The following is a 72,089-nucleotide window of genomic DNA, read 5'->3' as shown; positions in this document are numbered from 1 at the left end:
ACCCGCCAAACAATATTGTGTGTTTAATATCCGAATAGTAAACCTATAAAGAAATGCATGGGAACAGAAAACACAAAATTCAAAATAAAGGCTGCCTCTAATGGCTCTGTAGAGAAATGTGATCTGAAAGAGGCACATGGAGCTCTTCTGTCTTTTTCAAGTTTTATTTTCAAGCTGGATGGTGCATTCGTAAGAATTCATCATCTTATCCTCTAGGCATTTTGGATGTTTGAAATGTTTCATTAAAAGACTAGGCAAGGGATGCAGTCCTTTTGCAGAAGGAAGAAACTGAGAGAAGTATGCACACTTAAATCCAAAAAACGGTGAGACCACCATCTTGTCTCATGGTGAGTGTTTTGTTTACGTGGTCAGCTCAAGACGAAAGTTCCTACATCACGATAACAACTGGAATATAGATTTAGATCGAGTGAGTGTTTTGTCGTCATACTAACTGGCAGGTTTTCAGATCTCCTCCAGATTGACACTTGCTCCTGGAAGAAGGACAAATGGCCCACGAAGTCCCCATCTGCTTGTCTGAGAAACATCTGTGGGGATGTGGACTCTCCCAATTTAGGTGGCAGTAATGCACCTCCTAGTGAGATGATCCCTCCTTAGAAATAACATCTACTGGCAAAAGAAAGCTTTGAAAAGACATTTGTTTCAGGCTGTTTAAAAATGGAACCTGAAAACACACATTGAAATTTTTTATTCAATGTTTGTAACTTTTATCTGACATTATACAGATTTATTTTGACAACCTATTTAGTTGTTGACAAGGCTGTTTTGCTTTCTTGTAAGTGTATTTTAAAGGTTTATGTTGAACATATTTTGTATAAATCTCATAATGATGCAAACACCAACATCAGGAAAACTGAATGCGTCTTCAAAATATATTTACCTTCCTATGGCTGCTTTAGAATGCGAGCACTAATAAAATGTTTAAAAAGGCTTTTATTGGAAATCAGCTGAGACTTTGGAATAAAAATTGCTTGAACAACTATGTCTAATATGTACTATTCAGTGACCAAACCTTGAGAAGCAGATACCTCCCCATATTCGTCAGGTACCAAGAAAGGAGAATTGTATCTCCCAAATAAGTCCCCTCTATCCAACCCTCTCCGTTCCCACTGCCAAAACCCATAAAATCCTGCCATCTTCTTTCTCTTTGACTACCGTGTCACCACTGACTGTCTAGTACATCATGGGTTCTTTAAAATAGTAGTCTGCATGAATGGATGAATTTTTATGTCTCAACGTCATTAAGGCCAAAAGTGTTGAGGTACGGGATCAGGTGGGTAGAGGCATGTGGGAAGAACAGGAGAGGAGCAGGACGTATGTGAAGTGGTGATGGAAATGTTCTCATGTTACATTGTTTTTGGAAAGCCTTTGATATTTTCATAGTGTAGAATTATGGGTAAGTTTTTCCAAAATATACATTCCATAAAGACAAATTTTCCATAACTATTTTCAAATGTTAGAAGTGGTGGGGATGTCTCCAATCTTAAGTGGAACTTTGTTGGAAAGCTGTAAAAAATGTAGATATAAATGTCTTTCAATTCACGATTCACCAAATCAAGTTATCAAAGTTCTTAAAAGAAACTTTCTGACATTTTATTCTTATTTATTTTATTCATTTATTTTTAGCTTTCCATTTATGTAATAGCATGTCAGTCACACAGCAGATATTTAATAAATGTTGCTGATTCAAATGTCATTTGCTAACATTTATGCAGACACTGACTCAGATATTTTTGTTCAAAAACTTATTTTCTTATCCTTAGCCAGGATAACTGCTTAAAAATTTTGTTGGAAAAGTTAACTTTTTATATTTATGGGTGGTATATCGTTCCTTTAATGACATAGTATTTGATTCAGCAATCATGCTTGGATTCTAAGTATTACTGGAATCCAGTGATTTAAGAAGTTGGTCATTGGTACAAGAAATGATTATCAGTAGTAAATTTGCATTATAAAACCCTTCTCTAGTGACATTGGATGGTGGTTTTATATCTATTGGTTCGTGTCTAATCAAGACTAGAGACCATCTAATCATAAAATTTAGAGTAAGACTAATACCTAAGTTTTTTTTCTTAAAATTATTTAACCAAGCTAAACCTATTGGATTTTTGTTAAACACGGTATTTTGGTGCACAGCCAAATTATTGACTACATATTATCAGTTTTCTAAATAGTTCCAGTATGGATTTTTAGACTTGTAGATGTAGCCTACACTTAGCAAATACTTACTGTCATCCTTCATTTGCCTTTCCAGTATCTTGAAAGTACTGATGCTCATGAGTTTTTCAATAGTGGAGGGAGAGAAGAGTAAAATCACAACCTACAAAATTAAATTACTACTGGATCCACTGTCAGACACTCACTGACTCCTAAGTCTGCCATTTAGTAGCTGTGAAAACCTGAATAAAGCACTTACCTTCCCAGAGCTTCGGTTTCTACTCATGTGTGAGAATAACAGTATCAGGTCTACTTATCTTGGACGAATAGACAAGATAATGTAGGTGAAATCTGGGTAAAACAAAGCATTGTTTGACTTTAATTAACATTTGATATCATATGTAAAGATCCAAAAAAGGTAGGGGTGGGGGAGGATTAAACCAACAAAGGAGAAATGTACTTTATGCTGGACATCATTAGTCGTTCCAAAATGGGTCTCCCCAGCTCCTAGCCCAATACTAGGCACATGATCAATGAATATCTAAACATTAGCTAATTAACTAAACAGAAGAAATAAAAGTAACTATATACTAGTAACAAGGAAAAACCCAAAACTGGAACAGCATTGGAAGAGAAGGCACTTGTAGAGAATGCTTAGATTCCAGGAAATCATTCCCTATTCTGTTTCACTGGTTCTATAGGATAGCAACACATGGAAAATAAGAGAGCTTCCATTGTGAAATATGGTCTGTGTTACTACTATGGATGAGGAGTTCAGGGCCAAATCATCCCAGGTTCTTTAACAAGGGTGGAGTGACCTGCAAGAAAGTGGTAAGCACTCCCAGGCTTACTGCCTCAGTCACTTGCGTACGTGTGCCTTCTCTACAGGGGTGGGTGTTGAACGTGTCTACCAAGAGACTCAGTGTGTAGCCACAGATAATGGACCAGGGATGACCACCAGACCCCAAGCTACCCAATCAAATGGTCTCTCCCAGGAATTTGTAGTTTTTTACCAAGTCACAGAAATGAAGTGTCAGTGGAACCAAGACTGTATTATCTATCCCATGCAGTAAAGGGAAGGTCTACAAATTCTGCTTCACAGATGCTATTTGATTTTTGCTAAAGAGTATTTTGGTACACAGCCAAATTATTCCTGGTTGTTCAAATCTTCTTAGGATTCTGCGAGGTATGTCAGTATCCTCCTAATAAATTTCCCCTTATTCCTGAGCCAAGGGTTTTAAAATAAAGATTTTTTCTTTTTATTTAAAATCAATTAATTAACATACAGAGTATTATTAGTTTCAGAGGTAGAGTTTAGTGATTCATCAGTTGCATAGAACACCTGCTGCTCATTTCATCACGTGCCCTCCTTAATGCCCATCACCCAGTCACCCCGTCCCCTTAACCCCTCCCCTCCAGCAACCGTCAGTTTATTTCCCAAAGTTCAGAGTCTCTTATGGTTTGTCTCCTCTCTGATTCTGTCTTATTTTATTTTTCCCTCCCTTCCCTATATTCATCTGTTTTGTTTCTTAAATTCCACATATGAGGAAATCATATGATATTTGTTTTTCTCTGACTTTGCTTAGCATGATAAAAAAAAAAGATTTTTTTGAAAAGATCTTATTTAATATTTTATAAAGAGAGAGAGAGAGCATGAGCAGGGGGAGGAGCAGAAGGAGAGGGAGAAAATCTCCAGCAGACTCTGTGCTGAGCCCCAAGGCAGGGCTGGATCCCTTGACCCTGAGATCATGATCTGAGTCAAAACCAAGAGCCTGATGCTTAACCAACTAAGCCATCAAGGTGCCCCTGAAAAAAAAAAAAAAAAAAGATATTTAAAATAATGAAAGTATCATTAAAATAATGCTATTTAAAATAATAAAGATTTTAAGATAATGATATGTATGATACTTTCTGACTGAGCTGTGTCATACAATCTGCTACTTACTGGAGCCCAGTTTAGTTGTTGAGTTACAAATGCTGCCAAACTGGTGATCCTGGGAAGAGCCCACAGCTCCATGGAGAAGAGGTCCCAGAAATGAAAAAGGAAGACTATTGATTACATTAAAGAGAAAGAGAAATTAAAACCTACAGTGGATGAGGAGAGAAATAATGGGCTTAAATGTCATTACATATAATAAAAAAGGAAATCTTTTATTTTGGGGGAAAATTTCTCATCTGTAATGAGAAAAGTAGGCTTACACTTAGAGAGAGGTAAAATGTAAACGAGAATTTAACAATGAATTTCCTTAGCCTGGGGACATCTAGTCCATATGTATATTCCTTCGACATCTAATGTGTGGGCAAGCAAGTAGACCATTGAAACTTCAAATTTCCTCCCAATTTATATTTATGAAGTTATATAAATTTTTTCTTTCAGGAGACTTTTAAGTATGGAGGATAGCCTAACCCAAAAGTTTTCTAATTAGTAGTTCAGAATGACAAACCTTATTGTAATTATTAAAGTCTTATGACCATGAAACCACACACTGAAGAACATGGAAAGGCCCACATGACAGGCGGGGCCGTGTTTATTCATCGCCAAGTGATTTGTGTGGATTAATTCCATAATAAAAGTCAGGAAATTAAAAGTTTTCACTGAATTTAAGCACAGTCCTCCAGGGAAGTGCATTGCTAGAGGAAGAAATAACATTTTTAAAACAGTTTCTAAAAATAAGGTTAGTAGCTAATATCATTAATATTCTAAAGCATTCCTCTGAGACTGAGCATAGACAAATCATTGATTTTTACATTTATCTTTCTTGGGACTTCTGTAGTCACTTCAAGGTGTCTTCATGTAATCCACTCATACCAGAGAATGTTCTCAAGGATATTCTAAATAATTAACCTTCTCACACTGGAGTTCAAGTGTCTCTCTGTGATAAAGCACTTGAACACCTCAAAAGCATAATTATAAGCATACCCTTGAGAGTTGGGATATATCAAGTTCCCGAAACGAGGGTGGATATTAAAACTGATATAGCAGCAATTAGTTATTATGAATTTTCTCCCATTACCCAGCCTGGTGGATTGCGTCAGTGAAATAGAATTCTGCTTAAAGGAGTCCACATAATTTCTGATCACCAGTCTCAATCCTCAGCCTTGAATTTATTATAATATCTCAAAGGCAAAGCCATCAAAACTGATTTGACTTTCTTTTCTCCCACTGTTGAATTAGTTATGTATGAACATAAGCACACAACTAAAGGGGACTTCTTTTTTATAGATAAATAAGTCATTATTTTTGAAGAGGAAATAATGCATCAATTAAAAATAGTAAAAACAAATCCTTGCAGAGTGGAACCCCTTAACTAGGCAACTTAAAAATGTATGTAGGTTTCAGAAGTCTTAAAATTGTGGGTTTAAATGTATGAAATAAGCAATTTTGAGTATTTGGCATTGTAGCAGATACTGCACAGGTCTACAAACCTTTCATAAAAAGCCACTCTGCTGTTGATCTAACGTATATGTTCACTACCAGTGTCTTAGAACATATATGTTCACTACCAGTGTCTTAGCTACCTAATGGTAGCTTATAAAACGCAAAATAAAGGTTTTTATATTCTTTTTATGAGTATATAAATGCATCTGGCAATCAGTGCTTTTCTAAAATCTCATTCTGCTAGTCATTAAAAAGATCATTTTCAGTAGAAGTCAAGACTATCCTATACGAGTGATAATTTTAATATCCTCTATCTCTAGCACTACTGTATGATAGATACACTGTGAAAGATAATTTTTTAAATAATGTATTTTGTTCAAAGCTTTTAAGAAGAGGGATTCTTTGTAAATAATACATTTTACTAAGGTTTTCTAAAACTTATATTTAAAGTTTTTGATTCTAGCAGATTGATTGTAATACTCCCATATAATTATAAATAATCTGTGTGTGTGCCTGTCTTGATAAAGATCATTTAATATTATAGAATGTAACTATTTCCTCAAAACTGTTTCGGTGTCTTTTCATATACTGCTAAATTATATGAAAAGCCTTTGCCATGCGTACAAAATCCTACACAGGCTGGGCCTCCATTATCACTTTGACCTCATCTCCCACCTTTTGGCACCAATTTTCCCTGCTCAGCTCTTTTCTCCTAATTCTGGCTCCTGTATTTGCTCCAGAGTCTGTGCTCATTCTTCCTCACTTCTTGGCGTGCTTTTGACTAAGATACGGCTAACTCTTCTACTTCCTTCAATTCCCTGTCCCAATGGCATCATTTCTCTAAAACCTACCATCACACACACACACACACACACACACACACTCCTCTAGTCTATTTTACTTAACCTACCTTTGTATGTTGTTTGTTTATAGTGCCCCTGACACATTGGTTTGCCTGTTTTATGTCTTCCATCTATAGGAAGTATATTTTACTAGGGAGAAATTTTATTTTTTCAGTTGTTATATACCGAATGCCTAATGTGGTGTCTGGCACTCAGTGGTTGTTAAATTGGTTTTTTTTTTTTGATAAATAAATGGGTGAATAAATGAATGAAATAAATTTTTAAAGAATCTTTATTTATTTATTTTGGTGTGGAGAGGCCAGCAAGCAAGCATGGGTGGGAGGGGCTGAGGGAGGAGAGAGCATTTCAGGAAGACTCCGCACTGTGCATGGAGCCTGATGCAGGGCTTGATCTCAGGACCCTGAGATCAGGACTTGAGCCAAACCAAGAGTTGCAGCTTACCACGGAGTCACCCAGTCTCTCCAAATGAAATCAATATTTAGAATCAAACACAAATATATTTTTTTCATCCTTGGTGTTATGTCATGAAAATCTGTTTTACTTTTTTCTGAAAAGTCTTCAATTCATTTACAATTATCTTTTATTGGCATAGTTTTTTTAATTAATTAGGTAATAAATACCAGTCTGTAAAACACAGTAACCATGCCCATGCATGATAACTAATTTAAATATGAACCCGTAGACCAAAATAAGAAACAAGAACTTTGGAAACCATTTTGTAGGCTCTAGTTACTCTCCGTGGTGACTCCTTCGAATCCGTAACAGAGAGGAAGAAGGAAGGAAGGAAGGAAGGAAAAGGAACTTTTAAACTGGACATGTAGTTTTGAGGCTAACATTTTTCCGATCCTGTCTAGAGTCTCTAGTTTGTATCACTCAATCTTAGCCTCAGATCTTAGATTCTTTGTGTAGAAACATTCAAAAAGCAATTCAGTGAATATGTGGTCTTTCAGTATGTGATCATTATAAATGAAGGCAATAATGACTAGTTATGGGAAATTCAGCCACTCTGCAGTGACTGAACACAATAATCAATTTCTTTCCAGGAATGTGATCTTGTATAAGAAACCTTACTCTTCAGTATGCACAAAATACAGTTTGTATTCCTAATAGTTTTCTTAGTCATTTGATTTTTACTTATTTACTTATTTCAGTACTTCCAGTAATAGCATATGTCACTCTCATGTATGATAAAGTGGAATCTAATTAAAACACATGCTCTAATTATATCCCTTGCAAACTTGTCCTTAAGGTCTATTACATAACAAAACTTTAGCACCTAATGGTATATTATATAACAAAACTTCAGCGCCTGAAGTTTATCTTCCAGTGGACATCTGAGAATCTGTATTGGTGGATAAAACAGGGAGGGGTGGATGCAGGAAGATATCACCAAAACTGGTGATAAAAAGATAGACCTAGTGTGTGGTATCTGGAGAGCCGATGAGGCAAGAGTGGGCATTACGAGAACAACATTATCTGTTATTGACCCAAGTCACCAAATATCCCAATATGATTTATTATTTCTAGAAAATAAGGCACATGACTTAATAGAGTAATAAATAAACCAGTATTAGTTGTAATAAAGGCAATGAAAAGGGGGTGTGGCTGAGAAAATAAGCAGAGTGAGAATGGGAATGAGGATGTATTTCAGGGTGTGTGGTCAGGGATGGGCTCTCTGAAAGGTAATGTGTAGACTGAGACCAGAAGGATTCAGTGGAGTCGGTCATAAGAAATAACAGGGGCAAGAGTTGTCTGGGCAGAGAAAACGTGGGCAGAGTTCCCTCGCCTGTGAAGACCTTAGCGTATCTGAAGAAGTAACAGCAGCTCAGAATATGGGGAGCACCGTGAGCGAGAAGGAAAGAGGGCAAGGCAGGCAGAGATTGTCATCCAGTCCTCCCTAGACTATGACAAGGCATTTGGGCATGATTCTGAGTCCAAAAGAGAGCACGATGAGTTGTTAAAAGCAGACGGCCATGAGCAAATTTATGTTTTAATACTGCCACTCAGGGGGCACCTGGGTGGCTCAGTGGGTTAAGCCTCTGCCTTCGGCTCAGTTCATGGTCCTGGGATTGAGCCCTGCATCGGGCTCTCTGCTCAGCAGGGAGCCTGCTTCCTCCTCTCTCTCTGCCTGCCTCTCTGCCTACCTGTCAAATAAATAAATGAAATCTTAAAAAAAAAAAAAAATACCATCACTTGGGCTGCTGTATGGAGTGCTGATTCGAGAGGACCAACGGTTCACGAGAGGCTCCCCCAGAGGAGGGGATGTTAATCTCCATGAAGGGATGTCCCTTTGCAAGGTTTAAGAAAGATGGCCACATGGAGACATATTTGGGAGGAAGAATTGATAGGCTGAGTTGATAGATTGGTTATGAGGTGTGCAAGAGATCAGAGTTGCTAAGCATAAAGGAAATGCTGAAAGTATGTTACTTACATATATGAATATATGATGGTGTTTCTCAGGAACGTTCACTAAGCCTTTTCTAGACATTATACTATATTGTTTAGATGTATTTTCTCATTTAATTATTAAAAGCCTCTAAGTTCTTAGATCTGAAAATAATCTCAGAGGAATTGGTACAGAGCTCTATCAGTAAGTAAGTTAGTACGTCATAGAGTTCTGACTTACACCCATCTCAATCCAGGGCTCATGCTTGTAACTGCTACATTATACGATTGAATTTTTTTAGTATTTAAATTACCTTTTGAGACTTTAAATTAAACATGGAGGATTAAGCAAAAAAAATTTTTTTTTGGCTGTTTCCAAACCACATTAATGTGACATCAAAATAATTTAAAAAAAAGATAAACACTCTAAGGCCCAGGTAAGGGGAGAATTGTGATGGTAGCAATATAGAGATGTCAACAAAATTTTAGGAAACTGAAAGCAGATGGAGCAGTTGCTAGTGTCTTGGCAGGCAGGAGGAAACAACATTCGGGCTGGAGGAGAAATAGAAAGCAAAAGGATTTGTATTTCTAGAGAACTAGAAAGGCTCAGGATATCTTTATAGTGGAGTGCACGGGTCAGTTCAAAGTTTGTATAAGAAGTAGCTAGGCTCTCAGATTTTCTACCTGGTCCAAGTATTTTAGGTATTTAATCTCCTTGACTTTGCCAGGAGTTTTCTAATGGGGGGATACTAAGCCCAAAGTGTTGCATAATCAAGGTCATGAGAATCTCTGAAAGTGGAGGGGAGGGACTGTATAGAAAATAATGGTGAACGCTGGTGCAGCCATAGCTCCTGCACTTACTCCACCACCAGAATGCCATCAGCCACTCTTCACATCCATGAAGAAGTCAAAGTATTGGTCCAAATAGGATTTTGTGGCACGGTCCCCCAAGGAGACAAGTGCGGTTTGAGGTGATCGTCCAGTGAGGAATACCCACGGGCAGCCCCTTCCCTTCACCTCTAACCTTATATATAAAAACTCCAAAGGTTTGGGAATCAGACTAGATTGAAAATCAGAATATCACTGGGCTTCACAGAAACCACCAGAAGCTAGAAGACAAATAAGAAAACATTTTTGAATATCTGGACAAAAATTATTTTCAATCTTGAATTCTATTCTCTCCTGAATTCTCAAGTAAGTATAAGAGATAATTAAGATGGATTATATGCTGCATTCGATAAAGCCAAGATGACATGTATTTCTGTGGTAAGTCTGGGGCCAAATTATTGCTAGGTACAGTTAAAAAATAATTAGAAAGCAATGGCTAAATTAATAGAAAAAAGTTCAACAAGAAAGGAATTGATTTACTGGAATCAATAATTGTGATATAATCAATAATGCTATTTAGCCAAACTAATAGATTTTATTATATAAATATATAATCTGACTGGGCAAGAAAGTGTCTTCTCATGCATTTGGCACTTGCTTTTGTGAGATGCAAGTCGTTGAGAAGTGCAGATAGTTTGGGAGTGGGTCTGATGATATTTTGAAGTCCCAAATTGTTACAAAGGTGTATGTGAGCAGTTAAAGAAATTTGTTTGTATTACTGTAAGTTTGCTCTGCAAAGAATTGTTCTACCTGGACATATAAGAAGTTTGAGTTAACACTGTTAAAACAGAAATAAGCTCCAAGCTGGCCATCACTCTGATACCAAGCTCAGAATCTCAGACTTAACTAAGAGAAATTTATTTTATTATCATTTATTTTAAGGATTTATTTATTTATTTGAGAAAGAGAAAGAAAACATGCAAGCAGGGGGAGGGGCAGAGGGAGAGAGAGAGAGAATCTCAAGGGGACTCCACTCTGAGTGCGGAGCCTGACCATGGGCTCCATCTCACAACCCTGAGATCATGAGCTGACCCGAAATCAAGAGTCAGTTGCTTAACCGACTAAGCCACCAGGTATTCCAAGGAAAATATTTTAAAACATGAGAATATAGTTTATTTTAAAAACAATAAACTTATGCCATAAATTATTTTTAGGCCTAGATTCAGGTGGAGTTGAACATAAACAAAAAACCGATGAAAGCAGAAAATTCCGATAATGCTAGAGTTGAATATTTGGTCACCTTAACCATCTGGTCACCTGTGACACCTCTTTCCCACTCTGCAAATGCCTAGATTAGCCTTTGAGGTGTATGGAAGAGATTGCAGATATGAAAATTTTATTATTTATTAGTTTGGGAATCCATAGAAGACAGGTAATCAAAACCTGTGACATATATTCATTGCAGTAGGTAAATAGTATATTTATGGTCAACAAGAAGGAAAGGAATTCAAGTAAACAGAACTATTATTAATATAGTTAGGGTAAAAGACTTGAATGACAAATTTCTTTCTCTATTTCAAAGAAAAGTTTTAGAGAAACTGTTAAATATGAGTTTAATTTACATTGAAAACATTATCTCTTTTTGACTCTTTTATATGTACAAATAATTAATTATTTATGCTCCAAATAGTTTGGGGGTGAGTGTGCAATTGAAAGATAAATGTTTGTATATTTTGTTATACAGAAATATGAAGGGTGAAAATAAGGTGAATGATAATAGCTGCTTTTTGCTGCCACTATTGAATAGACCTGTTTAATTTAGTGTGACGAGTATTTGTTGAGCTCCTTCTATAATGCAGAATACTGTACTGGATGTTATTGGAGATGCAGAGAAGAATATGTAATGTTGAGGGATAGAACACAGGAGAAAACTGATAAAACACAACTGATTGTAACTGAAGGCACAATATTAGAGGGAAGCAATGTGCTACATTCTATAGGGCACATAGATTTCTAAGCTGTACTACTAGGACTTCTGATTCAGTAAATCTTGAGGTGGGGTGCAAGAATTTGCATTTCTAGCGAGTTCTTAGATGATGCTGATGTTGCTGAACTGTGAACTACAGGTGAAACATCAAATTTCGTTTTCAGGTTCATAAATATCTTTACTGAGGGGTTATTTGAGTAGTGTCCAGCAGGATTTAATGGTTAGAATTTCTTGGCTTCCAGTCAGCCACATGATTCTGCTTATTTTCTTAAATAATTTGCTATTAAAACCAAGATGATTTACAGAAATGAAGAATATTTTGAAAAGATAACTTTCAAAAGACAGGAACCAGAATAGTTCCACCTATCTAAAAGTCAGGTATCAATGAGCCATGATTTCATGAAGTTTTCCTAGTGATGTCCAATATCCAGCAAATTTTAATCCTGGTGTAATTCCAAAAGTAGAGCATCTCTCCAACCTAGGTTGAAGCATACAGGGTCTCCCTAGCCAGGGTAAGACAAGGCAGAGATTAACAGCCTTTCAAGATTTGTCCTGGGGGCTAGAAATGCAAAGTGCACTTCGGATGCCATGAATAGAAGAAGGGGGAATGTATGCCAGATGAACAAAAATAGTGTCTGTCATTAAAATAGGTCATATTTTAATAGGCAAACCAAAAAAGGCTATGCTACTTCTAGACAAAGAGAACTATAGGCATGCAGGAGAGTAAGGACAGAATGTTTGGGATGTATGGAAGAGTCCTGTATTTTGAATTACAAAGAACAATTTTATATGAGTGGGAATAAGGAAAGCAAATGTAGGTTGGAGGTAACTTGTGAAGGGTGCTGAATTCAGGGAAAAAATAAAAGACACTGTTGATTAGTGTTGGAGAAGGTCATGAAACAATTTCTCCCACTATGTCTCTCTCAGTGAGATGTGCACCCACCCCACTTAACAGCCTTTTCTTCCTCTATTGATTTTAGGTTCAGAGATTCTTTATTTAAATTTCACTCTTACCAGATTCTCCATTCTCTTGCTCTGTACTTGTTGGAGGAGGTCATCATTAGGACCAGACAGCTGGTTGACCTGGGAGCTAACACCACGCAATCAGAGGCTCCTCACCCCCCACCCCTCCTTGAAATGCACTTGCTGCCCACCATTCCCACAGTGGGATCTGTTTCAAGGATGCCCACCATTCCCACAGTGGGAGCTGTTTCAAGGATGGAGCCTTGAGAATGTCTAAATGGTACTCATGACTAAACCCAGTTAAAGTCTCTGTATAAACTTAATTATAAATCTTGCTGGGGGCATGGAACCTACTCATCTTGCTGCCACCAAAGACAGTCCTTGTGTGTCAGTTTCCTTACTAATTAAACCTACCACCTGCCCATCTGCAGTGGCCTCCCTCTTTCTTGGTCTCTTCCTGTCCTATAAGTTTGGAGGCCAGTTTGAGATTTCACCTGGGGAACTTCTAAGGTCAGGACCCAACAATTAATGGGGCATTCCTTAAGAGATCAGTGAGATGTTCAGAAAGCAGGAGTGTGATTCTTTCAGGGACAAAATGCAAAGCAGGAACCAACTTGGAGACTATTTCCAGATTCAGAAATCAGGTGAAAGGTCTTAACTTAGGGCATTAACAAATGAAAGGAAAAAAAAAAAAAGAAGATATACACTTTTAGGATAGGATCACAGGGTGGATTGGCTGTGGGGTTGAATGAAGAGGAGGCATTAAACTGAAGCCTATCTTGGAGAACATCACATAGCGAGTGAGTGGTTCAGTGGCTTCTGAAGTACCTTTTAACCCAATCATTTTAGGAGGTTATGATTGCCATGTCTGCCAAAAGACATCTGGAGCTCTGGAGTTCTTACTGGGAACTAGTCCATTCTCAGTTTTCTAGTGTTTTTGTGGTAATGGAAATATTTGTTGTCTCAGCATTTAATTATGGTTTTAAATGTGCTAGTATTTTATTAATGATTTTTTCTTATTTATTTTTTTCATTAAGCTTCCTTGATCAATGAATAAAAATGTACATTTTATTTTAGGCTAAAACATTATAAGCAAAGACAATCTTTGCATGCAGTTGTATGCATTGGTACCAAGTACCAATGTACATGATAGCATTTCTGTTAAAATTTCATTGAGGTATTATGAAAACACGAGGCTGATTGATTCATTTTGCATGATTAGGGAACAGAATTTGTCTTAAGTGATCCTTTTATGACACACTTTGAATTTTTAAAAAGTATTTCCTAACATATGTAATTGTGATAAGCACCCTTTTCTTATAGATGTATATGCCTTAACAAAAGCAAAAATGAACTTTTGGGACTTCATCAAGATCAAAAGCTTCTGCACAGCAAAGGAAACAGTCAACAAAACAAAGAGGCATGATACGCTCTAGTTCCATCCATGTTGTCGCAAATGGCAAGATTTCATTTCTTTTGATGGCTGCATAGTATTCCATTGTGTATATATACCACATCTTCTTTATCCATGCTTAGCGAAATAAGTCAAGCAGAGAAAGACAACTATCATATGATCTCCCTGACATGAGGAAGTGGTGATGCAACATGGGGGCTTAAGTAGGAGAAGAATCAATGAAACAAGATGGGATTGGGAGGGAGACAAACCATAAGTGACTCTTAATCTCACAAAACAAACTGAGGGTTGCTGGGGGGAGGGGGTTTGGGAGAAGGGGGGTGGGGTTATGGACATTGGGGAGGGTATGTGCTTTGGTGAGTGCTGTGAAGTGTGTAAACCTGGCAATTCAGAGACTTGTACCCCTGGGGATAAAAATATATGTTTATAAAAAATAAAAAATTAAAAAAAAAACAAAAACAAAGAGGCAACCCACAGAATGGGAGAAGATATTTGCAAATGACAGTACAGACAAGGTTGATATCCAAGATCTATAAAGAACTCCTCAAACTCAACACACACAAAACAGACAATCATATAAAAAAATGGGAAGAAGATATGAACAGACACTTCTCCAATGAAGACATACAAATGGCTATCAGACACATGAAAAAATGTTCATCATCACTAGCCATCAGGGAGATTCAAATTAAAACCACATTGAGATACCACCTTACACAGTTAGAATGGCCAAAATTAACAAGACAGGAAACAACATGTGTTGGAGAGGATGTGGAGAAAGGGGAACCCTCTTACACTGTTGGTGGGAATGCAAGTTGGTGCAGCCTCTTTGGAGAACAGTGTGGAGATTCCTCAAGAAATTAAAAATACAACTTCCCTATGACCCTGCAATTGCACTCCTAGGTATTTACCCCAAAGATATAGATGTAGTGAAAAGAAGGGCCATCTGTACCCTGATGTTTGTAGCAGCAATGGCCACGGTCGCCAAACTGTGGAAAGAACCAAGATGCCCTTCAACGGACGAATGGATAAGGAAGATGTGGTCCATATACACTATGGAGTATGATGCCTCCATCAGAAAGGATGAATACCCAACTTTTGTAGCAACATGGACGGGACTGGAAGAGATTATGTTGAGTGAAATAAGTCAAGCAGAGAGAGTCAATTATCATATGGTTTTATTTATCTGTGGAGCATAACAAATAGCATGGAGGACAAGGGGAGATGGAGAGGAGAAAGGAGTTGAGGGAAATTGGAAGGGAAGGTGAACCATGAGAGACTATGGACTCTGAAAAACAATCTGAGGGCTTTGAAGGGGCGGGGGGTGGGAGGTTGGGGTACCAGGTGGTGGGTATTAGGGAGGGCACGGATTGCATGGAGCACTGGGTGTGGTGCAAAAACAATGAATACTGTTGCGCTGAAAAGAAATAAAATATTAAAAAAAGAAGTATATGCCTTAGAAAGCTGAATTAATATATTTTGTTTAATCTAGTGAAAGAAAGGCATGTGCTCTTGAGGTTATACTTGGACCCAGACTATATATAACATTGTTAAGTTATTTATTTCAGAGAACAGATTTTAATGTTTGAATGAAGGCAGATTAAGCAGATATTCCCAAATGTCTCAGGTATATTTGAGGATCTAAAACCAAAGCACAGGGCTGCTGTTTATCATGTCTGTTTTTAGGTACAGGAATGTTAGGGCTGGTACTGTTAACTATTTCATCAAGTCACTTACCCTTTCTGTGCTGCTTTTGTTATCTGGGATGCAGTAATAAATGTGCCTATAATACATGCAGAAGTCAAAACAAAGAAACAAGAAACTTCTGCATCATGAGATAACATTCATTATAATTGTAATTAGATTTACAGTTTTTGCAGTAAAATCCTCAGTCACAAGAGTATTCTACCGTGAAACTCAAATTCTTTGCTTAAAAAATATTAGCAGAATATTGCTATTGGCATTTGTTTTTTCAGGAAAAGCAAATACAAATGAAGGAAAAGTCTCCTGAAAGTCAGTCAGCGGCTCGTGACATGGGTTTATAAAGCAGTCGGTTCCTATTTCTTAGTTACAAATCAAGGGCAAGCTTTCGAAAGCAGTGCAAAAAACGCAAGGAGCTGATACATCAGAGTTTAATCAAGTCTTTGAGGCGGCATTTCTTTGAAGCTTTATGGAAGTTGTTTCATCTTAGTATGATTTGTTTTTCCTAATTCTAAACCGAGATAGATTTAGTTTGTGCTGGTGTCCTACCTGTTCTCAGTCTGGTTGCACTAAGCAGGGTGTCGTGAAAGTGGGGGTTTAGGGAAAACCTCTGGAAAGGACTCTGCATCCTCGCTGCCTAGGAGTTGCTGTCTCTGCACCAGATGTTTCATTTCTTTGAGCTTCAGTTTTCTGACTTCCATGATTTGAGATTATCTACCTTAAGGCTTTGTTGTATAAAGGAAATATAATGATTTACTACAGAGATTGTAAAATAGGAAGCAGTACCTAAGAATTGGCACGTGGAAATTTAGACAATGGGGAAGGCACATCAACAACTAACCATTGGTTTGCTAATTCCCTGGAGTTTTACCCTAATGTAATTAATAATAATAACCCAGGCGGTGGGAGTGCTCTGAATTCATTATCTAACCTAATTCTTAAAGCAATTCTATGACACTGATATGGTATCTTACTTCACTCATAAATAAACTGATTTGAGACATTAAATACTGTCCAAACTCACTGCATTAAATGGTGGGATTGGGCTTCAAATTCATGGACTCTTAGAGATCTAGGGTATTAGATCTCTAATATAATAAAGATCTTAGGATCTTAGTATTGTGCTATGCAAAATCTAAGAAATCTAAGAAAATCTAAGGAAAAGTACCAGGGAAAATGGGTTATTAATGAGGTTCATCAGCGATCGATGGAATGAGTTAGTAAACGGAACAGCTGTTTGTGTGAACGTGAGGCTGCAGTATTGGACTTTCTGATCCTTCCTTCAAGAGCTTCCTGAAGTGGGAGGTGGTTATGAGAATACATTTGTGAACACGTCATTCTTAGCAGAACACTTCGTTTTCATTTCCATGTATGAAAACTCAAAACTATCAAGTAATCCTCCTACATCTGCCAGAAGCTAATAAGTAATAAACAAGTTCATTTTTACTTCCCTAAAAATGTGTTTTTTGCCCCCAAAGAATGGAATGCACGTTCCTTGAGAAGTAGTTTTTATTGATTTTTACCGGTCTTCATGTTATCATCTGAATCCTATCATTTGGCTGTACCTTCAAGATCACAAGAAAACTTTGAAACAGTGAAAGGAACTTCTGTATTAGGAAGAAAAAAATGAGCTGCCTTTATCACCTTCAGCAGGGAACCAAGTTAAACGGAGACTGATGATCATTTGTATTCTAGAAAAAGTCTAAATGCCTACCTAAGTGTACTTGTTACTAAGAAACATGGCAGATTAAAACAATGAAATCCACACAGTTACATGGCACAAATAAGCAATTACAGAAAATCATTGCAGACTCCCTTTGTTCCTTTAAACTTCATTCTAATTGTGCTCTAACTCTAACCACCAATTTAACTTTTGTCACAAGAACATTGTTTGATCTGTTTTCTTTTCCTTTTTATTATAAGGAATATACATTGCTATATACAACCTGCGGGGAGTGGAAGTAACGAGAAGTGTTTGGACAAGGTGGTAAATCTGGGCAAAAAACTGTAACTGGTGATTAAGGGGTTGTCCCGAATCCATCAGTCCCATAAGTGGTTTGGGAGCACCATGTGCCAGTTACAGCTATAGGGGCTGGAGATCCAAGAATGAAAGTGTGGTGTCTGTCTTTGTGGATTTCGTAATCCAGCAATTACAGGCATCTGAGTGTGAAGTGAGATGGTAAGTGATAAAGGGGGAGTGGACATTGAGAAGGCCAAGAACAATTGCCATATACTATTTAGTGCTGGGTACTGTGCTAGGTCCTAATACATGTTATTTAATGCATTCAGTTAGACTTAAGAGAAAATCGAGGAATTGGGGATGTTTTAGTGTGTTCTCACACAGCTAGTAGTTCTGGCTATGACTAGACCTGGAATCTCTCATCTTCTAAAGCATTTGCTTTTTATACCATAGCAGTGTTTATGAAACACTTCTAACTATAAAAAATCAGCTGGAGAATTTCTTAAAATATAGATTTATAGCCCTAGTACCAGAGGGACTGAATCAGACACTTTAGGGCAAGGGCTAGAGAATCTGCATTTTTAACAAGTACGTGTCAAGTTTTTGTTTTTCTTTTAAAAATTATTTACTTTTAATCAAGCAAGTTTTGGAAGCTCTAATTATCAGCCTGCTACATTCTGTGTTGATTGTGAAGGACAAAGAGATCATACCTGTATGAAGAAAAGAGGAATGTACCTGAACGCTTTGGAAGAGAAATTTTTTTTTTTTTTTTTAATGTTTGACCTTGATAGGAATTTGCTAAGTGGCAAAGGCAGAACTTCTGGTAATGACTTAATTCAGAGTATTTTACCCCTTTCTGTTGGTAAAGGTAAAATAGATTTCCTGTCTCCCTGGGTTACCTGATCTCTAGCTCACCATGATCTGTCATAGACAGACAGACGGTAGATCGATGGATAGACATATTAGGCAGGTAGACAGATGCGTACATACATACACATTAATACATTCCACATGATTTCTCATGATTAGCAATGTGTATATAGGTGGAGATATATAGATGTATATTTCTCGAATGTATTTGTAATTTGTTACCTGTTTAAATTAAAAAAATAGTAAATGACTATAGAAAGTTTGAACATTGGGAGCTTATCTATATTCTACTTCTATTCATATATATTCATATTTCTTTCAGATGTATATAACTATATTCTTACCACCTTAACATAAAAATGAAATCTGAAGTATTTTCTCTTATCTATCCTTATATGTATATATTTTCATTTACCTTTTTTTTGTTTTCTGCTGTTAAAAATTATTATTTTTTTCTTTGTCAACTAATAAACAACAGAGTGAAAACAATCAAACAGTACCAGTAGGCTTAAAATGAGACACGGTGTTACTCTTCAACCATTCTCCATATCACAAGACCAGCTTCTCAGAGACAACTACTTTCCCTCGTATAGCGTCTGCGTTTGGTATTTGCTGCTCTGTTTCCAATAATAGACTTACACTGCTGTGGTGGAAGCCGTGACGTGCTGTGCAGGTCCCCCTTCTTAAATAAACGGTTTGTTATTCAGATGTTGCACATGCCCCTGGCAGACAGCCCCCCGTCAACCACCTCTTCCAGAAATTGCCCCTGTTAAGAGAGCTAGCTCCCCTAAGGTCAGAATCCCTTCCTTGGCTGGTCTGCATCCGCTGATTAATGTACAGGTAGGACCAGGAGGATAGGTGGTTATGAAGGTCTTATTCTCTCCACTCCCTGACCTCTGCCTTGGGGCTGTTCTAAAGGACCATGCTACCTCCAGACTGTCTGCTCTGAGAGGTCATCGCATTTACAGAGCAGGGTCAGCTGCGATGTTAGATTGAAAATGCTTCGCTGCTTAGTTTTTCCTTTTGCCTAACCCCGCTCTCCTTTCCTTTCTGTAGGTGTTAAGCCCAAGAGTGATCCTTAATGAGCCACGAGCTGATTTCCATCTCAAAGTTAGCTTCCCAGGGAATTCACCCTCTACCATGGCTACTTTTTTTTTTTTTTTTTTTTAAATTTCTATGGTTTAGATATTATGTACTGGCTTGTGGCTACGATTCAGAGATACTTCTTACATCATAGAAACTGTCTACCCTATGTTCTTAATTCCTTTTATTCTCACAAAACTGCTATGTTAGAATTCTTTTTTCAAAAGAACATTTTATTTGTTTATTTGACAGAGAGAGAGCGCATAAGCAAGGTGAGTGGCAGGTAGAGGGAGAGGGAGAAGCAGGCTCCCCCCTGAGCAGAAAGCCTATCTCAGGACTGGATCTTGGGACCCTGGAATCATGACCTGAGCCATAGACAGAAGCTTAACTAACTGAGCCACCCAGGGACCCCACATTAGAATTCTCAATTAAAGATTAGAGTATGTATTTTTGAAACTAGGAAAATATTACTTACAGTTTAGCCAAGGAGTATATTATAATTGATTTTTTTAATCATATAACTTTAGGTTTGAGAGTTAATAATTGCCTAACCTTTCCATTTATTTTTCTAATTCTTCTCAAGTAAACCCAGAGATCTGTAATCATTCAATACTATTTCCTAAAAGGCCAAACACATCACAGGATTCATCTTTTCGCTTTCAGGACACTTACATCCAACAACACCCTACTGTTTCCTCCAACTTTTTGCTGTCCAAGACTGTTGCATGTTTATTATTCTGGGGTTTCTCTTCATTATCGTCTACACTTATAGGATCCCACATCTCCCTTTTTGTTTACATATGCATTTTGTTGGAGCATATCCTTCAGTAGATTTCCTAGGAATAAGTGAAAGGGAGCTGTTTTTTTTTTTTTTTCCTGTCTATCCCTTTATTATCTTTTCTTTATCCTTTGAGCTCTGCATTTCTGTGATTATAAGTATTGGTCTAGATTTTTCAGATTTGTATTTATTATGCTAGACAATTGATTTAGGAGATTTTTTCTTTTTTTCTGTTGTTTTCATACTTAATTTCTTGTTTTCTACTTTATGTTTTAGTAGATAACAAGTAAATTATTAGTAATTTGCTGTATAATGTTATTTAGATATTGGGCTTTCTGTAGGGATTTTTTAACTTCCTAATGTTCTTTTCTCAATATCTGTATCATTTAAAAAAAATTTTTTTTGGAGCTTTTCCTCACTGTTCCAAACTTGTCATTAATTTTCCAATTGACATGTTTTCATTTCCAAGTTATTTATTATTCTTGATATTTCCTTATATGACAAATTATTCTTATTTTAGGAACAAAATTTTCCTCAATATTAATTATAGTTCCTTACTAAATTTTATTCTGCTTCCTGCATTATCCTTATTTCCTCTTATTTCTCTTTGCTTTTCCTCTATTTGCTTTTGTGGCTTTCTTCCTCTACTTGGTGATTTCTTTGTTGTTCATTTAAATTTAAAAGTGAGATTTTTTAAAAACTGCATAAAAGTTTCATGTGCCTGGTGGAGCTTATCTGCTCATGGGGTTCACTGTATGATTATGTGATTAAGTCAACCTTTTGGGTGGGAATACTAAATTTTTGGCATATTTTGGTTTATGCTTTTTCCAGATAAGAATCTTGTGATCTCTAGCCTGAGGGGGAAAAGGGGGAAGCCATGTATACTTGGCTGATACCATTCTGAGACCATGATCTGGGGATCCATTATTTCTTATTTGCTAATATTTTATTTAGTATTTTTTTTCTCAACTTTATTCATGAGAGAGATTGTCCTCTAATTTTTCTTTCTTCTAATGCTCTTTTCAAGTTTGGATGTTAACGTTGTTCTGGATTCACAGAACAACTTGTAATTTTTTTCTTGTTTTGTCTTTGGAATATTTTATATTAAACTATTTTATACCCCTTCAGTCACTTAAAAAATTCACCACTGAAACAATCTTGGTTAAAGTGTTTTTGTGGAAGAACTACTTACAGAGTAAGATATGATAGATATAAGACTTCAGATTTCTATTTTTCTTTTTGTTTCAGTTTTGGTAGGTTTTGTTTTTCTAAAATATGGTCAGTTCATCTAAATTTTGTAAATTTTGGTATAAGTCCTTCAAATGTCAAATTATAATTTTTTATTTTTACTGTTTCTTGGCTTGTCTCCTTTCCCACTCCTGATATTCCTGCTTTATTTCCTCTTTAGTTTAACTAGATGACTTGCCAGATTTATTAGTCTCTTCAGAGAACCAAATTTTACCTTTTTGTTTCCCTATTGTGTGTGTTTTTTATTTTATTAAATTCTGTTTTTATCTTCATTATTTCTGTCCTTCAACATTTCTTACGTGTATTTTTGTGAAATGAGTTTATATTCTATATATTTTAATACCAGATAATGCACTTAATTTTGGAAATTAAATAATATTGTAAATTCTCCTAATCATCAAGTTTATTAAAGAAGACATCCAATGGAAGGACGTTAAGCAAATAATTTGAACTGAAAGATGAAAAAGAGATACGAAAGTTACTTCTACGTCTGGCTGTTTCCAAAATTCTCAAGATTCTGTCACTCTTAGTCTAAGAGCTAAACAAGCTAAACAAACTATAAAATAATTAAAGAAATTCTTCTGAGAGTTGAAAACACAAAGAAACTTCGCCGGTCGGAATTCCAGAGAATGGTAAGGACCACATGAGCGAGAAGACCGTCGGCGCAGTTCTCATTTCAGGTGGAATGATGGACTGAAAAGAACCTGTCCTAGATAGGGTTAAAGAGAAATCTGCCAAATCTTAAAACAAGTTTTAAAGACCACATGAAGACTACATGACAGATTAGAATTATGGGGAGTCCAGCCACAGACTAAATCTGTACCCACCTCCCAACTTTTTCCTATAAACTGTCCCAAAGACTTGGGAGTAATACACCAAAGGCTGGGAGCCAAGGAAGAGTGCTGAGATCTATGTTCTCTGCCAGGCAGAGATTCTCTGAGATTCAAAGCAGCTCCCCTTTGAAGGTGAGGGCCCAGCAGGAATGCAGAGAGAAATTCACCCAAGGAAGCCTGGGCTCTTAGCCTGATGACATGTCAAGAGAGCAGAGAGAAATCCATGTGAGGTGCTCAGGTTTTCAGCTATGAAAGACTAAAAGTGAGGAAGGAGAAATGAGGGAAACTGCACTTGAAGCCATCGGGGTCTTCACTGAAGGTAAAGCATCCCCATTTCCGAGGCTAGAGACAGGATGGCAGAGCAGAGAAAAATCTCTCCAGATGCAGAAAACCAGGGGTGCGGACGTAGAGAAAAGAGAAAAGCACTGATGTAAAGGATGGAAGACAGGCTGTGAAGGGGACAAATACCACAATATGGAAGCTGGTGGCTTAGATGTGGAGCTGCAAGTGACCTCCTCAGTCTCAACAGTGTTCAGATACCCCAAGCCTTGCTGAAGGGAAAGTTGTGGGCTGGCTTTCAAAGCGTTGAAGATGGTGTTAAACTGATTCACGATGAAAGAATTTGTTCTGTAATGTTCCTTGCTTTTCAAGCACTTCACAAGTTTTGGTGCCAACATACAGAATGTGTTTTTAATCCTTAAAATTTGTGGAGACTTCCTTTATGGCCTAGCATAAGGTCAAGTTTTATAAACGCTCTACAAGTATCTGAAAAGAATATATATATTCTGCAGTATTATTTTAGGGTTCTATGGTCAATTTTATTAATTGCGTTCTTAAAACCTGTATTTCTCTTGATATTTTGTTTGCTGGTTGTAGCAGTTACCAAGAGAAATGACTGAAACTCCTACCACAACTGTTTTTTCTATTTCTCCTTGTATTTTTGTCAATATTGGCTTCATGTATTTTGAGATCACATTACAAGGTACTTACAGGTTTGGAATGGTTTTACTTCTTATGGATTAACAACTTTATCATTATGAAATGTCCTTTTTAAAAAAATCTCTAGTAGTGCCTATCTATTTTGTTTCCCATTAATATGAGAACGCCAGGTATCATTTGTTTATGCTTGTATGGCATTTCCCCTATTTTCAACCTCTTTGTGTTCTTATATTTAAGTTCTTTTGTAAGAAGAGCATATATATGAGTTTACATTACTTATTTCAGTGTTTATTTTCTGTTTCTCTCATGTGTTCTTTTTTTTTTTTTTTTAACTTTCTTTTGGATTAACCGGCATTTTCTAGGATCCCTTTGCCCTCTGTTAGCTTGTAGGTTAGAGTTCTTTTACTCTTCTTTCTCCATCTGCCACAACCTGGAAGTGGATGTGGGACTTGAGTCATGTGATTGTCTTTAAAGTGCTGGTTAGGCCCCTGGCCTTGGAGTGTCCTTACTGATAGCATCTTAGATACTAAGGTGAAAGGTCAAATTTAATATCATTTGCAATAGTTTTGTGTCAGATTCCTTAGAAAATGGGGAAGGAAGTGGACTAGGGAATGGTTTATTTATTTGACAGAGAGATCACAAGTAGGCGGAGAGGGAGAGGAGGAAGCAAGCTGAGCAGAGAGCTCGATGCAGGGCTTGATCCCAGGACCCTGAGATCGGGACGTGAGCCCAAATCAGAGGCTTCACCCACTGAGCCCCACATGCAATTTTTTAATGTTGTGGGAATTGTGGATTGTTGGTGGAAATGCGGGAGGCAGCTAAATTCGACCATCCCCCGCTCCTTCTTATTTAGAGTTCATCATCATCTGCTTGTGGAAATTGACCTTCAGTTTCTCAGGTTTACAACAATCGCCACGGAATGTTCTAGGGTCATCGCTTGCTGAATCAACAGCATCAGAGTGCGTTTGTGGGGTCTTGAGAGCAGGGAAGCTGTCTTTCCACATGGGAGTGCTGCTGAGTATCGGGCTCTAGTGGCTTTCTGTGTGGAGTTATCTTTCCCTTGCATTAAAGTAACTCATTTCTTTTTACTTTGATAGTATTTCTCAGTTAATCACATCACTGTCAGGTTGTAATAACAACCACATATTTTATTATGTGGTTTCAATCGTAACACTTCATTTTTTAAAAACACTTCCCCCTCATTCTCGGAGTTACTCTTGATACTTCTTACAGTTCAGTCATAGCTTATTTTCATCTCTAATCTCGCTCCTCTCTCTATGCACGTAGCCATGGAAACCATCACAGAATGCCTGCGTTTTACCAATCATGGTATAAATTACAGGCCATTACAATTGTTATGTTACTGTTCTGGTAAGAGGGCTGCATTTTCACCTATGAAAAGGGTTATGACTGCTATTAATTCTAAGAGGATTTTTGGTAGTTTGTGTGAGAGTAGGTCAGGAATGCTGTGGTCTTCCCCTCAGTCAGTGTCACAATGAGATAAGTCATTATTGGATAGTTTTAATAGCTGCTTTTAAGGTTACTGTGAATGACTATGTCCCTAATTAAGATTCTTGATTCCATTCTAATTTCCCATTAAATATTAAACCTCACAAAACTCCCTTTAGAAATGGGATTCCACAAATTTGTGAGACATTTACTTTGTGCTAGGCACGGTGCCAGGTGTTACAGGCACTAATTTCAAAGAGTAATAGAATGAAACAAATATGCAAATAAGCATAACAGCAGAATATAGAGTATTAATTAGTCAGGGACCAATGAGGAAAATAGAAAACACTCAACGTATTTAAGATAGGGCATTTAATACAGGAAATTGGCTTCCATTTAACGAAAGAGAGGACAATGAAGCAACCCAGAAATTGGAAAAAGCAAAGGGTGCTACCAGCGGTACCCTGCTGCAGAGACAAAAGCCAGAGGCAGTATTATTGGAGCCCAGAGACTCCGATCATTGGGTCACTGAGTGGAAGATAAAATCCAGGAGACCCTGTCTGGCAGGTGCTAAAGCCAAGGGAAAGAGACAGCAGCTGTCAGAGACAGCAGCAGCATAGAAGGAGGGGCACGTCTCTGGCTTTTCTTTCCCTCCCCAACACCAGTTTCTCACCATTGCTTTCAACTGGCCCAACCCAGCTGAGGGTCTTCTGACCGAAAGCCTGGTGAATGCAAACTGCAAGGATGGCCTCTCTTTAGGACAGAGAGCAAGAGAAAGGCAGGGTAGGGATCCAAAGGTGAACTGACCCAGGACTGACACTGAATGCTACAGAAGTTTCGGCAGAGGGATAGTTTGAGATGAGATTACTGCAAAGTTCTTTTCACATGCCCAGATTGGCTCTATTCTGTATTGGACCTGCATCATCAAACGCCATGATCAATTTCCACTTCATTGGAAAGGGAAAGTTTGAAAATAGATAAAACTGCTATAAGATGTTGGCTTGTGAATTTGGTCTCTATCCCTTTCCGCAGACCCACATACCACAATTTGTTTACGTTGGTAAAAGCAGTTTGCAATTTCAGGAATTGCTTCTCTTCAAAACAAAACAACAAATTGTAAAACACACACACTCAAACCCGTAGTTGATCATAAGTAATTTCATAAATTTCCGTGGTTAGGTAAGTTATTTTGCACGATATGGGACTGTTTATGTTAAAGAATATACTAAACTGTATGATGTAAAGTTTTAACAATGCACATGTAAGGACATCTGTGCCCATGAGGATAGAAGCAAACATTTGGAATATTTTTAGAAAAGATAATTACACACACCAATACACAATCATATGTGAATGGTCTACACTTAGATGACAGGACAATAAAGTTTAATAGTTTTGGGAAGCCATAGTCCCCAGATTTCCTAAAATTTCTTATGTTATTGTAAAATAAAAATATTAAGATATGCTGAGCCCCAGATTTACTTGTTTGGTACTTTTTTTTTCTACCTTTTGCTTTTCCATTCACTCATTCCTTCCCGATTATTCTAGATGAGTGTATCTGTTATTTGTATTTCATTCTTTAGTTTGTACTTCCTGCCCATGCCATTCTTCAGAGATTTCATCCTCTGCTGGAGATTTAATTACCGTATTTGTGCAGACACTTTCCCAAGCATACGTCTTTAGTTCTGAATTCACTTCTTCGTTTCTGTGCAGTATCTCCGATGAAATGCCGCCATCTCAGTCTTGGGATATTCTGCCGTCGTTTGGAAAAAGCAGTTCAGTGTCAGTAAGGGTCCAGGCAGGAAACAGGTGGCATACTCGAATGGTTAATTGAGGAGATTAAGTGAATAAGCTATCTACAGTGGTGTGGGTGGGAGTAAGGGAATTTTTTTTTTTTTTTTAAAGGCATGTTGATATATCCAGGGACTGGCAACAGCAAGAAATTCACCACTCTCAGCCTGAATGTTGGGGAAGAGTGGTGACTGGAACCCGGAGGGAACTGAAGCTAGGACAGACAGATGTCCTGAGAAATGCTATGGCCCCGGGGGAGGAGCGCAGCCCCTGCTAAAACTGCGGTCCCACTTTCAGGAAGCAGCGCTTGGCCTCTCTTTTCTCCTGCCCTCTTCTTTCTGGTCCTCGCATTGGTCAAACCTAACAGAAATTCAGAGAACAAGAGAACATAAGTCTATCTTCCCTGAGGAGACTGATCAGCATGATATATATATCATATATCTGTATATGATATATATATATATATATATATATAATGCTATGTTGGTGGTTTTGTTTTGTTTTCTTTGCCAAAGGGAGACCCATCAAGACATCTGTCTTTTCAGATAATCTTGGATGGCAACTTCCAAGGCTGCCCATCTGGTTTTCTTCGGTCCAGGTCTCCAGTAATGAGGGTGAAATCTTGGGAATCACAAGCATTAGGAGACATTATAGAAAGGTGAACAAAGCCTAGAGGTAGAACATATGAGAGTGAAATGCTATGGAGAGTCAAATCAAACCAAGCCTGTGGAGTGTTTATTGCTCATCTGTTTTCTGTTCATAGGGATACAGAGGATCCGGTGAGCCCATGTCACAGCAGATTCAAGGAATTAAGCTGGTACAGGTGGTGGGTTAACAAGACTGAGCGAGGGAGTCAAAAGGCGCACATGAATGGAGCCTGCAGTCATGATTATAGGAATGGTACAAAGCATTAGACGAGAGGGGCCTTGTGAATTTCTTCACAGGAAACAAGGCAGGAGCTGAGAGAACAGAGATTAGAGGGTCTAAGCAGGTTGAAGTGACCTGAACATAGAAATTGGTACATCATTCGTGAAGCATCCTAGAAAGCTACTCTAAAAACACACAATTATGTGTATTCTTGATACCATAAATGTGTGGGTTTTGAACTTGCCTGGATCCTGAAATGTGTTTGACAATCCTTTGATGTCTCTCTTGGACAGCTACTTGCAAGACGATTCTAAAACTTCACTATTCTCTTCAGACTCCCTACTTCATCTGTGATCTTCAGTCTTTTTACCAGGGGATATGTTCTCCAAACTCCGCACACACACAAACAAAGCAGACATCAACTCGGAATTTATTCAACTCTCTTACTTGAAAGCTTATCTAATTTTTTTATGTTGTCTTTTCCTCTAGTCTATAAGAGGTGTTCCTCCTTGACTGGCACATCCGATCTCATTTCTTGCCATTTTTCGAATACTTTGATCCGTCAGTGGATGATTTTTTTCCTCTCCTTTACTGTCAGCATTTACCTCCATATTATCTTCTTCTCATTAGCCCTGTTTAAAAATTCACCATTTTAAAATTGTTAAAATGGATTTGACAGACCCCCACCTCTCTCTTTAGCTTTCATTTTTATCTTTCACTTCCTCTAGTGCCAATCTTCTTGAAAAGGTCTATTATTTTCATTGTCACCCGTTTGTCCCCTCAAATCGATCCACTTTTCTGTCCCAGTTTGGCAACAACTATTTCACTGAAACTGTTTTGCTAGAGCAAAAATTCTGGTCTGGGCCTTGAACCAGCACATCAGTCTCATGGCATCTCACTCAACACCTTGAATGAACAGCTGCCTTACTCTCTTCTTCATAGTCTCTCTTCTGTCATCAAACAGCATCTTCAATATGACAAATAAGATTTTGAGGTTTTTTTTTTAGAACAGGGCTTAGGTATCTAAACACTGGACTGGTGAATAAAGACAATTTTTAGGTACAAAGAAAGGATGAGCCTGTGGGGAGTTGAAGGTCCTGGTGGGAAAGGAGTTTACCTCAGCGGCCATGGGGTTCAGGGGGCTAGGGAAAAAAATGAGAACAGGGGACGCTGAAAAAAGTTGGAGAAATTAGGTTGTGTGAGAGGGATGGGAGTGAGGAATTGGTCTGGATGCTTTTCACAGAAGAAAAGATGCATTGACATGGAAAACTATGTAAACAGAGAGGGATTTTACCGCAGGTTTGCAAATGTACCAAGAAGCAGTTCTGGGTAATGGTAAATGCTAGACTTGGCCCCAGGGGATTTGGTGGAAATTAAGGTGAAGAGTTTTGGTTTGAAACAGTTAAAAAATGTGGAATTATGCAGTTAGGTGTAGAATGGGTAGAACATGAAGACTTCGTATTAGTCTTTGGTGATGGGAAACAAACAGGAGAAAAATGGAGCAACTAAAATCTAGAAGCCTGTCAAACACTAGAAGAATTTGAGAAGAACTGCAGGATTCATGATGAAACTTCTTGCTTGCCACTAACTCAGAAGGAGTTCTTCACTCTTTTTTACTGACATTTTTCCTTACATGATTCGTTGAGCAGCTGCCCACAGAACTCTTACTTGATACTTCTTTCCTGTAAGCTTGTTGTTTCATCTTACAAATACACTGAGTCAGTTAAGCGTCTGCCTTCAGCTTAGGTCATGATCCCAGGGTCCTGGGATTGAGCCCCGTGGGGGGCTGCCTGCTCAGTGGGGAGTGTGCTTCTCCCTCTCCCTCTGCCCTCCCTACCACTTGTGTTCACTGTTTCTCTCTCTCAAATAAATGTAAGATATTAAAAAACAAAACAAAACAAAACCAAATAGACTGCCATCTTTTATTTAGGTGAGAAATTGGAATATTGTGATTTTTTTCAAACTCTATGTGCTTAGGACAGTATACTGATCACTGTGTTTTGTTTTCCTTTAAGTATTTGTTGACCATTTCATTAAAGATCATATACTTAAATAATCTTATCTTTGAGTAGTACTTTCTTGATTATTTAGAAAATGTTTATGACAAAGTATTTGCTTAAGAGCAATGCCATCTCCTTGGTCTAACAAATTTAAGTCATTTTTATCAGTGATGCTAATTGAACAAAATCTTTCTCAAGTAAGCTATTAATTGATACATATTGGTGAGTTAAAATAATTGAGAAAATCTGTTTTAAATTTCACATTTATAAGTTTTGTTTGAATTGTCACCAAAATTTTGATAAGTTTTTTTTTGTTGTTGTTGTTATGATAGTCATGAATCTTTGAGAAGGAAACAGCTGCAAATGTTAGGGGACGGTGGAAGGGTTTAAGAGTATATTCTGTTTCCTCTGGAAACAAAAGGGAGAGAAATCTGTTAGCTCAGCAGGAGAAGGTTGTTTTGCAACTCGAATAGCTTTTGATTCTCTCTCTCTCTCTCTCTTTTTTTTTTTTTTTTTTTTTAAATTTGGGAAACAGCTGAAAGGCTTTACTAGCAGAAACAGTGGAACCAGAGAAAGTCAAGATTTTAAAGGTAGATGAGAAACACAACCAGGTTGGAGCCAGGTAGAAGGACATTTCCAGCAGAGCACACTGTGTACATACACAGAAATTCGGACCCCTTATTGGGCTGTCCTAGGATTCCTCATCCCAGGAAGCTCTGCAAAGGAAGGATCATAGTCTTATATTTTATTGCATTTGGTCCTGAACCCAGAAATCATTCAAGCTTAAAAAGATATTTAAAAATATCTATGCACGATATTCTTTTTCATCCAGCATTTAAAGATATTAAAGCATAAATGAACCTACATCTGCCTTAACTGCATTTTCATTTTTTTTTTAAAGTGCTTTGTTTTGAGTATGTGAAAAATAAGACTGATTTTTAAATCCTTAGGGAGAAAATTGCTTCAAAAAGCCCATTTCATTCTTCAAGACTATTATTACGGACCCAAACATTAAAATGCCGGAGAGCTGGTGAAGCCATAAAGGAAAGGTCAGCCGGCGCGACGCTGACTTAGTCAAAGACAGTATTTCCAGGTAAAAGCATGTCTGCTTTTTGTAAAAAATATAAAAATGGTAAAGAAAACAATTCGTTCACATGAGGTTCGTTTGATTTTCTCTAAGAAATGTAGTTTATTTTTGCTGCCTGAGCTGGGAAGCCTGGAGAAATCACGGTGAGCTGCTCTTTGCATTTCACAGGTGGACTGATTGACTGACTAATAGCCACATCTCGCTCTGTGGGGGGAGAGTAAGGGAAAAAAGGAAAAAAAAAAAATAAGTGTGCCTGTGTGTGTGTGTGTGTGTGTGTGTGTGTTTCCATGCAGACATGCACTTGTGCAAGATCCTGTTTGTAACAAGCCTTGTTGAAAGATTTAAAAGATAGTTTTGGAGAATAAGGAATGGGCCCTGTTAGCAAGATTATGAGGTTGTGCATTTTAAATGAAAACAGTGAGCATGACTTTTCACTTATTCATGCTACAGATACTCATTAAACAATGGCTTCGTGCTTGGTAATACGCTCTGCGCTGCGGAGAGAGAGGAGGAAGCAGAGTCTCAGTCTTCAGATTGCTTACAAGGGTGTTTTATAGAAATGTTTGGAAAGTTTGGTCAAGGCACTTTGGGGAGCAGGGTGAAAGGGCAGGGAAGGTTTAGATCCCTCGGATGAGGTTGGTAGCCGGAAGGCAAAGCCGGGCCAGAAAGATGAGCAGAGACAGAACATGGAGGAGCCTTCATGTTTTCCCTCTTTTAAAACCTCGTTGTTTTTGCCTCTCTCGAAATAGTGCATTTACTTATAACACTAAACAACATGACACTTTACAAAAGAAAACTGAAATATGAAAAAATTCCAATTAAGATGTTTACAATTGAATCTGACACCACCAAAGTAATACATTAACCAGCACATAGGCTTTAGAAAGACATGCTAAGTTGGCTCTTTCTTTTGGGGTCTGAGTACTAAACCGAGTTCTGTCACTGGTACAGTGGAATGAATTTGTCTTGAGATGCAAACATCTAAGAGGGAGACATCGTTGAGCTGCGCTTTACCGAAACCGAGAACGGCTACCATGCTTCTGTTACCCACTTCCTGAAGCGTTCATTTGTTTACTTAAATGTACTTATTTGCATATTTTATACCAATACACTATTTCACTTTAATAAGAACTTTATAAAGCAACGTACTCTCTGCCCTAGGTTTGGAGTTTCTAGTAGGCAATACCAGATCTAGCAGATGCACAGCTGCTTTGTTCCTTATCACTGTTCCATAATGTCTTGATGCTGAGTTGTAGGCCTATTTCTTTGATTAGTACATGTTACTCAGTGATATAGGCTTCATTTATCTGCTTTTATGTGTGCGTATGTGTGCATATGTATGCATGTGTATTTTGCTTTTTACTTTTGTTTTTCCCTCCAGGGCCATTTTTATTTATTATTTTTTGTTCAATTTTGCGAGAGAGAGGGAGAGCGAGTGTGACAGCACACACAGCAGAGGGAGAGGGAAAGGCAGACACCCTGCTGAGCAGGGAGCCCGATGCGGGACTCGATCCCAGACCCTGGGATCATGACCTGAGCTGAAGGCAGACGCTTAACCTACTGAGCCACCCAGGTGCCCCAGGAACGATTATTCTTATCCAGTTCCTCTTTGTCTTGAGTCTGTGTTTTTTCCCCAGATCTACTTAGGAGATCTGAAATGATTCTTATTTGTTTACACCCTCAGATCTTCTCAGTTACAGTAATTTTTCGCCGAATATACCATTTTCTAGATTATTGTGTAGAAGTGTTTCTTATTTGTCTCTTCCTGCCTCAAGTTCACAAGCACCACAACCTTAGGGAAGCCTGTGAGAAGCCCCCAGATTCATTACAGTGGCTTGCTGTCTCCACAGCCGATGGCCATACCCTTTTCTTTTTACCTCTAAGGGATACAAGAGAAAGAAAGCAGGAGCAGCAGCAGCACATGGGGGTACCGGAGGGACTCAGCGAATGTTTCTTGAATTAAACTGCATTTTTAAACTTCCCGAAATATATCTTAGAAATAGAATTAGCAAATTCCACAATATTTTCCTTTGAAAAGAGGTAATTACATGGTTTCTGATGGTGTAATGATGTTTTTGGTGTTGATAGACAGTTTCCCATGACCTGTGGCAATGTATTGTTAGTGAAATTAATGCCGGATAGCTTTGCACACTGCCTTCATTTTTCTTTTGTCAAAGATAAAAATGCGTTTAGCCAAAATTTTCAGTGGAAGTTTTAACTGTAATATTTATAACCCCAGAAAATGCTATTGTGTAAACATGGCACTAAATGCAATGCGGATCAAATTACTTTATTTTCCTAGACTATTTGGTTTCATATGAAGTTAGAAATTTGCAAGTTCCATCAGTCAAAAATGTTAAGTGACCATTTACTACATTTTAGACATTAAGCTAAATACTCCTAGAATAAAAAAGACAGCATATGGGCCTAATTATTGGCACAATAAGTTTTAAGATGCTATTGAACACCCATGTGGTGCGTAGGTGGCAGAGTTGGTTAAGCAGCTGACTCTTGGATTTTGCTCAGGTCATGATCTCAGTGTCATGCAATCGAGCCCTGCTTCAGGTTTCTTGCTCATTGCCAAGACTGCTTAAGTTTCTCTCTCTGTCTCTTTCTCTCTCTCGAAAATAAAACTTAAAAAAAAAAAAAAAGATGTCATTGAACACCCAAGTAGAGATGGAAAATGTCAAGTAGACAGTTAGGTGAGCAAGGCCTGGGCTGGGGAGATGCATTTAGAAGTGTTGGCTTACAGATGACATTTAAAGCCTTTGGGATTTAATGAACTCACAAAGGGAGAGAGCACAGATCACAAAGAAAAATCATGCAAGCCTGGGTTCTGGAATTCTGTGATGTTAGGATACAAAAGTCTTACACAGTCCAAAGGAAGGGACTCCTGTGCCCGTGTCCATGAGCCGTATCAAGGCAGATCACATTAAATATGAAAGCAGAAGCTTTGTATTATCTGTAACTGACTGTAAAATATTAGCAGAAACATGGTAAAATATGCACCTGTGGCTTAGTTTTGACAGACAGCTAAGGATGGTCCGTTATTCTGGCACTGCAGTGGTCAGGAATATACACCTTAGGAGCGATCAGCATTTGCAAGACTCCTGAAAAGCATGCACTATAGTAGTGATTCGGCTGAGTTTTCCATGAGCCCCACAGGGTGTGCCCCATTGGATATGGGGAACTGAAGTTTTCCATTACCAAGGTTTTGCTCGTGGAATGAGTATTGTTCAGAGACATGCATTCACTAGCAATGCACAAACGATCCCACTCTTTATGGATCAGAAAAAAAAATCTTTTTTTAAAGATTTTATTTATTTATTTATTTACTATTTTATTTATTTATTTGACAGGGAGAGAGAAAGATCACAAGTAGGCAGAGAAGCAGGCAGAGAGAGAGGGGGGAAAGCAGGCTCCCCACCGAGCAGGGAGCCCGATGCAGGGCTTGAGCCCAGGACCCTGAGGTCATGACCTGAGCCGAAGGCAGAGGCTTAACCCACTGAGCCATCCAGGTGTCCCCCTCAAAAAAAATTCTAATGAGTGAATAGGCTTTCCCCTTCAGAAATGTACCCTGGGCTCAAGATTTCCATCTAATTTGTGTTTAAAACTTAGGAAGAATTCTGTCATTTGACAGTTAGTTGATAGTTTAGCTGAATCTTCCTGCAAGAATTAGTGTTGCAACTGCCTTGAGTAAATATTCATGCAGGTACTTTTCAGAGCACATGAGTTATTGAGTACATTTTATAACCTTTTGTGTTTGCTTGAGAAGAAATAACTGTATAGGTGGCAGAATGTAGTCAGATACTGGCTTTCATTACAATATATGGCCTGGTAGCAAGGGGTTTGTGTGTGTGTGTGTGTGTGTGTGTGTGTGTGTGTGTGTGTGTGTTTGTGTGTGTGTACACGGGTATGTACCCTCAACCACTTCTGACAGAGACTATATTAATATCTATCAAAAGAACTTAATAATTATAACAGCATATAATTGTTTCGGGTTACTTTGTAATATGACATTACTTGAACATCGTGTGGTAGTGATTCAAACTTATTACAGTATTTATAAGAAGAATGAAACAACCAGAGTATCTATGGTGTAGAGGGTTGGGAAATACAATTAAAAACAAAATCTTCTCCCAACCCAGAAATCCTTTCCACAAGTATAGTGAAGAAAGAAACCACTTTTATTATTGAAAAAGTATTAAACCAGATTGTGATAACCCAGCACAATTGGCTAAGACAGAAGAGAATCTCATTTTTTCATAGAGCCAAGTAAGTTCAGTTACATCCATCTTCTAAAGATAAACAATAACTAGTCTTCATATGAGATGGTTTCATGGTACTGTTTGTCACACAGTTCATCCAACCTTGCCTGGTAATTAGGGTAATCATCTGTTAGCTAATTGGCTTTGTTGAAAGGAAAGGAAACCTGTTTCTTTTGCAACTTGGGACAAGGTACCCACTGAAGTTAGGCTTCTACCCTTACCCAGAAACTGGGAGACAGGATCAAGCATCCCTTGATTTTTACATTTCAGAGACATGGCTGCTGGTCCTTGAGAAAGGCAAGGACAAGAGGTCAGAGCCTGGAGAGCTCATGGAAACTTGTTGACATTCAATAGGTCAGGTCCCTTTAAAGATGCTGAGATAGGTCAGGTATAAACTGCGTAACTGAAAGCATAGCAGTGTGCATTCTGTGGGGCCAACACAATAAGTTTAGTTCAGATGGAATATTATATAGGGCTTATAAAAGGAGAAGTTTGCCCTGCTTCTTTTCAGAAATATCTTTTAAAGGAATTTCATGGAATAAAAAAATTGATAGATTAGAGATAATAAAGAGCACCATAGAAAGTATAAATAATTTTTTCAAAGAGCAGGAAATAAGAAATAGGGCATAGGGAATTGAACTAGAAGTTTTCTGAGCAGCATAATAGTCATAATAATAGTTAAAATGGATAGAGTCATTTGTATGATTCTTTGGTTAAAAACCAAGGAAAATTACCTGAAGTGATAATTTTAACACAAAGTCTAAAGTTTTTTTATGCAGCTTCGTAGAAAGGTCTAAGTAATCCTCAACCATGTTCAGACAGCTAAAGCAGTGAAATGCAGTCCAGTAAATCATTCTGATAGGCTGATGGGAAGTATGTATACATTTCAAGACTAGAAAGATAGATTTGTTTTGATGATAGAGGGTTATGATGAACAGGTTAAGCAAGACATTTGAACTTAATCTAATTGGTAGTACGAAGATAGATGGGAAAAGTTTTTGAGTAGAAAGAGAGGCATGACGTCATCGGTAGGAAGGTAGATGAGAGGCATGATGTCATCAGTAGGAAGGTAGATGAGGCATTGTGCTCAAAATAGATTAGCAGGAAGAAGAAAAAGGGCTTTTTAAGGACTGTGTTATAATTCTAGGTACAAAATAATTTGAAAAGTGTGTTAAGAATGGGAAAAGGGAAAAAGCAAATAATATGTTATATGTTAATACAAATAAAAAAAGAAGGGAAAAGGGAACACATGTAGAAGATACTATTGAAAAAAATCTACAGAATTGGACTATTCATTTAATCTTGAGAGAGAAGTATTTGTACAATAATGAAATGCCATTTTGAACAAGGAGAATAAGTTAATAATTATTCAAAGCAGAAATAGGGAACAGAAGAGAAGGGGTAGATTTTATGGAGGAGATAATTAGTTTTGGACCTAAATTTGAGGTGTTGGTTGTTGGTGCCCAGGTCGGGATGTTCACTTACATTGGGGGTGCAATACTGAAGCTCATGAAAATGGGGCTGGAATAGAGCTGGTCAGAGTTATCTACATAGAGGTGATAGTGGAAGTCATTCTAGAAGACTTTAGATATTGTGCTAACTTTGTGGAAAAATCCTAGAGCCATCGAGTCTAAAAATTAGAACTTAAATTTGGTGTCCAGAGAATACAGTTTTTTTCCTATAGGTGTCTAAATAAATGTAATTATTTGTTATTATAAATAACCACATAGCCAGAATAAGTATTATTAAAAATAGAACCATGCATTGTTTTGTGGAAAAATAAAGGCATTAATTAATCATTCAGAGTGCAGAATATTATTTTTCTTATGATTAACACCCTGAGTCCCCAGTGTGTAAGTCTTGTCTCTCTTGGGTTTAAAATATCAAAAGAGGAATTATCTGTGAGCTCTATCATCGGAACTATTTAATGGTGTTACAGAGAAATATTAAAACAAAAATCTCTTTGGGGCACCTGGGTAGCTCAGTGGGTTAAAGCCTCTGCCTTCCGCTCAGTCATGATCCCAGGGTCCTGGGATCGAGCCCCACATCGGGCTCTCTGCTCAGCGGGGAGCCTGCTTCCTCCTCTCTCTCTACCTGCCTCTCTGACTACTTGTGACCTCTCTCTCTGTCAAATAAACAAAAAAATCTTAAAAAAAAAAATCTCTGTTCTAATTGTGAATCTTTGTTTGTTTATTTGTTTTGTTTTGTTTTGCTTATGTTAAAGGATTCTTTCAGATAAAGGGAGCAGAGTATTGCCGTTTCAATCACTCCACCGTGTAAGGCAGCATGTAAGTAATTATGTTGGACAGAGCTCAGCAGAATACAAACAACTGAAGGTTACAAGTAAAGATAACAGCCACCATTTTTAAGAGTATATAGAAAGGAAAGACTTTATGGGGCACCTGGGGAGCTCAGTTGGTTAAGCGTCTGCATTCAGCTTGGGTCATGATCCCAGGCTCCTGGGATTGAGCCCCATGTCAGGCTCCCTGCTCAGCGGGGAGTCTACTTCTCCCTCTGCTAACCTCTCACTCTCTCACTCTTTCTCAAATAAATAAAATCTATAACCGAAAAAAAAAATAAGAATAATAATAATAAAACAAAAGACTTTATGTAGGCACAAATGCCAAGATTTACTGGACCAAATTATCCTAGTACTCACCCAAAGGAAAGCTCACACAGAACTCTTAAGACTTTTCCTTAGAAGAAATGATGTCTTGGATAAACACTTCTCTTCCATTTTGTCCTCCTGGTCTCAGGGCTTTTGCCTGGAGTAAATTTTCACTTCTTGGCCTGGAACTGTTGCTTGGAGGCTTTCTTAATACTGATTCTCTTCACATCCAGTCTTTTTCTCTGTATGTTACCATGATCCCATTTGCTAGGTACCCATGAACCTGGGCCTACCAGGTAGTTATTCATGGTCAGATTCCTGAGTCCTTTAACTACCCTGGATGGAGGTTCACTGAAGATGAACAGTTTTCTGTAAATTGCAAGGGCACTGAAATTATCAAAAACTTGATAGACAGGGTACCAAGGAGCAAAGTTGTTAGAAACTAGAGATGAAGAAGGGGTGGAAAGAAGGATGAGCCTGTATTGTTTCTGTATAATACACACTTCCTATTGTTTTATTAAATCTGGCCCAGGCTTCAGCTAGTTGCTGAACCCTTTAAAATCCGAATCCCTAAGCAAAAATAAAATAACAAGAGTAACTGCTAGGCTATTTCTACATTGTTACCAGGAAGATGGCTGGCTACATGTGGGATGACTGCCGAATAGACCTGTTGGATATTATTTGCTGCCAGATATTCAGGGTTTATATTAAACTGTGCCTTAATTTAAAATTATTGGACAGCATTCAAGTTGGAAGCTAGACAAAGTTTTTCTTAGAACTTTCTGCATCTCTAATCGTTTTAAAGACCTTCTACCACTATACAATTAACTGTATCTATTTCATTTACTTTTTTTATTCTTTTAAAAAACCCAAAACCTTTGTTCTCTTCAAAAATCAAAGTTGGAAACCACTCTAGCAAGAGAAGTAAGAGTTGGGTGCTCCACCATCGGAGCCACCCAGGCGTCCCCATATTAGTCCCTTTAAGTAATTAATTAGTTAAAAGATTTTATTTATTAGAGGGTGAGAGATAAGCAGACCCCCCCCCCCCCCCCCCGGAGCAGGGAACCTGGGAACTTGATGCAGGGCTCAGTGCCAGGACCATCATGACCTGAGCCGAAGGCAGATGCTTAACCAACCGAGCCACCCAGATGCCCCTAAATCCCTTTTACATTGGCTATTTCTGCCAGGGTGTGTTCTATGTTGTTATATACACATTCTAGTTTATTAATTGGTCTACCAGTTCTTTGACTCTTCACTTTCATTTTTATTGTCTTTGCCATGAATTCAGTATTAGGGTAAGTTATGCTTGTGGGGAAAAATTACTGGGTATTTCTATTGAAGGAAATTTAACCATAACCCCTGTCCATGAGGTAGATGTCAGCAATTTCCTCATTTTATTGATGAAGACACTGAAGTGAAAGCAGGGCCACTTGATCAGAGTTATTTAGCTGGGGGGTGGCAGGGGTGGGGGGTCGAGCCTTGGTCTGACTAACTCTGTACCATGTTGTTGACTAATAATTAGGATTTGATTTTTTTGGCTTAAGTCTTCTAGCATCTTATCCAAATAAATCATTAGCTATTAATCTTTCAGGTAAGACAGCAAAGACAGATCTTCGCTTTGTACTTACTCTTTGTTGTCATCTGATCTGCTTCTGTCTAGCCTTGTTTCCACAAAAGTTTAAGTTTTTCCGTGTATCTATTTGATTGTAATTTCCTCTTGCTCAGCAGTGTTAGAGGAAATCAGCATATAAACAGTCCTTACATCAAGTAGCCCAATATTTTTATTACAATGATATGAAATATTTTTCATTATTTCTTCATTAATTTTACAGTGTTTTCCACCTGGGTAACAGGGTGGTGAAAAATTCCTCAAGCGTGGCCGCAAAACAATGAAGCCATGTTTGTGTGAATATGGTGCCAAAGCAATTAACTAAGAGCTACAATGCCAGTCATGCCTTTCTTTCTTCCCCCAAATGAGATCCCCAAACTGTCTGGAACAACTTTCTCAATTAATCTATGTGTTGATATTTCTTTGTATAGGCAGTTCAACAGTCAAATATTGTTTTCCTTTTCATATCATTTATTAATTAAAAAATGGCTCTTTCTTTTTTGAAACCAGTACCTAGTTTGTCAGAAACTGCATGGTTTCATTTTTCTAGATACGTAATTACCCTGAGAAACAAAGCTGTTATCAGATGCAAATTACATTTAATCCCTTTGAGTCCTAACAAGCACGTCAGTATTTTACATCTAAGGAAAAGTTTAGGCTCAGAAGACAGCTACACAGGTTTTGTCTCATGCATTAAGTCAAATGCCCTACACATTAAAAATTACTTTACAAGTAGAATTTCGGGAAGTCATGGAATTGTCTTCCTTTAAAAAAAAAAAATTCTCGGGGCGCCTGGGTGGCTCAGAGGGTTAAGCCGCTGCCTTCGGCTCAGGTCATGATCCCACGGTCCTGGGATCGAGCCCCGCATCGGGCTCTCTGCTCAGCAGGGAGCCTGCTTCCTCCTCTCCCTCTCTGCCTGCCTCTCTGCCTGCTTGTCATCTCTCTCTGTCAAATAAATAAATTAAAAATCTTTAAAAAAAAATTCTCATTGGGATAAATACTGTTAATGCCATTGTTATTATATATATAATTTTGCTTTTGAGTGGAGCCTCGAAAATCCTGGCAAAGAGGCACTAGGAATTGGTGCAAACCTAATGTTCTGATAGCTTTTAACAATCAACAGTCCAGTAAAATAGTTCATCGAAAGACCTTTTAAATTAACCAGTGTGTGTGTGTGTTCATGCACGTGTGTGTGTGTATGTGTGTTTGTGTGTGTGTGTGTGTGTGTGTCTGTGTGTTGGTTGTCTTGGCAGGGAAAAATTTTTAGCCAAACCAGTGATTAATCCAGATTCTCCTGTTTTCTTTGATCCTGTTTGCCTCAACAGTTCATAGACAAAGGGTACAAAACATCACACTGACTTGATGAGATGTTAACCCCCATTACTGATCCTGTACCTGAAATCATAGCATTACAAATAACCCCCTATGTTTATCTAAACCTGAGTAATCTTAAGAGAATGTTAGAAATTGAATGTTTTAACTATGAAGTTCAGAAGAGTAATTTGAGTGTATGAGACTGAATTATAATTTGCTATATAATATGGCAGCAGAGGTTGGCTTATTATAAACTAGCTTTAATAGTAGTTGTGACAAATGTGACTTTCAGCAAAGATTGTATGATTTAAATCAGAAATAATGCAGAATAGACCTTATCTTATGAAGGATAGAATTGTATTGTGACTATGAGTAAAATATGGAAATATGTACCACAATTCCACAATTCTTTTCAATGAGCAGAAACCATTTAGATGGTTATTTCTAGAACTATCCTATTTTATTCAGTAATTGTTTTTGGTCCATATTGTCCAGCATAAAATCTTCAGTGAATTTAAAGTGTAAAAATTCATCGAAATCATTAAAAAATGGAAAACAAGGAATAAAAAATTCTTTTAAAACATAAATATATATCATTAATCTATACTGCTTTTTGTGGGCATAGAGAGGAGAAAAAGCAGTAAATGTTTGTTTAAGAAAGGGAGATTGTCTATTAATTTTCCTACTCCAGTTGCTGTGGAACACTACATAGCCCAGAACGACTACATAGAACCCTTGCTGTATAAAGAGGAAAATCCAGGTAATCCTAGTGGATTGATGCATCTAGCCTCCATCTTTGAACATTATCCTTATCTCTTGTGACTTTCTTACCCGAGATCTATGCTCTGAAAATGCCCATCCTCGGATACCATAGCTGTGGGGATATCGGCAGCTGACCGTGTTTTATAAATTGGATGTGGAATCAGAGATCGGTAACATTAGGATATGGCCTTGCATGGGGAGGTGGCAAGCATAATGATGAAGGTATCACAGTTCCCTGAACGGCAGTGACCGACAATTTGAACTCCAGTCCCAGATGTAGTGATGCTGACTGAGGCACGGATGTCTCAGGCAGAGATGTTGTACGTGTGTATGGTATGCACAGATGTAGGGATAGTTTCAGAACCGTTCACCAGTTCTCCCAGAGAGTCCATGAGCTAGCTAATGTCATTTAATAAGGTTTTTTTTTTTGTTTTATTTATTTATTTATTTATTTATTTATTTATTTATTTATTATTATTATTATTATTTTTTATGGGAACCAGCCATATTGGGTTTTCTTTTTGATAAATAAGAACTAGAATTGATTCACTTCCCTCAGCTCTACCCACGACTAATAGAACTTGCCCTGGAAGTTCATTTTCCACTTCTCATCCTCTCGAATGTTGCTTCTACTACAGCCTGTCTTAGGCCAGGATACGTGGGAAGCAGACTCTGAGATAGAGATGAGCAGGCAGGATAGAGACTAGACTTTACTTTCTGAAATGGAGATGCGGACGTAAGATATTCATTAGGGGACACTGTGAGGATTAATAGCTGTGGAAAGAAAGGGAAGGAAACAAGATTGAGCAGAGAGAGCTTGGCTGGGGTACAGTTTCAAAGAAGACCCCAGTGAGCCCCGTGTAAAGATGGGAAACTTGAATGGCTCTCAGAATGGTCTTCCATGGATCAGCCCTGGGGACTGAGCTGCTCTGGAAAGGGGGCTGACCTTGGGCAAGGTGATTCCTTTTACATAGAGCAATTATAACGAGGATTGATGGCTAAGGAATTCCACAATTTAAAAAAAAAAAAAAGAAAGGAACCTCCAGCAGTTGGAAGCATACATCCTTCAGGATAGAGTGTTTGCTATGTAGCTCATATGTTTTTATTATTACTTCTTTCCACAGCTATTGTCCCTTAAGACTGAGGACTCTGTTTCATGGAAGAATTCTCATAGTGGTAAAGCTTATAATACTTAAGCACTTGAGCTCCGATGCTGGGCTGCCTGGGTTTCAGTCATGGCTTTAATTCCTACTTGGTACCTCTGTTTTTTAAATAATTTTTTTCATTGAATTTCCATTTATTGTTTATTTATTTATTTAAATTATTATTTTAAAAATTATTGGTTTCAGGGGTACAGGTCTATGATTCATCAGTCTTTATTTTTATTTTATTTTATTTCATTTTTTTAAATGTAATGTATTATTTGCTTCTGGGGTACAGGTCTGTGATTCATTAGTCTTACACAATACCCAGAACTCACCACAGCACACCTTTTGATTCCCTTATCTTTGGAGATGTGCTGCCTCTGAGGCTCCAGAAGTTGTTGCCTGTGTTCTCCTCTGGGATTTGGATGGATTCCTGTTTCACATTTAGGTCTGTCATCCATTTTGAGTCTATTTTTGTGTCTGGTGTAAGGAAATGGTCCAGTTTCATTCTTCTGCATGTGGCTGTCCAATTTTCCCAACACCATTTGTTGAAAAGACCATCTTTTTTTCCACTGGACATTCTTTCCTGCTTTGTTTACGATTAGTTGACCGTAGACTTGAGGGTCCATTTCTGCACTCTCTATTTTGTTCCACTGGTTTATGTGTCTGTTTTTGTGCCAGTGCCATGCTGTCTAGATGATGACAGCTTTGTAATAGAGCTTGAAGTCCAGAATTGTGATGCCACCAACTTTGGCTTTCTTTTTCAACATTCCTTTGACTATTTGTGGTCTTTTCTGGTTCCATACAAATTTTAGGATTATTTGTTCCAGTTCTATGTAAAAGAAGTTGATGGTAAAATGGAGGTAATACTCCCCTAGTCAGTGATTGTGAGTTAATCTATGTAAAAGGAGTAAAGTTGTTTGTTTGTTTGTTTTTTGTGCATGGCACAACGCTCAATTACGTTAGCTAAAATTTCCTTTTGGGTGCCTAGAATCTGAAAGACTGTGTAGCACTTATTTGGTATTTTATTCTCATTTTGTAGAATAAGTACATTATGCAACATGACTTAAAGACCCTGATGGCATTGCCTCTCCTGAAATATTTCTCCCTTTCAGAGAGGTACTTGTTGAAATGAAAAAGATTTACAAGGAGTGCATTAAGTATATTCGATCCATGTAGTATCTTATCATGTAAGCCAGGAGAAATTAATCATAATACGTTTTCAGGCTCCTGAGTTAATAGGGCAGTTTTGATAAAGTAAAAGGGGGGAAAAAGAATATACAAGGAAGCAGGTACTAGTAGAAATACTCTGGCGTAAACATACAGAGGCCAGTGGGAAATCTCCAACCCCAAGGAAGGCAGAGATTTTGGTCAAGGACCTCCTGTTATCGGATCAGGAATTCATCAGGAATTCCCTGACAATAGTGGACATGGTATCTGGCACTTGCTAATTATTGAAAAAATAACCACACAGTTTCCTGGGGCTGGAGAGGATATTTTTTTAGGATTTACAAGGTGTATGCTTTCTAAACATTCACTGCTGTCTAATTAGAGAGTGATTTATAAAATCTTTTTGGTGAGACACTAATTAAAACTAGGAGGGTGGCCTGCCTTTCCTTTTCTTTTTTAAAGGCACAAATGGCCAGTGATTTTTTAGGGAGGGGGGCACAAGGTAGTATTTTCTGATAAGATGCTCTGTGAGATACTGTTCATAGCTCTTTTTTTGTTTCTCTTTTCAAACTTGATGGAAAATGTGAAATGTTTATATTGCAGAGCAAACATCCATGCCTATAATTTGTGATGCTATTATGTTTCCAAAAGAGGAAAATGTGTTTCTCTGGGACTTTGGGGCACTCTATTAGGTAGGACATGAGGAAGGGTCAGTATAATATGGTGACACGAGGGAGGGGTCATTGTTCTCAAAAAACGCTATACTCATAATATTTTCCTCTCTACTTCCTGAGAATCTTCATCACCTCAAACAAAGGAAATTAAACACATGAGGAAAAGAGTATTTTGTTGTTGTTGAGTTTCTGATCTAATAATCATTTCAGCACCTGCAGGGTCCCAAAACAATGCAAGATGTTTCACTCAGGCCATGTTCTTTTAGAAATGTAAACAGTTATTAAGAATAAAACCATCTGAGAAAAGTGTGAAAACTTCCCAGAAGAAAGTACTTACAATTACCCTCTGGGGTAGATGTTATCCTGACATTACAGAGGAAAACACTGAGGCTCAGCGATACGAAAGCAATTGTTTGAGCTCATTTGACCTCCACTTCTCCTTATCGCTAAGTATACTGTCTTTACTTATTTCAGATCGTAGGTTAAAACCCTATCCACGGAGCACTGGGTGTTGTATGCAAACAATGAATCATGGAACACTGCATCAAAAACTAATGATGTACTGTATGGTGACTAACATAACATAATAATAATAATAATAAAAAACCCCAAAAACAAAATGAACAAAACCTATCCATGATTTACCATGAGGGGATTTAACAGAAGCAGCTCCAGATTTTCCCAACTACTGGCCAAAACACTGAGACATTTCTGATCATGATGTTTTAGAGTCTGTCACAAGGTGAACTTGAGAGGGACTTTTATATGGGCACCATCTCTACTTCCTTCTGGGTTTCTTAAGAATTGTCCTTACATGTCCCAGATCAGAATCATGAATCATGTAGGGTACTTGTTTAAAGTACAGATTCCTAATTACAGGTCAATTATATCTCAATGAAACGGGGGGGGGGGGAGTGAAGAAAAAAATAGGTTTTGGAAAAATAATAAAATACAGATTTTGGGGTCCCATTACAGACCTCCTGGTTAGAATTTATGGAGGTGGAAATTTGCATCTCTGACATGCACTGTAAGTGATTTTTACTAACTTGAGAAACACTGTTTTAGCCCTGGCTCTTAAGGAGAGGTAGGGTGCTTCACAGTATTTGTGGGGGGAAAAAGTAATCAAAGTGAGGTCTTTGATTAATGGCTCTGGGAAAGAGAATGAGAAACATATCTAAAAATACTACCTTAGAATTGAAAAGGTTGATGGGTGAGAACAATAAGTTATTAAAAACCAAGAATAATTTAAGAACTAATTTTACAGATAATTGATAATGAAATGATCTGATAATAGTGCAAGTAGAGTACATAAGGGTGAGTTTTGAAGAAGCTATAATTAAGAGGATTAAGGAGACCAGCTGAAAAAGAATTAAAGAAATCAAGATAAATTATAACTGAGCAGGAACAAGAAATATACTTCCTGGAGGTAAGGCAGTTTTAAAAAAGGAGCATTAGGTACTAGATTTATCTGAAAATCTGTAATTGAGATTGGAATAATGACACTTCAGCCTTACACAGACACCTAGATGAAACATAGATGAAGCCTTTCTTGGGAGGTTTATGTGTTACCTGGATTTGAAGGGCTCTCTCTTGCTTTATACAGTAACAGTAAATATACATTTTCATGTTAGAGATTATTTTCAAGTGTTGAACTAAAAAACCTTGATAACACTTCTACTAAATACACCTGAATTATAATTTCATATGCAAAATACAATTTAAATATAATATGCAACTTTAAATAGAATTTCCATTCTTTTATGTTGAAAAAGAAAGCCAAAGTTGGTGGCATCACAATTTCAGACTTCAGCTCTATTACAAAGCTGTCATCATCAAGATAGTATGGTACTGGCACAAAAACAGACACATAGATCAATGGAACAGAATAGAGAGCCCAGAAATAGACCTTCAACTCTATGGTCAACTAATCTTTGACAAAGCAGGAAAGAATGTCTAGTAGGAAAAAAACCAGTCTCTTCAACAAATGGTGTTGGGAAAATTGGACAGCTACATGCAGAAAAAAGAAACTGGCCCATTTCCTTATACCACACAAACAAAAAGAGACTCAAAATGAATGAAAGACCTCCATGTGTGACAGAAATCCATCCAAATCCTTGAGGATAACACAGACAGAAATGTCTTCGACCTCAGCCACAGCAGCTTCTTCCTACAAACATCGCCAAAGACAAGGGAAGCAAGGGCAAAAATGAACTTTTGGGATTTCATCAAGATCAAAAGCTTTTGCACAGCAAAGGAAACAGTCAACAAAACCAAAAGAAAACTGACAGAGAAGATATTTGCAAATGACATATCAGATATAGGGCTAGTATCCAAAATATATAAAGAACTTATCAAACTCAACACCCAAGGAACCAATCAAGAAATTGGCAGAGGACATGAACACACATTCTGCAAAGACATCCAGATGATCAACAGACACATGAAAAAAATGCTCAACACCACGTAGCCTCAAGGAAATACAAGTCAAAACCACAATGAGATACCTCACACCAATCAGGATGGCTAAAATTAACAAGCCAGGAAACGACAGATATTGGAGAGGATGCAGAGAAAGGGGAACCCTCCTACACTGTTGGTGGGAATGCAAACTGGTGCAGCCACTCTGGAAAACAGCATGGAGGTTCCTCAAAAAGTTGTCGATAGAGCTACCCTATGACCCAGCAATCGCACTACTGGGTATTTACTCTAAAGATACAAATGTAGTGATCTGAAGAGGCACGTGCACCTGAATGTTTATAGCAGCAACGTCCGTAATAGCCCAACTATGGAAAGAACCTACATGTATATCAACAGATGAATGGATAAAGAAGAGATGGTGTGTATATACAATGGGATACTATGCAGCCATCAAAAGAAAGGAAATCTTGCCATTTGCAACGGTGTGGCTGGAACTAGAGGGTATCATGCTTAGCGAAATAAGTCAATCAGAGAAAGACAACTATCCTATGATCTGCCTGATATGAGGAATCTGAGAGGCAGAGTAGGGAGTTTGGAGTAGAAAAGGAAAAAATGAAACAAGATGGGACTGGGAGGTGAAAAAACCATAAGAGACTCTTAATCTCACAAAACAAACTGAGGGTTGCTGGGGGAAGGGGGTGTGTGGAGAGGGAGGTTGAGTTATGGACATTGGGGAGGGTATGTGATATGGTGAGTGCTGTGAAGTGTGTAAGCCTGACGATTCACAGACCTGTACCTCTGGGGCAAGTAATACATTATATGTTAATAAAAATAATTAAAAAAGAAGAATTTCCATTTTTCTGATAGGAAACAGTATTGCTTACTTTTCATTGAATAATTATATTTAATGTATCAAATAACTTGACTAAGTATATGTGATAACTTACGTAGTGTTACATATTAGTTTCCAGATGTTTGAATCACTTTTTGTCTGATGTAAATAATATTTGACTTGGAAATCAATATAATATATAATAATAAATTTATGAACATATTTTTAGATTTTATATTCTAGTCCACTATTTTTACCAATATTGGTTATTTGTATTCACTGATTTTTAGAATAAAATATGCATTCTGATAATGCACATTCCCTTCCCCATAAACTTAGCTATTCTTTTTAATTAAAAATTTTGAGATAATATTCAATTCACATGTAAGAATTTCAGGGGGTCCCTGTCTACTTTTCCCAATGGTAATTATTTCCTAAATCATAGTATATCATACTAGGATATTGACATTGATATAATTCATCAGTCTTATTCAGATTTCTCTAGTTTTATTTGTGCTCCTGTGTGTGTCTAAACAGTTTTATCACATGTGTAGGTTTGTGTATCCACCAGTGCAGTAAGGACACTGAGCAGTTTCATCTCCGCAAGGACCCTTCATGTTGCTTTTTTGGTAAACACACCCATGTCCCTCCAGTTCGCTGTCTCTCTCTATACATATATATATTTATATGTTCTGTATATAATTTATATATTTATATATTCTGAGGCATTTATATTTCTAGTGAAGTTGAAGATTGTTTTGAGCAAATCACAACCCGTAAAACAAAAAGTGGGAACTCTGATTGTAATTGCTTTAAACATTAAAATACTAGTTTTTGGAGGATCAACAGGTCTGCGTTCTTAATCTTTCCATCTGTGTCAATGCCCTCCAGTCAGAGACCACCAGCAACAACCTATAGCTGAGCAAGTTGGGTTTATTCTTCTTGACAGCAAAGAAGAACACACATACTGGGGAATGACAGGGTGTCTCAGATTGTTAAAAATAATCTATTATAGGATTTAGGCTTGTGTTAGTGGTTTGAAGAAGGTTCAAGGAAATAGGGCTTTGTTCTGCATTGGATGCTCTAAGGAAGTAGGGGCAATTCTATAACTGGGGCGTAATAATAGATCTTATCCAGAAGGAAGGAAGAAGGAAGGGAGTCTAGAGTTAATTGGTAAAGAAGCAGCAGACACTCATATTAACCAGAATGGAGGATGTTTAGTCAGTTTTGTTATTTGGACATATTCATGTTTGTCTGTGTTCAGACATGATTAGGTCATGATGGTAGTAATCTTATTTTTGTATTTATTCATCACGGTCATAGGTAGCCTTGTTTGCTGGTGTAATTCTACAAAATTCTGTATCTTCAACAGGAGGACAAGAACATGTGATGATCAGCTCAGCTTCTCCAGGTCTGCTTTTCTCTTTCTCATCAGGAACATGGTAAGACTTTCCATTTGTTCAGATGTTGTTATACCTATTTTAGTAACACTTTATAGTTTTTAAATATTGTTCTTCATTGATATATTTATTTCTAAATATCTTTTGGGTTTTGTCATTATCAAAAAAAAAAAAGATTTTAGGGCGCCTGGGTGGCTCAGTGGGTTAAGTCACTGCCTTCGGCTCAGGTCATGATCTCAGGGTCCTGGGATCGAGTCCCACATCGGGCTCTCTGCTCAGCGGGGAGCCTGCTTCCTCCTCTCTCTCTGCCTGCCTCTCTGCCTACTTGTGATCTCTGTCTGACAAATAAATGAATAAAATCTTTAAAAAAAAAAAGATTTTATTCCTTATTTTTATTCACCAGTATTGATTGCTCAAATAAAGAAAACTCTTGGGTGTTGTGCATTTATGTCATGTTTTCTAACTCAGTGAAGTCTATCATTAGTTTTGTTTTTGAAAATTTCATATCTTGGATTTTCTCTCCTCTTAACAGGATAATTTTGTCTCTTTCACTACTTATGCTGGTTATTTAATTTCCTTAGATATTTGCTTTTGCATTTGTTAAAACTTTCAAGGCACTATTTAATATTAATAGTGAAAACATTCGTCTCTGTCTTTAACTGGAAATATTTTAGTGTTTCTTTAATATAATATGTACTGTTGGGTTGTGGTAAGGTAGTCTATATTATATCTACATAGTTAGTTTTTGTTAATATTTTATTTAGTGCTTTTACTGGAAATGATTGTTGAATTTCATCAAATATCTTATAATCATCTATCAATATGGTTTTTTATTTTTCTTCTGTTAATATGCAGAAGTAATGGACTTCCTGATAGACTTCTTGATAATGCATCCTCTTGCATTCCTGGAATAAACCCTTGGTCCTATACTTTCATTTTGATTTGTTTCTGCATTGTACTCACTAATATCTTGTGCAGCATGTTGTGTATGTTACCAGAGAGCTTTTAGAAAATATTCAGTCTCTAGGGAAATAGCAAAGATCTTGGCTAAATAGCCAAAGAAAAAGTAAGAAAAAAACCTTCAAATGTGGTAGTCAGAAAAATGTGCACACACACCCAAACACAGAGCGCAACCTATACCATTCTTTTCCTAAGCTTGTCAGGAAATAAAAGCACTCCGTTTCCCACCACTGATGGTGATATGTAAAAGAAGTCACTCTTGCATACACCAGGAACAGTGAGTGTTGCACTGCAGTTGGAGAACATCGTCTTCTGGCTATATCTATTAAAATAAAGATACACACACTTTTGTTTAACAGTTTAAATTTCATTGAATCCAACATACAGATAAATAAGAGCATAATTATTTAATAAAAGATATGGAAGTATCTTGAGTAAAGAAAAAGGAAAGGAAAGTGGTTGGGGCGAAGAGAATGCCTGTGAAAGGGGGTGGCTTTACAAATGGTGGGTGTCTCATCATGGAATATTACGCTGTCAGTAAAAGCAGTGAGTTAGTTCTCCATTAATTAATCTGGAGAGAGTTCCAGCATGTGTTTTGGATGACCAAAATGAGGTGCAGAAAGGTTATGGTTGTAACTTTAATTCATAGAAAAGCAGGTAGCCACATGTGTGTATGGGGTTATATACATATACTGTATCCTGTATTTTAAATATCTTCTTAATAGTCAATGAAAAACAAGTTGAAATATATCTTTACTCTAAATATTGTTTTCTTTTTTTGTATCCGAATAAAATGCTTTCTTTCCATGTAGATACAAAACTCGGCGATTTTATCTGAGAATATATGGTAGCTTTTAATGCATAATGTGTCTGTATACTTGTTTATAAAGGACAGTATGAAAAGTAGCAGCACAGAAAACAAGAACAAGGGATGCCTGCGTGACTCAGTCTGCAAAGCGTCTGCCTTTGGCTCAGATCGTGATCTTAGGGCTCTTGGATCGAGTCCTGCATTGGGTTCCTTGCTCAGCGGAGAGCCCGCTTCTCCTTCTGCTTGCCGCTCCCCCTGCTTGTGTGCTTGTGTGCTCCCTCTCTCTGACAAATAAATAACTAAAATCTAAAACAAAACGAAACCCAACCCAACCCTAACCCCAACCCAAATCCAAACCAAAAACCAAAACCTCGAGGGGCTTGGCCTTCAGAATAATAGTTAGATAGTACAATTATAAAACCATTTATGTGACTGTTTGATGTCTCCATTTCCCAAGATTTAAAATATGAACAATTTTAATACTTCAAGACAGAATGTAAATTCTGTGATTCAGCATTAAAAAACAAGTTTATCTTTAAGTGAAGGTTTCTATAGAAACATGAAGTACATCTCAACATATCAACATGTATCTAAAATTGAGGATCAAGTAGAGTAAGCAGAAGCCGTACTGTACAACATGCCTCTTAATGATTTATCATAATAAGTGACATGCTAGCAAGAGAAGGTGAGCTGACGGGGAACTCTTCTCCAATCCTATTTCTGTCACAGCTGGAGGTGCGTGGTTTCCTTGTTCTTCTGAAGGAATTACTTCTACATGGTGAGCTCCTGCAACAAGAGTTAAATATGAAATGGCTTTGCTTTTTAAGTATTAATAATTCAATCATATGTAAAAGGAACTTAGTAATGCATAGTATAATTAAAGAAGTCAGAGCTTCTAAGAGCTCAAGATCTTCTTGGAGATTTACTCAGATGTTATCATCTTTACATGATGACAGTCCTTAGGAACAAGTGTTTATGTTGACAGGGAAATTCTTCTCAAAGTGAAAATATTTGTATCTGTAAGCTAATTAGTTTTTTAAATTTATGTGATCTAAAACAGCTAGCTGATTTTTTCCAATAAGTTGTATATTTTGATGCAGTGTGTGTTAGGCTTTCTGTCTCTTGTGCCTTCCTTCCTAACCCCCTTCTTCCTTTTTTGTTTCCCCCCCTTCCTTCCTTCCTTTCTCTGTCCTCATTTCTTCCCTCTTTTCACTCCACCGTCACAGGTTGTATAAACATTAACTGAGAAGGGGGTGGTGTTACTTTCCTCCTAGGTTCCTATAGAAAAATAGCTTTAAAGACTTAATTTCTGTTTGGCTTAGGCAAACTTACTAACCTTGAGAAAATCAGGCTTCAATTTTGGGGGGAGGGGAAGCAAGTTTACGGAACACCTATAAACATTTACATGGTATCGCTAAATATTTGCCCTGTGCAAATCAACTAGTGTTCTACTGCTATTACTAAGTACAGTTTAAAACTGTTTCTGTCCATTGGTTACTGAAGATTTCGATGGGATGGGTAGCTAGGGGAAAAATAAGGAGGTGGGAGATAGGTACTTTAAAAAAGGCACAAAAAGGAAAACAAACAAACAAACTATATATATATATATATATATATATATATATATATATATATATATATATTTAGTCCTTTACTTATTAACAAATATTTATTGAATGCCAGGGAGTTCTTCCAGGTGCTGGAAATTCAGCTGCGGTAAAAGAGAAAATGTCCCTGGAGCTTATTTGTTAGTTGAGATCTCCCCAGGTAAAGAATGAAAACAGCCCTCAGAAATTATCTTGAATGTGCTTGCAGAAAGGATATTACCCCATGGGAAATAAAGACTTCCCAATAAAATAATGCAACACTGAAGTTTCATTGTCACCAATGCCTTAGATACCTAATATCAGAAAGGAAAGTGTAATAGAACTGAGGAAGGAAACTGTATCTAGAGATCCATCCTTTAATATAATCTCTCACAGATTATTCAAAGCCACCCCTGTTTTAGTAAGCATGAAGGACCTCTGGCAATGTGAATTATTTAAATATACAAAGGTGTTGATTGTATTCTTGTTTTTCTATCTCTGCAAACAGATGAACATCAAATATCTGATAGAAACAGGTTCATACACATTTTTACTTTAAATAATGCATTAGAGTAGAAAGCACTTATGAAGAAACAGCCAAGGCAAGCTGAGATTTTTATTTCTAAAAGACTGAGGGATAAACATGTCTTCTTAAGAAATAGTATTTGAGGTGCGCCTGGGTGGCTCAGTGGGTTAAAGCCGCTGCCTTCGGCTCAGGTCATGATCCCAGGGTCCTGGGATTGAGCCCCAGGTCGGGCTCTCTGCTCCGCGGGGAGCCTGTTTCCTCCTCTCTCTCTGCCTGCCTCTCTGCTACTTGTGATCTCTCTCTGTCAAATAAATAAAATCTTTAAAAAAAAAAAAAGAAAGAAACGGGATTTGAGCATTGTACCAATAAAAGAATATGGATCAGGAATTATCACAACATTAAAATTCAGATGATAAAGGCAGAATTAACATTAGTTTTGTATTAATATAGTGAGTTTCTATAATAAAATTCTCTAGAATGGCCACATGGCAGATAATTCAATATTTATTTACTGGTGTATTTTATATTTACTTGGGTCATAAATAAATGTCTGAAATTGAGTCGCATGCTCTAAGACTCCATGTACATATAGAATTCATCTTTCTAGGTTATTTACTCATTGCATTTTGTCCAGCTGCCTACTGCCTGCCTGCCATGAACTCCATTTGTGAGAAGATTCCAATCCAATAATACATGAGTAAGTGCGACAAAGTATAAAAACAGTAGAAAGTACTGCAGATGACAGAAGATGGTGGTACACATTGTTAACAGTTTTGGACCATAGTGATCTGACAGGAGAGTACTGGGGAGACCTTTATGGAGTGGAGTCGTGGAAGTTTCCAGACGGGACTGAAGTACAGCATGTGTACGGCACAGTGAGCAACGGCAACAGGAATGGAGCTGGGGAGGTGCATATGGGGCTTGGGGGGTGACTAGTCTCCCCAGTGATAGACCTTTTGTAGGCGGTAGTGAGAGAAAAGTCAGGATGGATTCAGACTTCTCAGGAGGCCCGAATAGCAAGATAAGAAAGGTGAATTTCTTTAAGTGGCAATAAGCAGCTTTGACTATCCCAGAGTATTAGGTCAAAGCAAAAGAATCTGGCAGGGGGGTGTCTGGGTGGCTTTTAGCTAAGCGTCTGTCTTTGGCTCAGGTCATGATCCCAGAGTCCCAGCATTGAGCCCCACATCAGGCTTCCTGCTCCGTGGAGAGTCTGCTTCCCCCCTCCCTCTTCCCTGTGCGCGCACACTCTCTCTCTCTAATAAAATAAATAAAATAAAAATTCTGGCAGGATACTCCATGAGTGATTGGAAATACAAGGTATTTAGGATATACCGTATACACACACAGCTTAAGAAGAATGAATACTGAAAAGCGAGTTTTCTCAACAAACTAAAATGTTACTTGGGCTATGGAGGAGCAAAATTTGGAGGGAAAGTAAAAAGAAGTTCATTGAATTACATTGCGGAAGAGGCTCTGTCTCCATTTTCTTGAGCCAAGTGCCTTTCATGCGGTAACATTCCCTAAACTGGTTTCTGGAATATGCGAGTAGCAGGTACCTGTGACCTACTTCCTTGGAAGAGATCTTCTGGCAGGGAGGGTTCGAAAGAATAAGTAACTATGTGGTGCGTCTGTGAAGATAAGGATCTTAGACAGTTTCCTCCAGTTTCCTGCACTTCAGCTTGGTTTGAAGTAGGAGAATAAAACTCCTATATACCTCAGAGAAGCAGGGAATTAATTGTGGCAAGGAGTTCTGCGTTGCAATAAGAAATGACGTAGTAGCAACTGAAATGCCCGAGGACAAGGTACCATTTGAGGTGAGATGATGATCAAGGACCAGATGGGCATTTCCTACTCTGGACACTTCTGCCGTGCTCATATTTTCTTCGTCTTGCATGCAAATGCAACACATTGTGTGTGTGTGTGTCTCTGTGTGTGTGATGCAAGAGGTCGAGAAGTGTGAGGTGAAATATGTATCTGTTAATATAGACTAAGAATCTCATCAAAGGAGGTATGGCTATACTAGAGGTATGGCTGTACTAGAAAAATAATATCTAGATAAATAATATCTGGATAAAAAAGATAATAGTATCTTTTTCCTATATATCATTTGATTATGAGTTCTGGCCTTGTTTTTTGGTGACTGGTAATAAGTACTCAGTAAGTGAATGAGGACCTATATTTTCTGCCATCCACTTTAGGCGACCATACTTGCTAAAAAATAGTAGAAAGTTATGGGATCCCTGTACTTAGTTGGGTGCATAGGTCTGTTTTATTCTAAGTGGAGGAAACTACCTTATGTCATCCCTAAACTTGCACCTCACTATGCCTAGTCCATTATTTTTTAGTGCACAACATATTTTCCCTTGAAAATCCTGCTGAGTTGAAAACCTATAGTTACTTGGAATTTTTTTCAATGTATAAAAATGAATAGAAATTTCTTTAATATATATAAAATTAACAGATTTTTAGTTAACATTTAATGACTAAGGCAGGCATATTAACCTGTCTCCATAGCCACATATTGAAAATACACAACCTTTCAGGGTATCAAACATTTGAATATATAGTTCAGCCTTACATTTGGAAATATATGATTATTTTAAGCATTCTACAATGTTGACCAGAGATGGGAAAATTGATGTCTTCATTCTTAACAGTCGGTAGTTTTCACAGCAGGATCCCATGCTAATGGAGCCTTGACTTGCACAGTGACGTGGAAACCAATAACTCTGTGCTGAGGCTATAATATATGGGCGATTTATATGTGTAAGTGTGCATTCAAGTGTAGGCATATTTACATAAATATGGAATATTATTTAAGTGTATTTTGGAACGTGTGAAAGCAAATACAGATTTATTTCTATTAGTTTTAACATTATATTTAATTTAAAGATATAACATTTTGATGTTTTTTCTGGTTTTAGAATTAGTATTTATGGCAGGAGAATTGGAAAAGGGGAGAAATATATAAGATACAAATAACCATAATCTCATGATCCAAATGCTTTGTTGTATTTCTTATGGTCTATTTTCAATGCAGAAACATTGATCTGGCCAGAGTTGGATGTAGACAAAACCCTTCAAAATTTCATTTTTCTATTTCGTTTAAGCTCTAGCCCACATAATGCAAGGAATGAGTTTGTCTTCAAAACGAATCGGTCTTTTACTAGTCTCCATTTTCCCTCATGTCTCACTCCAGATTCAGACCTTCTATGCAAGTAAATCTGCCTCAGAAATTATTATACTTCGTAGTGCGGTTTTATATACAGTTACTATATAGACGGTTTTTGTTCTGATAGAGCACTCACCCGTTTTTCTTAAAAATGAATGCAGTGGGCACCCGGGTGGCTGAGTCAGTTAAGTGCCTGCCTTTGGCTCGGGTCGTGATCCCAGTTCAGAGTAGTACCTTCCTGTTCCTCTGTGGGGCTCCCCGCTCAGTGGGGAGTCTGCTGCTCCCTCTCCCTCGGCCCCTACCCCCTGCTTGTGCAGTCTCTCTCTTGCGTGCTATTTTCTCTCACAAATAAATTAAATCTTTAAAAAAATAAAAAAAAAATGAATGCAGCATTACAAAACCTAAATCCCAGAAATAGATCCATAGCGGTGTTTTTCTCTCTCCAGTCTGATGTTTGCTTCTTATAGCACACGTAATATTGGTAAGCTTTTATGATATATAAATATCTAGAGGTTTCCCTGACTTCTGTGTCAAGAAAAGCACCTCACATACAGTGGCACTTACTAAATATGAATTGATTGTGTCACCTTGTTGGGATATAGGTAGAGTGATTGTTGGTGTCTTTTATGGGCCGTGAGTTCATCACCAGTTGATGTACTACAGACTGTGTGATGCAGATCCGCTGAGTATGTAATACTGTTGTAGCTATGGCTATTTTATGAAATTCTTTATGAATTTCCCCCATTTTTATTTATGACTGTGTTCCATGTGGTCTGTTACCCTTTTATTCCTCATCCAAAAATCAGAAAGAGTATTTCTACTGAGATTTGCCATTGGTATGCATAAGCAACTGTGTTGCTTGAAACTATTTCTTTCAGTTAATGCAACATTGAACTGTAGAAGTTGCTAGAGTGAAATAAAATGGCTCTTCTTGAGGCTGACAAAAATACCCCGAGGCACTCTGCTTATTTAAATAGTGTTCTTCAGCAAAGGTTGCTCCATCAACAATTAGTGTCTTCTTCATAACTCCTAAATTATTCATTAATGCAAATCCAAAATCTAATCACTTTATTCTCCAGCAACGTTGAAAGAAGAAAATTAATGGTATTTATTAAAAAAAAGTCCTCTAGTTCTTTTACTCTTAATGTGTTTGAATAATGATAAATATAATTCTGATATGCAAGGTTTCTATTGCAATTTAGTTTTTTGAATAACAAAAGAAAGATGAAGACAAGATTTTCACTGGGTTCTTTTACTTTTCAGAACGTCTTGAACTGACAAACTGCATCTCTTGTACATACGAATTTCTCTTTGCTGGCAGCAAAAATTCTGCTAATAATTTCATATATATTCTACACTTGTACATTGAATAGTTTATGGTGTATGTTTAACCTGCACGTCTTTTCTTTCCCTGCCACAGAGCTTCCTAAACAGAATAAAAATAAGGCTGCAGGTCTCTACTTCTTACTTTAGAAATATGACTACCACCTCGGGGCACTTTCTCCAAGCTTACCTTCTGGCCAGTGCTATACCTTTTGGGTCATTGGTTTCTTTCGGGGAGGAAGAAGAATCAGACACTGATGGTGGTTTTAACTCTATAAAACTCTCTCTGTGTGTGTGTGTGCGTGTGTGTGTGTGTGTGTGTGTGTTTTGAAAGTCTTATAAAAAGTCTGTTTAAAAGCTGATCATGTTCACCTTGGTCTTCTTGGTCTGAAGCTTAAAGGCAGTTATAGAGTATTTCTGTGCTAATTGCATACAGATATTTGGCAGTTTTTATGATTATTCTTTTTTGTCAAGTCTTCTTCCTGCTGTCTTACTGCTTTTATTTTCCTTTAATTATGATTCCAAAATTCATGTGGTTTCATCTTGTCCTATAGCATATTTTCCTATAAGCTATGTTGAAATCTTTTATGGAAGGATGTGGAGTATAAATGAAAACTTATAGGCAGAAATTCATATGTTGCATATCCTGTGACCCTCTGCTGTGCTGGCAGAGTGATAACTATTAGGGCCAGCTTGTAGATTTTTCCATTCAGTAGGAGGAAACGGTGAGTTAAGAGTAAATGAGACAAAACAAATTTCTCTACTTCTCACATACAGAGAGTGTGCATTATGCAGATGTGGGAGAGAAAATTTCAGTTAAAGGTGAAGTAACACAGGTAATGAGTAACAAGAGTACTTCTTGATATCTTGTCATCTGTGTATGGTCAAGGCAAGGAAGTCTTTATACTTTAACCATACAGATTACAAGAAGAGACGATAGTGTGATTGTAACACTTATGTGAATTATTCCTGGTCCTGTGACTCAGGCCTAGGCAGTTTGAGACTCACATTTCAGCTGCCCTGGTGCTTGGCTCAGGAATAGGTACATGACCTATCCAGAACCAATGAGAATCAATTTGTGTAGGAGACCCAGTACTGGCAGAAGCAAGACCCGCCTCTGCACAATTCAGTAAAATGAGTAATAATTTCCTTGTCCAGAGTTTGAGCAGTAAACATTTATTGACTTTCTGTTTAAAAAGAGAAAATGCATCAGATCAGGGTCACTGGGATACTCACGATGACTTAGTAATTCAGTAAAGCATTCTCTACTACCTACTTGATGCAATGTTTGGGGAAAGTAATCAGGGACCTCAGGCATGTCCATGTAAATCATGGATTATATAATCTTTAAAGAGGCAATTTACGCAGTCTACAAGGTAAACAACAGCATGCCCCAGGATTTGTGAATTTTATGACTTGCACAAAAGCCAGGTCCAAATGGTTTACTTTAAAACTTAAATAAAACTTACTCTAATGATTGGTTTAATTTTTTATGTGAAAATACAACTTGGTGGGGAAAGTCAGGTCATATGAAATGACATTGTACTGACATTTTAACAGAAAGAAATCGAGAATCTCCTTTTTAAAAAAAAATTTGGATTTCCATGTTTTTATAAAAGAAGTTAGTCTTTTGAAGTATATACACTCAATTTGAACAGTGTAGATGAATTCTCAGCCTTTTCAGAGAGAGTGGTGAAGTTTTTTGAGATTTGACAAGAAAGGAATTTTTAATAGTGAATTGTAGCTAAAAATAGATTTGTGTTAAAACAATTTTTATTGACCATTTCAGGGTCTAAAAAAATACATTAAGTTCTTAATTGCATATGGCGCTTGTCAGTAAAGGGTTGGAGCGTAATTGTTAGTGAGCTTTCAGAAGTGTTTCTTGGAGATAATGTTTGAATAATCTATTGCCCAAATTTGAATAATTTATGCATGAACCAGTGTAGAGTTATAATTGCAATTATAATGTTCAGTTCAGTAGCAACGAGGCTCATTTGAAGTTGGTGCCGATTGCAGTGTATAGCTTAGGTTCTGCTTTTCATTTCATTTTTAACAAAGGATTCTGAGTAAGGGGGGATGGTTCAGAGCTTGACAAAAGTTCCCAAGTGAAGTTTCAAAGAGTGTCTTTCTAAAGATTTTTATTTCATTTTATGATTTTTTTTTAAACAGTCAAAGTCTAAAATCCAATCTTGCTTGCTTCTGTGCCATAGAGATAAAGCAAGGGACTGAAGTGCCCCTGGTCGGACAGAAAGGACTTTTTTACTTTTATTCTGAAGGAGCAGCTGCTCTCATCAATAATTTCCCGAAGCGATCGTCCTGGAGTGTAAACAATATTTTATACGGATGACAGTGGAACAGAATATGGTATTGCTGAAATTTGTGCGCTTCACTGTGGAGAATGGATTAACCCTGTGTAACACAGCATCAAATACATTCTATTTTCTGAATTTAATGAAAGGGTTAAGAGTTTTTACATGATGGAAGTTTGACTCCAAAAGAAACAATGTAGTAGTTTTACTTTCACAAATATGAAAAAATTTCGTGGCTCAATGGGTTAAGCCGCTGCCTTCGGCTCAGGTCATGATCTCAGGGTCCTGGGATCGCGTCCCATATCGGGCTCTCTGCTCGGCAGGGAGCCTGCTTCCTCCTGTCTCTCTCTCTGCCTGCCTCTCTGCCTACTTGTGATCTCTCTCTGTCAAATTAAAAAAAAAAAATTTAGGAAAAAATTTCATTTCACAGCATTTTCTAAGCAATTAATACTACTAATCTTAGTATTTTGTCAGCCAATTCAAATTAATTTTGTAATGTGATGTTAAGTTTTTGCTTTCTTAGAAAATTTGAAAAACACTACTGAAGGGTGGGCCATTTTAGAGGGTGAATTTTCTTTACTTAAACATTTGTCAATCGGTTATGAATTACTTTTATTTCTTCTGAACTCAATGAAAACATTTATTTAAAAAGACTTTGACTAGTTTGATCAAAATTAAAAGCTTTAGCTATCTTTGGAGACCAAGCATGTCCACAAAAATCATTTGTTGCTAGAAACTTTGAGATTTATTTTTATTCTTATAGTCTAGTATTTATAGGTTTCTTCCTCCAAATTTTGTCTACTTTGTCTGAATATAAGATATTTCTTAATTTTACCACTCACATCACAGACACTCTCAAATGGGTACAGATACTTTCAACTGAGAAATAGAAAATCAGTCGCAAAGGCTGGATTGTGTAATTCTTGTGTCTCATTTATTATAATCTACATTGAGTTGTAGATGAACAGACTTAACCATTGGAAAAGGGAACTTGAACTCATTCAGTTCTGTCACCTGCTTCTAAGTGGGGCAAAACAATATAGACATATTGTAGACATGATTCAGTAAAAAATCTTAAAATCAGATAAAATTATACAGCCTTTTAAAATAACTTTTTTTCTCGGGACGCCTGGGTGGCTCAGTTGGTTGGATGACTGCCTTCGGCTCAGGTCATGATCCCGGAGTCCTGGGATCGAGTCCCACATCGGGCTCCCAGCTGCATGGGGAGTCTGCTTCTCCCTCTGACCTTCTCCTCTCTCATGCTCTCTCTCACTGTCTCTCTCAAATAAATAAATAAAATCTTTAAAAAAATAAAATAAAATAACTTTTTTTCTCTTTTCATAAACTGTGTACTCAGGAATATAATTTACTTCTGCTATCATGTAGATCAATTCTCATTTGCTACTTTCTAATTTCTAAATTTATTTTTGAGAGCTTCAAAAGAGTATTAAAGATGAGCTACTTAAATATGAAGCCCCCTATTAAGATTATTGAGAAATTTAAAAAAAATCAAAAGTATAACTGAAGATCTTTTTTTTCTGTATTTTGTTGAGTTAAAATAAATTTTTATTTTTAGACATCTTCCAAAGAAGGTGAATATTGTGTTTTTACTTATTTTGACTTTTCTTTTCAAATAAGAATGAAAAAAGAGACAAGATTTAGTTATCACAATTATACCTTATTAAGTTTCAGAACTAATGTGTAGTTTGAAGTATAGATAATGATTACATTTATATGAAAATATGCACTGAAAAATTCAAATTCAGTTGATAAAATTTATTTTTAAATTTGTTTAAAATGATCAGCAGAGATGAATCTCTTTGACCATCATAATTTATAACTGACTAATTACAAGTGGCACAAGGTAGGTTTTATAAAGAAATAATTTTGATGAAACAACATAATGTAATCAACATTACAAGATGACATGCTTTACCTATTTAAGAGAAACTTGGTTTTCACATTTAATAGAGGGGTAGTGGAGAGGAAGGAGCATGAACCTTGAATGAAGTTGGACTATTCTGTCACTAGTACGTCTTGTGGACTTGGGCAGGTCACTTGGGAACGTTCATTTCCTCTTCAGGAACAAGTAGATACTTTAAAAGATGACAGTTTTTTTGTTTGTTTGTTTGTTTGTTTGTTTTTAACATGTAAAGAATGTAGAATAGGACCTGGCACATGGTTAACGCTCTGTAGTAGTTGATATTATTTACGGTTTATGTGTAAGTAGATACCATTTATTTTAGGCGAATTTATTTTTTAAGTAGTGCTCTCTACTTGGTAACATTTTCAGAAATACCAATTTTGATAAAATTTTATAAAAATTTGTAGTCTTTAGATCTTTCATGACTTTGGATGGTTCTTTTTTTCCCCCAATGACTTTGAATCAGTCAGGTATTCCTTTGTAAAATACCATTTCATGATTGGGAGTACAAAAGGGAAGAAAGCACTTCTATCAAGAGCTTTATATATACATACATTCATTTATTTTCATTTATTAATTATTATAGAGTATCCACAATGAAACAGTTATATTCAGGGTAAATACATGTACATATATTCTAAATATATTGTATTATATATAATTAAACATATCTAATATATCTCTAGTATATGATTAGGACTCTCTCTATGTCTATACATAGTTTGAACTATAGCTATCTATCTATTTATTTATAATTTAAATCCTCTGAAAAGGTTTGTGTGGTTTTCATATGATTTTATTATAATAGAGGAAGTAGGAGCATGAACTGGATAAGGTTAACTAATATATGATAACACAGGTTTCTCTACACTGAAACACCTGCTTTTCCCCCAAAATACCGTATTGTCAATAGATGGTGAATTTAGGCCAGTGATGTGTGCTATAACTAAGGATGACTTAGTGTGGTAAAACCAAAATGTCAAGAATGTTAGAGTTTGCATTTATGTTAAATGACTCAAATATCAACCTAAAATAAATAGCAAATGACCTCAATAAATAACAGCTGACAGTGTTTTATTGTTTACTAATAATCTTGAGGTTATCAGGTTTCTGAGTCACTCTTTGATACCTATTTTATATTTTAAATCTATATTACAATGATCAAATGCATTAGATCATTTAGGAATGCTTGAAGAGTGCTTTAACAACATCTGGTGAAGAGGAAGTAGGCCATTCTATATGAATTACTGGTTACTAAGGGACAGTTTATTAATGTGTTTGCAATTCTATGGGTTAAGCAAATAAAAAATGTCATCTAAATTATTTGTAAAATAGTATATCATTCCTTAAAGGGTCTTCCCTTCTTAATTCAAGGATTTTTCAGGAGATCTACCTGGTGAATTTATAGGCTTATGTCTGTAACAGATCATTCATAGAATGATATTCTAAGGATATTTTAAGTATTTCTCTTATGCAGTGATTTTTTTTTTCCTCGAAGATGTTCTAATTGACATTTCTGTCAGGACTCAAAAAAAGACTAGAAAACACAACTTCCTGAAGTACTGTCTTTTTTCATTTAGTTCCAGGTAGAATTTAGTACCATTAAGCTTTTTTGTTGTATGCCTTTAAAAATTTTCTTTGAAGATGATAAATATATTAGCCGAGGAATTACTTGATTGAAAAATGCTAGGCAATACATAGATGTAATCCTAAAGCATATTTATATTAATACATGTTGTTTTCCTAAAATAGGACATTGTCCATTGTGATTTTAAAATGGGTTTTTCTGAATTGTATCTGCTTCTGAGATATGTAATTTTTTTGCATTAATTTATGTCTTACATTTTAGCGGAACATTCACACATGTGCCTCTTGTATAAAATAGGTTAATGGTAATCAACTGCTATTATCCCCAAATGAGGAAATTTGTGTAATGATTAAAAACATGAGATTTAGGGTCAGCCACTTTCTAGATCCATGACCTTCACCAAGGGACTGACTTGCCTTTTCGAAAGACTCAGTTTATCTTCTGTGAAATGAGATTCCTGATAACTATGTGCTCAATTATTCAGTAAATGTTAGTGATTTTTATGAAAAATCAAATGTAACATTTCCTTAAACATCATTGCAGGAGATATAAACAGCTGATTTTCTAACTCTCAATTCCTAATGTCACTGTTACCGACCAAGTAAACCACTATAGTATAGTATTAATCTTAATACAAGAACTTTGGTGTAAACTTTTATAAAAAACCTCATAAAGTAGTTTCTTTACAACTGTGCATAATATTTACATAGTTCTATTCACACAGGGATCCAGAACTGCATATCTACAGAACTATTAGGGTCTCAATTGAGAATGTCTAAAAAGATTTTAGCAACAGGTGCAAAACAGCTGCAGTTCTATTTCAATAATGAAAGTGGATGGATTTATTCACTGTGGGCTTTCTTTTATGCATTCTGAACTGACACTAACATTTAGGACACAAAGGAAATTAAATAATCAAAAATCACATTTTCTTGGGTGAGGAAAATTTGAGCATTGAGAATTATTTGGCATATGCAATAATAATTAAATGTCAAAGCCCAGTTTATTCTTTAAGATCACTCTGGATTGCAATATCAGCATTAGCAATGAGCAGTAGGATGAATATGTGCCAAAATGTACGAATTAGCTTCTTTAATAACAAACACTGCTTTGTGTAAAACCTGATTTATATACTACTTAAAATTTTTTTATTCCAAACAAGTTGGAGAGGTTGACTGGTTTTCATATTGATACTATTGATGTTTTTGTCATTTTTGATTTTTTTTAAACTGTTTCTTCGTTTTAAAAGATGCTCCAGACGTGAGGTTTTGTTTAATTTGCCTCCATATGAGGTATAATTACAGTGAATTGCAGAAGTATGGGCAGAGAGTATGTGTTATAAGCTTCTGGAAAGTAGAGAAGCTATAAGAAGTAAAAGGAAAGAGTTGCCTACAGAGTGTTCAGTATAATGCAGGCCACGGAATGGCTTAGATAACTTCTAGGTGGCAAATTTTGTGGGCTTAAGATGGATACTGGACTCAATCATAACATAGGAACTGGAAAGACCTTCCTTTCTGGGAGATGAAAGATAATAAAATAATCAGTTTTAGACAAAGTGCACTTCAGTTGCTGCTGGGGTACCCAAGAGGGATTTCAGTGTGGTGTGGCTCTTCTGTCTGTTTTCCTTCTGCTGGTCCATGCAGCCATTGAGTCTGTATTTCGTCTCATGCATCATTCATGTCTAATATCCTCAAGTCATTTCTCATTAAAAGCCCATGCCCTTGCTTCACATTTGTAAGATTCTCTATTTTCTCTCCTAGGATAGTAATTGTGCTTTCAATTCTGGATCTTGCTGCATCATTAGCCCTGCTTCCTTTGGTATAGTTCTGCTTATTGCTCGTATTTCATAAGGCTAAATACCAGGGATGTCTCCGTTTTTGTGGATGTAAGTGTCGTTTCACTCCTCCTGAGAATGGGCTTGCCATGTGCATTTGGGAGAGGAAATAGTTCTGTAGCGTGGGCCTGGACTCTTCGCTCTGGATTGGGAGAATGAGTGTGACATGTATACAGGTGTAACGGTTCTTCTTTTCCTTAGTTTGACATCATATGTTTGCCCGTTTGTTGTTTTCTAGGGTTTATTCAGTTGATCTGATTGGCTGAGCAGATGTTACCTTTCTTGTTCAAAACCGGCTATAAAAATTTTCTAAAATTTTGAGCTTGGTTCAGTTGGAAGGTTTACTCAAGATACAGGAAAGCTGTTATTTCTTTTTTAAAGTATGATGTGTATCTTTCAAAGGATTTCCAGTCGAGATGTATCCTTTGAGAAACAGGGTCTAATGAAGCTAGGTAGATGCTGTAGGTTCAGATTTTGTGTTCTTGCTAGGCCTGGTTTCAGAACTATAAAGCGACGTCCTCATTTTGGGTCCCTACTTCGTTCAGTGTCATTTTCCTCTCTCTGACACTTCATCCGATCCTAACCAGAGAAGTAGCCACTGGCTATGCAGTTCTTCATTAAGGACTTAGCCAAGCCAGAATCCTTGGAGAGCCCACTGCAGAGGTAGTGTTTTAATCCACAGGAGCCACCAGTGGCAGCGCCGTGCAGGGAACCTTCTTCTCCCTGTGTCAATTGTTTATTAGAAACTACATTTCCTTAATAAGAAATAGAAAAAGTAAGATTTAAAAGGTATGTTTGGCAGATCTGGACTAAAAATAGTGAAGTAATGCTTCACATTTTCTTGGATTTGATGAGGTCACCATTGAAAAACATCTTGCATATTAGTGTGTGTGTGTGTGTGTGTGTGTGTGTATGTGTGTGTGTGTGTGTAGTTTTTCAAAAATAAATGATATGGCCAAATTTTTTCAACAAGTAAGATGAAATTATCAAAATTATCTATATTTTTCCACACTTGATGTAATTCACTTGTTACCATGTCTTTGTTGCTACTACGTATTTGTCTTAGTTACCATTAATGAATCATTTATGTCTGCCCATGTGTATCTATCTTGTATTTATCTTGACATCTGTGACTGATACCAGTAACAAAATAAAAATAAAATCAGTCTGTTATATCATGGAATATTAATTTACTGATATAATATTGAACTTTGATCACAATGAAAAAATAGAGAAATATTTTCAAGGACAAATCAAACCATAAATGACAAGAACATTTGTCAGTGTCGTAAAGTCCATCGTACTTTCATTTCATTTCTGAGAAATTGCTTCATGCTGAGTTGTGTGATCCTAGGACGTGTTCTTTTATCTGTAAGTCCAAACGATTTTTGACAAATATAAATTTAGCTCTCTAGTTCTAATCTGTGTTGATGGAACACAAAATGTTGTCTTTGAATTTAGTGATATATTTTGTAAATAACTCTCCCAAACTGAAATGTTTTTCAATTTTGGGTAATTTGCTTTTTGTTTAAGTTATAGGAGATCCGCTTACTGAAGTGTTAGGAAAAAGTGGCAACATGAGACTGTGGCACACTGATTGGATTCCCAACTTGTAATCGACTCCATTTCATAGATATCAATAATCCTGTCTATGTGATAGACATTTATTGATAACACTGTCAGGGTCCCCGAGGGAAGCAAAGATTTGTTAAAGCACTGTCTTCCTAGCTTTATGTCGTGAAAACACGCATATGATAAACTGATAGACTTGTTATCTATGATCTGGGGTATTGTTTAACTATGATCTAGATCTCCTATATTTAACTGTCCAGTTACAAATGATGATGGTCTTCTGTAATCTTAAGATGCTTTCTACTTTTCATTGTAATATCTTCTTTTAAAAGTTACTGGAAATATCACAATTTAATTTATTTAGTATTAAGCCCTTTTTAAGACTTGAGAAAAATGATACTTTTAAAATTATACATGTATGCCTGGGGCTTCAGGTTCTGAAATCTAATAAAATATGTTTAACACTAAATAATTTAAAAACAAAAATCATTCACAGATTAATTAGAGGCTCAAGCTAATTATTCTGTACATTTTATTACTCCTGGCAGACAAATTGCTACCGAGTCAGCCTGTTCTAGCTGAATAGCTATTGTAAACCCTCACAGTCTGGCTTTATATAATGGAGACTGTCACGTTCACTGGTAGTTGTATTTCTGCTTTGTTGGTTAGGGAAGCTGTGACACTTCAAAGCCAGCAACTCGTTTTTGGTCACAAATATAACTTTGACTTCCCTGTATAGGGAAACAACAAAGATCTTGAAAGAATAAGAAGATGGTTTAGATACCTAAGACATTTGATTTGGTACGTCCCTGTGTTTGATGTGTTTGAGTTTGAGAAAAAAGGAATATGTTAACATAATTTTTAAAAAAGAAAAGTTTATTTGGGGCGGGGGAAGCTACTAGGGCGATAAGTACGGCAGGCAGCATTTAATCAAGGTGACCTTGAGATCAGTTGAATCTGATGCACTGGTTGAGAAGTCAGTTGTATTAATAGTTCGACTTTCATTCCAGGTGATGGCAAACATGAGCGTTAGTTGAGATAAAGAGGCTAAATCTGCAAGGCAGAGATGGAACTATGGGGAAGCCCAAAGAGAGCTCAGGCAGGGGAAATCCAACAGAAATGGAAGGGAAAAGAAGGTTAGGGAGGGCAGGGCTCTTTTTATTTTGTCTGAAATGCTCTTGTCTCCTTGTCTCCGTGGCAAACTCTTGTTTATCCATCCAGACTCAGCTGAAATTACAAACTCTCATTTTCTGCCTTGACTCGCATTTCCCTTCTGTATTCCCACTGCACTTGGCACAAACCACTATTTCTAACCTTACTAGAATGTTTTAGAGTTATTAATTTATTTAGCCATCTCTGTCTTGAGATCACGGGAAATGTGTCTTTTTAAAAAAATATTATATTTATTTGTTTGACAGACAGAGATCACAAGTAGGCAGGGGGGCAGGCAGAGAGAGAGAGAGGGGGAAGCAGGCTCCCCGCCAAGCAGAGAGCCCGATCCGGGGCTCGATCCCAGGACCCCGGGATCATGACCTGAGCCCAAAGCAGAGGCTTTAACCCACCGAGCCACCCAGGTGCCCCGAATGTGTCTTTTTAAATGCATTTTCAGCACTTAGAAAAATGCCCAATATGATACACAATAGTGGTCAGATAACTTGTTTGTATTTCTCTAGGAAAGATGGTGGTTGGACTTTGAAAAATCCCAAGAGGTCCTCTGGATGTTTTCAATTCTTGCATAGCAGTTAACTGGCATTAGAGTTATTAGACAAGTTATAGTGCTTTTTGCTCATGAAAGGATAAAATAGGGAGAGACCTGGCGCCTTTGAAAGAGTGTGGGATTAGAACTGCTTATAAGTGTGGTGCTTATGGCCGGCAGTAAGGCACAGTTAATAGACACACTTGTGTTCCTGCAGGTGTTTGCAGAAAGGACTAATCAAGGGACGTTGTACAGCAAAGGCAAAAGACCTTACTCTTAAACCTTAATCCTAAATCTCATATAGAAGGAAGAATGAAACTTGTGGAAACTGTTCCAGGAATTTGTAGAGACTACGGGCTCATTGTGCAAATGTAAGCTTGTTTGGACGCTCTAGCCAGGGGGTGCAGCTGCTCATAAAACTTTGACTGGAGGATGTTCCCCCTCTTTCAGGAAAGGGCATGCCCATCGACCCAGTTTGCAGCTTGTGCATGTGAAGTTCAAGGTATCGCAGGGTCTGGTGGAGGAAGAAGAAAACGGAAAGTAAAGTACCGTGTCAGAGAGCAAAAAGAGGAGGGGGAAAGACAGGAGGCCTAAGAGTCTGCATGACCAGCTTGTGTCTCTCCCCGCAGAATTCGGAGCTGGGCTTTGTGGAGGAGAGCATTAGAGCGTGTCTGCAGATGAAAAGGAGGGAGTCAGAAGTCTGCAAGGAGTGAGGAAACATTCTTTCTGTCGCAAAACAGGGCACCTGGGGCTTAGCAGCTCCTCCGAAGTAGCTGAAGCATGTCTGATCGGCCGATTAGTAACTGCTGTGGGTATTGTCATGTCCATTTTGCCGATGAGGAAATGGAGGCAGAGAAATGTAAAGTGAACTTTTTCTATGTGTAAGTTTGTCCTTAGGCAGAATGGCTTCAGAGCTGGTATTGTTAATCACTGTGCGGCATCAGAAATCAAGGTAGTTTTGATAATAAAGAAGCAGAGTTAGAAAACCCAGCTAGATCGCTCCTGAAAATTAGCTTCCTAGTACATACTTCGTAAATTGAACTTACCCATCCTGATACTGCCCAAGTAACAGACACAGCCTTGTCCCCAGAAGCTTGACTTGTCCGTCAGATTGTCCCACACGGGTATGAAGAGACAAGACAACCAGGGGAGGGCAGGGTGGTCCAAATGAGAGACCGAGGCTGACCAGGGCTGTTCAGCTTTTACTCACAAGCTTGCCAGTTAGGGGAGTAATTCTTTCCATGGAGAAGTCTAATGGGATGGAGGCTCTACTTCCAGAAGGAGTGGGGATTCCCACTGCTTCGTGGACATACTCCTAGGAAGAACTTAGATATGGTGGATTGGAACATGCAATCAAAATATGGAAATGCAACAATGTATTTTACTGAATTCCTGAACAGGCGGCTGAATAATGTGAGGTTAGGTGCATTGGATTTTAGAGGCAGCAGACCTGTTTTGAATTCCAGATCTACCACTTAATAGCAGTGTAGTCCTAGGGAATTTATTCTCTTTCTCCCTGAGCCTCAGTTTCTTTATCCCCCAGATGGAGATTAAAAATATCAAATTTATTATGTAAAAAATGATACTATATATAAAAGAACTCATCTTATGAAACGACATAGTCCATACCTAAAGCTTTCAGATGAAGAATGGAGAAGTGGTTTTCTCATTGGGGTCCAATCGTTCCTCAATAACATTTCCCCGCAGCCCTCGGGTTCAAAAGCAAGGCGTGAATGCTTCTTGTCAATGTGCGGTGTTCAAGAAGTGGATTCTTCTAATTAACTCAAGATGGCAATCTCCCAAAGCTGTCTGTTTTCAAGATTGTAGGCCTTTCATTTTCATTCTGTTGTGATAAAGAGGAATGTGGTGAAGATGATCGGAATTACCTCCCGTTATGAGCTTGTTAATTTGTCTGCTGTCATTTTCTAAGCATTTTCTTGGAACACATCCAGAAATTTATGAAAGAGATCATCTTCCATTTCATACTGCTACAGACTGTGAAACAATAACTAATTTGAGATAATAAGTATTGTAGCTTATGTAAACATGCATAAATACAACACATGCTGCAAAATGTACAATGCGAGTACACCAGGACTAGATGAAATGTATTCTTGGGTATTCTTGTATAAGATGAGATCAATTTGGAAATATGCTAAGATGTTAGTATACTCCATTAATCATTTATTCAATTAATATTTGTCAGGCACCTACTGCTAGCAGGTATTGCTCTAAGCAGTAAGTTAGAGGGACAAACCCCCCTGTTCTGGAGTTGTTTATATTATGAGATCAGCACAGATATGTTAAACCTTCACAAAGCTTTTCCCCTAGGTTATTTTCCCTCCAAGTTTATTCACTTAAACATACCTATTTTAAAAATTAGTCATAGTCCCTGTTTCCATAGTAATAGTAAAAGCTGGTTTGCTTAAATTCTATCCATTACTAATTTTTAGTATGTGACACCAACTTGATTCACCAAAACGAAAGTTTATGACTACTCCTGTCCTGGGTTGACTATTATCTGTACTCAGGATGATACTTTGTTACTAAAGTAGCATAACATTTACTTAAGTAAGCTTTAAGTACTAAGCATGTATCATTGTCTTTCTTTGAAAACTGGTAAACATGTAATGTTTACATGATAATGCTTCATAAGTCAAAATATATGATGTACTCATATGCCTTATTTTTCAGTCATCTGAATTAACCCTACGCCTGTTGAGCTCCTATTTGACATAAAGTGGTTTTTCTTTCCTTTATCTTCATTTTTAATACTTACTCCCCTTTATTTTGTATTCTTCTGCTTTTCTGATTATTCAGGAACACTTCCTCTGGCTCAGCTTTTGTTCCAGACTCCTTTCCAACACATTATATTGTCTTACATGAAATATGATTACTTTGAGTAAGCCCCACTGGAGTTGCTCCTCGTAAAAGCAATTTATACGGTCATAAATACATCATTTAAGTTTAAGCACCTAGCCTGAGCAACTCCTGTAGCTCCCCTGGGATTTAGAGCTCGCTCAGAGCCCTGTATGTTGGAAGCCTGGAATCAAACACGTATAGTATATTTACCAACGCAGACCTTTATTTACCCCTCACATTGTTTTAATACTGGTTGAGTACATGGATGCCGGAAACTTTATTTTTTACAAAAGCGCTTATTTCAGTCACTCTGCATATTCATAGCATCAGCATCAAAACACGAGTTGTGCTCTTGTTTTCAGGAGAAACAATTACACACTTGCGATGCGAAGAGGAATAATGCCAAGTTCACACATTATTATTCTGTAAAAAACGACACTATCCTGTACAGCAAGAACATAGATTATCTTAAAGTTCACTGGTTGCCTTTCATAATCGTTTTTCCATCTTTGAAGAAATGTGAAATAGAGTTTTAAGCAAGAACCATAAAATAAGACTAAAGATATTATAAAAATAACTTAAAGTCACCTTTGCTATATTTGTATAAATGCATAAATTTCAACTGAGGAAAAACTCATAAGATATTCTGAAAGCAGATAACAGAGAGCGCTTTTTATAGTACTGATAATTATGTTGATTTCTGGCAGCTATCAATTATAACTGATGTCCACTATAATCTTGATTGATGTTTAATGCCAATCATTCCCAATTATTTTGGTTTAACAAAGGAAAAGTTCTTATGGAAATGTGTATACCTACTTGACAACCTCTTTTGCAGTTTCCCTAACTAAGGATCTGTTTTTTGACACGTCTCTGTATCTTTTAGTATTTTCTTTATCTCCTGCTCTCTATTCTTCCCTGCCTCTATTCAAGCCCCATTTCAATTTCTTCCTATAAAGTATCCACAGGGAGAACTTGGCATTTCAGGCCCAAGAAAATTATCTAACTTCCTATCGACAAGTACATGACACCTTATGTAGATATACTTATATATGACATACAAATATATGTATTTGATATAGAAAATTGAATTTTTAAGTTTTTGAATACTCATAATTTTCTGTATGTA

At 37.2% G+C, this 72,089-nt stretch overlaps 1 long non-coding RNA gene across 1 annotated transcript; it reads left to right on the top strand.

The window, feature by feature from the left end:
* Positions 1–19,579: 19,579 nt before the first annotated feature.
* Positions 19,580–66,415, top strand: LOC116597332. Its single transcript, XR_004288562.1, has 4 exons — positions 19,580–19,635; positions 30,464–30,606; positions 48,773–48,842; positions 66,370–66,415. It is a non-coding gene; the product is annotated as an uncharacterized LOC116597332 (long non-coding RNA).
* The last annotated feature ends 5,674 nt before the right edge of the window (positions 66,416–72,089 follow it).

This window comes from Mustela erminea, chromosome 8, assembly GCF_009829155.1.
Source record: "Mustela erminea isolate mMusErm1 chromosome 8, mMusErm1.Pri, whole genome shotgun sequence".
NCBI lineage: Eukaryota > Metazoa > Chordata > Mammalia > Carnivora > Mustelidae > Mustela > Mustela erminea.
The sequence above is the reverse complement of the archived record's forward strand: the minus strand, read 5'-3'. Positions and strand labels throughout refer to the sequence as shown.